At 40.4% G+C, this 72,089-nt stretch overlaps 1 protein-coding gene across 4 annotated transcripts; it reads left to right on the forward strand.

Moving 5' to 3' along the window:
- The first annotated feature begins 3,836 nt into the window (after positions 1-3,836).
- BLVRA (biliverdin reductase A) lies at positions 3,837-51,365 on the forward strand. Of its 4 annotated transcripts, none has more exons than XM_056804819.1 (7): positions 3,837-4,306; positions 27,927-28,048; positions 32,895-33,014; positions 33,991-34,088; positions 39,962-40,069; positions 41,075-41,246; positions 50,967-51,365. In XM_056804819.1, the coding sequence occupies exons 1-7, from the start codon at positions 3,908-3,910 to the stop codon at positions 51,217-51,219; spliced, it is 1,272 nt and encodes a 423-aa protein (XP_056660797.1). In that variant the 5' UTR covers positions 3,837-3,907; the 3' UTR covers positions 51,220-51,365. The 4 variants fall into 4 exon arrangements, with proteins under 4 accessions (XP_056660797.1, XP_056660798.1, XP_056660796.1 ...); XM_056804818.1 differs by lacking the exon at positions 3,837-4,306 and adding an exon at positions 13,906-14,139; XM_016424557.2 differs by lacking the exon at positions 3,837-4,306 and adding an exon at positions 13,906-14,139 and having other exon boundaries at positions 50,970-51,365.
- Positions 51,366-72,089: the final 20,724 nt, after the last annotated feature.

A 72,089-nucleotide genomic window follows, 5' to 3' on the forward strand; every position in this document is an offset into this window, starting at 1 on the left:
CTGATTCCAAAAGCTGGGATCTTTGGATTTATCAAAAACTAGATTGATGAGGTCATTTACCCCTAGTCTATTCCATTGATCCACCCTTCTATCTCTTAGCCAGTACCATAGTGTTTTAATGATCACTGTTTTATAGTACAGTTTAAGATCTGGTACTGCTAGGCCCCCATCCTTCACATTTTTTTCATTAGTTTCCTTGATATTCTTGATCTTTTGTTCTTCCAGATGAGCTTTGCTATAATTTTTTCTAATTCTATTAAGAGTTTTTTTGGTAGTATTGACAGGTATGGTACTGAATAAGTAGATTAATTTAGGTAGAATTACCATTTTTATTGTATTAGTTCATCCTACCCATGAGCAATTATAGTTTTTCCAATTGTTTATATCTAGTTTTATTTGTGTGAAAAGTATTTTGTGGTTATATTCATATAATTGCTGAGTTTGTCTTGGCACATAGATTCCCAGATATTTTATAATGTGATTTTAAATGGAGTTTCTCTTTCTAACTCTTGTGCTGTTTTGTTAGAGATATACAGAAATGCTGATGATATGTATGGGTTTCCAAATCCCAAATTTAATCAGGCTCAAAAAGCAGGGATTAGAACTAAATTATTTCTGAGAAAGATAGTTTTGACAATATTTGCTTTCCTCCCCAACAACCTGGCAAATCTGACACAAATCTCAAAAGGTTTTCTATAGGCTCTATCCTGAACTCTCTTCTCTCTCCCTTCTCCCTTAATGATCTCTTCATCTCCCATGGATTCAATTACTATGTCTATGGAGATGATCTCTCTAGATTAATTTCTCACTGGAACTGCAGTCCTCTGTTACCAAGTCTCCAATGAACAGCTGTACCTGGATGTATCCCATATGTATCTCAAATTCAACACACTGTGCAAAATGGAATTCATTAAGTTTTTTCCCCATCCCCAAACCCATCTTTCTTCTTCCTCCAACCTTCCCTCTTTTTGCTGAAGGCATCACTACTTTCTTCTCACCCAAGCTTGCAACTTTGGAATTATCTTTGATTCTTCGCTCTTCCTCTTAAACTTCCCATGTTTGATCATTTGACATCTTACTACACAAATACATCTTACATCCATTGCTTTCTCCCTAGCTACCACTCTCATTCAGGTACTTATCCTCTACTTGCCTGGACTGCTGGAATAACTTCCTGATTGATCTCTGCTCTCTCTCCCTTGTCCAATCTAGCCTCCACATGGCTACCCAATTTGTACTACTAGAACACAGATCTGCCCGCATCACCATCACTTAAAAATTGGGTTCCTGTTGCTTCTAGGATAGAATAAAAATCCTTACTCTGGTATTTAGAGTTCTCTAGAACAGAGGTGTCAGACTTGTCACCTGAAGGCCCAAACAGTCCTACAAAACTCCGAGTGACGCCAAAACCAGATTAAGATATAATTGGGAAATAGTTAACAAATAAAAATAGCAGAAAGCACAGATACCATTTGAAAATTAAGTCAACATGTAGCCTCCCTACAGATTAATGGCTCCCATTTCTAGTTCACTTTGACATCACTGCTCTAGAATGTGGTTCCTGCCTACCTTTATAGGCATTTCTTACTGTATTATTTACCTAATTCCAGTCAAACCTAACCTATTAGCTTTTTATTATTTTATTATTGTTTATTATTAGTAAAGTGGAAGACTTTACATTTCCCACCTTAGAGCCTTTGCCTATGTGACCCCTCTTTCCATCTCTTCCTTTTAGAATCCTTAACCTTCTTCAAAGTCTATCTCAGGTTCAACCTCCTACAGGAGACATTTACTGATTGTCCTGGGTGGTTGGTGTTCTCTTCTTTTTGAACTTATTTTGAATATACTTTGTGTGATTCCTGTAGGTTACGTGCACCCTCTTATAAGGACACATAAGACGTCTGAAATGTGGTTATTGCCAAAGCAGTGTACAATAGCCTATGCTGTCGCTTCTATAAGCCTAGAGAAAAGCAGCCTTACCAGTATTAATTACTCAGAGGATCACGATGCTTAGCTGACCACCCAGTAGTACTATATTCAAGCCACCAGCCCACAGTTTCTCTGGAAGCAAGAATGTCTGATAGTTTCCCACATCCCCAAGTCCAGTAGGTCCAGTAGCTGAGTTCTGATCTTAGAACAAGGGATAATAAAATATTGCTAAGAATTATCTATGAAAGATGAAAATTTATAGTCTCACGTCACCCTAGATTTGGGCTTTTTTTTCCTTTCTCTGACCCATGGTCAGATTTTTTAAAAAAGCTTTTGCAGAGGGATCTTTATAGGGCCACTAGTTAGCACAGTAAATAGAGCTCTAGATCCAGAGTCAGGAAGACCTGGATTCATATGTGGCCTCAGATACTTACTAGCTGTGGGACCCTGGGCAAGTCACTTAATCCCCATTGCCTAGCCCTTAACACTCTTCTTCCTTGAACCAATATACATTATCCGTTCTAAAATGGAAGGTAAGAGTTTTTAAGGAATAAAAATAATAAAAAATTTTAAATTAAAAAATATATACCTTTAAAAATTTTCCTTCTGTTTTAGAATCAATACTAAGTATCAATTCTAAGGCAGAAGAGGGGTAAGGGCTAGGCAATGGGAGTTAAGTGACTTGCCCAGGGTCACACAGCTAGGAAGTTTCTGAGACTACATTTGAACCCAGGACCCCCTGTCTCTAGACCTGGCTTTTAATCCATTAAGCCACCTAGCTGCCCCAGGCTATTTACGGTTAAGATGTTCCAATAACAGAGGTACTAATATTTCCCCAACCCCCCCCCCCAACATTTCAGGGGCACCCTCCTCACTATACTACCTCTCTGTCCCTGGGTTGAGTGGGCTCAGACTATCCAAACACATAGCATGGGCCCCACCAAGTTCACTTCCAAATAGCAGTGCATCCCAGCTGGAGGTTACCACTGAGCTGGGTCCTGAATATCATTCCTTGGGATCTCAAAGTTGAACTAGCTGGTTGCAAACCCTGGTCCAGAGCCCACCCCCAGGCCTTCTGGTAGCTCACTCACCTCACCTTTGAACGTTCACAAGGTTATGGCTTCCCAGCTCTTTCACCTCAAATGAAAGAATGGATGCTGAGCCAAAGAGCCAAGGCTCATGTTTAAGATCCCGCTTCTCTCACCAGAATGCCCCTGGGCAGAAAGAGGACAGACCAAAGAGAAGCCGCCCCTACACGTTCACAGAACACAGGCCAGCCATAAAGTGGCCACAAAATTCATAAGGCAGAGCAAAAAGGAAAGCCAAAAAAAAAAACGTTTCTGGCCCCGTAGGACGCTCTACCTGTCCTCAGCAACTCCTCCTGACCAGCAATCCTTCTCCAGAGTGCCATGGGAAAGGTCCTGAATTACCTGTACCCAGAGGTGTGAGGAAGGAAGAAGGGAGGTGGGTGATTGTGTCCAGAGCTCTGGACCTCAGAGATTAAGTCACCGAGGAAGGCACATCTCTAGGCTTGAAGTCAGTTCAAATCTGTCTTCAGATACTGCTTTGTGTGACCTTGGGCAAATCACGTCACCTTGTTTCCCTCAGTTTCCTCATCTTGTCAAATGAGCTGGGAGAAGGAAAAGGCAAACCACTCGCATATCTTTGCCAAGAAAACCCTAAATGGGGTCATGAAGAGTGAGACATGACTAAAAAGGACTGGACAACGACAGTCCCCAGACCCTTGCAGAGTGTGCAACAGGCAGGCAGTCTCCACTGAATCGCTCCTTTTTTTTATTTATTCAGCCCTCTGTGTCAAGTTTGATCGCGGCATTGTGCTAATTGCTGTTCCAATTTGTTTCCGGGCAATCTTACTATTACCGAGGTCCCCTTTCCTAGGGGACGCGGGAGCTGTCATTTCCAGAGCCAGGCTGGGTGGCCCCCCTCCTCGGCACCTGTCTTGGACCTGTCTGGTAACATGGACAAGGGGCTGGGGCTGTTTTGCAGAGCGGCTACTCCCCACCCAAAGTCGCCCCGCGCAAAGACCCTCGGAAGATTATTGCATTCCCGCGGAGCAGAGCACCAGATGCCCGCCCGCCGGACCGCGGGCCCTCAGCCGGAGCCACTCCTCTTCGACCTAGCCAAGCCCACCCGGCGCTCCGCCTCCCCCTCCAAGGAATTGTGCGGGCACCGCCCTCTCAGGGCCGAGCCTTGGCTCTCCCCGCCCCGTGTTCTTCACCAGCCCCAATCAACTGGGAGAACAGGGCGCGGTCGGATGGGCGCAGAGGCAGCATGCTATAGGCTGTCGGCTGCTCGCTGCTGGTTCTGGAGCGAGAACGAGACTAGGCGTATCCGAGAGCGCCGAACCGGGAGAAAGGTGAGACCCAGCCACGCTCGGAGCGGAGCTTCAGGGCGCCCCGGGAATGCTGCTAGCGGGCTAGGGCCCTGGGGCCGCCTCTGGCATCGCACGCGCTGCCAGGTTCCTCCCTCTAGGCTTAGGCCGTCCAACCTCAAGTCCTCCTTATTATCCGGTTTGGAGTCGGTGGTTCCTTTTCCCTACTCTACAGTCAACTTCCTAGGCTCTCTAGTTTCCTCATCTGGAAAAGTGAGAGGGCTAGATGGCCGAGTGGGTAGAGAACCAGGCCTGGAGACGAGATATATATATATAATCAAATAGGACTCAGACACGTCCTAGCTGTGTGACCCTAAGCAAGTCACGTAGCCCCAATTGCCTAGTCCTTACTGCTCACTGCTCTTCTGCCTTGGAACCGTTACACAATATCGATTCTAAGACAGAAGGTAAGGGTTTAAAAAAAAAATGAAAGGGCTTGTCTAGAGGATGGGAAAAGTCCTGGGACTGGACTCAAGAACCGAGCTCAAAAACCACCTCTGAGGCTTACTGTCTCTTCAGTCACTTTGCTCTCCCCGAGCCTCAGTTTCCTCACCTGTAAAATGAGGGGGTTGAAGTGGGTGGCTTTTGAAGTTCGGTTTGGTTGTAGGGACTGTGATTCTATGATCCCGAAAACCTTCCTAGTTCTAATATAATGACCCTGATAATGTGTTATTATACCCCTGCCCTAGGCTAGTTTGGTAATACAAGGAGACAACTTCAGCATTACTTCTGGGACAGTTTCTCATTAAAAGGTTTATGTTCTTTCTTGCCTCTGTAGTAATCAGAATATTGATGTTACCGAACTATTTGCAGCCTGGTCCAACTCACTGGGATCCCATTTGGCGTTTTCTTGGCAGAGATACTAGAGTGGTTTGCCATTTCCTTTTCCAGATCATTTGGCAGATGAGGAAACTGAGGTAAACAATTATGTGAGGTAGCTAGGGTCACACAGTTATTAAGGATCTGAGGCCAGTTTTGAACTCATGAATCTTCCCGATTCTAATTCTGGAACTCTACCCACTGCAAGACCTCACTGCTCCAAAATGCCAGGGATACAAATATGAAAAAAGTCCCTGCCTACAAGGAGTTTACAGTCTAATGAAGGAAGACAAAAAGAAACTGGAAAGTTATTGGGGGGTGGGGGTGGGGGTGGGGCGGCAGGGCAGAGGAAAGGTACCTGACTAGGGTATGTCCCAAAAGAATGTAATCAGATGGAGAAAGAGATGTCTGTACTGGACCCTGCCTTACCGAAGGTCTTGCAGTTCATGATTCCTCCATCCAGTCAGAGGGGCTGAGGGTAGTGATGAGGTCTGATTAACAAGGCTGATTTATCTTGCAAAATGATGATGTTTTTCCAGTTATGAGTTTCTAGTGACATGGTGAAGAAGCCAGAAGTCCCAAAGTAGGGCAGCCAAGTAGGAAATGAAGAATACAGAAGTTGTACATCTGAATTTTAGCCTTCCAATGTGCAGGGGGAATGTTTATCCTTTAATAATCCAAATATTTGCTGGCCACTGGATAGATATTTTACATATCACAGGGGTTTTAAACTATTCCATTTGTGAGAAACAGCTTGTTTTAGTGAAGGGATCCTAGGAATTACAGAATGAGAACTAGAAGAAACCTCAGAGACCATCTGACCCTCTATTATACAATGGAAGAAACTTGAGGATTACGGAAGTTAAGTGATTCAACTCTCATCATTTCCTAGACATTAGCCTGTGTTTTCTTTCCTTCATTTCTTGGCTCACACAGTCCTTTCTAGAATCCTTTTTAAGTGTACTCTTTATATAAGTTCTCTCATGCCATCCAGCATATTGTCCCCACAATCATCCCTTCTTTGGAATCTTCATCTTCTCTGTCTCTCTGTCTCTGTCTCTCTCTCTGTCTGTCTCTGTATGTCTCTCTCTCTGTCTCTGTCTCTGTCTCTTTGTCTCTCTGTCTCTCTGTCTCTGTGTCTCTGTCTCTCTCTGTCTCTGTCTCTCTCTGTCTCTGTCTCTCTCTGTCTCTCTCTCTCTCTCTCTCTCTCTCTCTGTCTCTCTCTCTCTCTCTCTTTTTCTCTCTCTGCTGGCTTCTTCCTTGCTACCTACAAATATGCCCAAATTTTCCCCATTTTGAAAAAAAAATTCAATTATTTCCTGGTATCTCCCCTCTCTTTCAGGACCAAATTCATGGTAAAGCTGTCTATGCTTGTTTCTTATCTTTCTCTTATCTCACTCTTTAACCCTTTTGAAATTTGGCTTCCAAATTTATCACTCAATTAAAACTGTCCAATTCAAATTTACTAATGATTTATTTTAGTTAAAATTTTATATTTTATTAATATTTTCTGTTTCTTACATGTCCACAGTATCCCGTGTATTCGATACTCTTTATTTTCCTCCTGGAGACCCATCTTGTATGATGAATAACTTTTTGGTAGAGGGTAAAAAATTTAGTGCAACTGAACAATGCTTTAAAATGTATAATGAAGGGGGTAGATATGATAGTTTCTGAAATCTCTTTTAGCTCTCATTCTATAGAATATTTTTACTTTAAAAAAATGTGCACTATATAATGCATGTGAGTCTCCTTACCTCCATGAAGGGATTGGTTGGGAGTTTCTTCTTATATCTTTTCATTCCTGTTCTACTTGATCTTTATAATTTTGTTACATTTCCTTTAATTTTTTGGTGTGTCATTGTTACATTGTTACAATTACTGTCTATATTTTTAAACTCTATTTACTTTACCCTGTATCAGTTCATATAGCTCTTTCCATGCTTCTCTATATTCATCACATACATCATTTTTTACTGTGCAGTAGTATTTGATTACATTCATGTATCACATTTTGTTTAGTTATTCCTTAGTTGATGGGCACTTACTTTGTTTCCAGTTCTTAGCTATCACATAAAATGCTGCTATAAATATTTTGGAATTTATAAGGACTTTTTTTCCCTGTACTAATGGCTTTGCCCAGTCAGTAATGGGATAGCTAATTTAAAGGGTAGGAGCATTTTAGTCACTTTATTTGCATAATTTCAAATTATTTTCTAAAATGTTTGTACTGTTTTCCAGTTCCACCAACAATGTATTAGTGTTTGTGATCTGATCCAACCATTCTGGGAAACAGTTTGGAACTATGCCCAAAGGGCTCTAAAAATATGTAAACTCTGATCCTGTAGTACCACTACTGGATATGTATATATCCCAAAAAGATTTAAACAAAATGGGAGGGGGGCAGAGAAGGACCTATTTGTATAAAAATACGTATAGTAGCTCAGATTTGGGAATGGAGGGGATGCCAATCAATTGGGGAATGGATGAACAAGTTGTGGTATATAATTGTATTGGAATACTATTGTGCTATATAATTTCAGAAAAATGTGGACTTGCCTTAACTGATGCAGAGTGAAGTGAGGAGAACCAGAAGAAAATTTTATACAGTGGCAGCAATACTATTTGATGCATAAGTGTGAATGACCCAGTTATTTTCCGCAATACAGTGATCCAAGACAATCCCAAAAGACTAGTGGTTGTAAAATGCCATCTGCCTCCAGAGAAAGAAATGATAGAGTCTAAATGCAAAGCAAAACATACTATATTTCATTTTCTTTGTTGTTTGTTTGAGGTCTTCTACATTATGACCAATATGGAAAAATGTTTTACATGATTGCACATTTAAAATCTATATCAGATTGCATACTCTTTCAGGAAGGGGGAAGGGATAACAGGGAATAAAAGAGGGAGGGAGAGAATTTAGAATTAGAATTTTTATTTTATTTTTTTCATGTGAAATCACACAAAATTTATTTCCACATTGTCTGTATTTTTAAAAAAGCAATAAAAGCAAAATGAGAAAATTATATATGTACATTCAGAGTACATAAGTTTTCTTTGGATGGAGATAGCATTATTTCACTGCAAGTCCTTTCAGATTGTCTTGAGTCACTATTGATCATAGTAGTTGAGTCTTTCACAGTTGATCATCATTATGATGTGCATAATGATCACCTGGTTCTTCATACTTCACTTTCCATCAATTCACGAAGGTCTAGCCATGCTTTTTCCTGACGCCATCCCTCTCATTTCTCACAACATAAAGCAGTACTCTATCCCAATCACATGCCATGACTTAGGACTCGATATTTAAAAAAGAACGTTAAAATTGTTTTCATGTGTAATTCAGGGGAAAATAAAATACTTTAAAAAGCAATAATAATCCCCCTCCCCATTCATTAGTATATCTGTCTTCCCACAACCCTTCCACACTGACTGTTGCCATTTTTGTCATTTTTTTTTTTACCATTAGGGGCAATAGTAGCACCTACTTCTCAGGTTTGCTGTGAGGCTCAAATGAGGTAATAAATGCAAAGCACTTGGCACAGTGCCTGGCACATTATATAAATGTTAACAATTTCCTTATTTATAAAAAGGATGGCATGATTCAGCACATCCAAAAGTCCACACTATCCACATACTAAATGAAGAATTACCCATTTTATTTTTTAATATAATTTTTAGTTTTTAAAAATATTTTTCCATGGTTACATGATTCATGTTGTCTCCCTCCCCCTCTGGGCGCTGACAAGCAGGATTGCCCATTTTGGAAGGACCTCAGAGATCATCTGGTCCAACTCATTTTACAGATGGGGAAATCCAAAGTGACCCACACAGAATTACATAGTTTGTTAAGAAGCCAAGCTGGGGTTTCAAATTCAGTTCTTCTCTCTTCAAATTCAGGGCTTTTCCTACCATCCCTGTGAATCTTTTAACTTTGGCCTCTCAAAGAAAATTGCAGAGAAGCAACAGACCAAAAAGAAAAAAGATTTGGCCTGAGGATAGCTGGACAAGAAATATTTTTTCCCCTTTTAGCTTTTCTTCTGAGTCACTGCAGACCTAGATAGTAGAGGCTTCCTGGACAAAGTTTCTGGTGCTGATTCAGGATTTATTAAAAACTCCAGTTATTCATTCACTGGCCATTTTTAAAGTTAAAATTAACCTGGTGAGTTATTTCTCTTAAGTCTAAATGGACACTCTTTGTGACTTCAGAACATCTACCTGAAAGCTCAGACTTCTAGTCTTTCTTTTGGGGTTTGTCTTCACTATGATGGATGTACAATATTTAGAAATAGCCAAATATTGGGGGCTCAGTGGATTGAGGGCCAGGCCTAGAGATAGGAGGTCCTAGGTTCAAATCTGGCCTCATACATGTCCTCTCTGACCTTGGACAAGTCACTTAACCCCCATGGCCCAGCCCTTATACTACTCTTCTGCTTAGAACCAATACATGGTACCGATTCTAAGATAGAAGGCAAGGGTTTAAAAAAAAAAGAACCAGCTATCTGAAGGACTTTTTTTTTCCCTTTCAACTTATATCTAACTATTTGTCCAGGGGTAGATAACCTATTCAAATGACATGCCAGGCTTTCATATACTTACTTCCTCCTGGAGGACTGAATAGGGAAATTGTAGTGGTGGAGAATGTGGAGTCAGCACAGAGAATATTGACCCAGCCTGCCATCTGTGGACTGAGGCAGTCTTGGGGACATTGCAGGCGTCAATTGCTCTCCTTCCCTACTTTACCCAGAAGCCTGATACTAGATCCTGGAGCTGTCATTTATAATACGAGATTGTCATGGAAAAATTACTACCCTTAGCTTTTCTTTTTCATTCTTTTCCATTTTTTATCGTCATGCAAAAGACACTTCCATCCATATTGGTCATTGTTGTAAGAGCAAATTCATACATAACCAAAGCCCCCAACTAAAACTATAAATGCACTGATGTGAAAGGTGACTCTCACAGTTCTTTCTTGGTATCTTTAATTTTTAAATAGAACTTATCAGGGATAAGAAATATAGAACTTCAAAATTGGAATGGACCTCAGAAGGCCCTTTTATCTGAATCATATCTACACACTACACACCACCAGAAAAGTGGTTTCCAGCTTTCACTTGAAGAGCTCTAATAAGGAGAACCCACTACTGCCCAAGGAAACTTGTTTCAGATTAAGAGAGCTCAATAACCTTCCGGGGACAGCTAAGTGACTCAGTGGATAGAGTTCTGGGCCTGGAATCAGGCAGACCTGAGTTCAAGTGTGGCCTCAGACCCTCATTAACTTTGTCACCCTGAGCACTTAACTTCTATTTACCTTCATCCACCAGAAAAGGAAATGGCAAACCACTCCAGTATCTTTGCCAAGAAAACCCCAAAGATACTCTGATTCGGACGTGACTGAACAACATACAGCTTTCATTTTATTTTTTAAATATATTAAAATGTTTTTACCCATTCCACATAATAACATATTTCAGCACAAGTTTTCCAAAGTTTTATGATAGAATCTCCTCCTTCCCTTCCCACCCCCCTCCCAGTGCTGGCAGGCAATTCAGTCTGGGTTATACAGGTTTATTAAGCAAAACATATTTCCAGATTGTTCATTTTTGTAAGTGAGTAATCTTATACAACCAAGAACCGAACAAACCCAAATGAATGACTGAAACTTTTTTAGAAAGGGATTCCTTATGTTAAACCTAAACCACCCCTTGGGAACTTCCCCTTACTTGTTCCGGAGTCTTTCCTTTAGGGCCTTCACCCGCCAAATCTAAGCATTCTTGCCGACGACAGATTTTCAGCCATAACTTCTCATTGCTCACCTCACTGAACACCAAACTACTACACTTCTGATTTGTCTCTTCAGGATCTTAAAATACAAATTCATCACCTGCCTCCTTCTTTCATTTTACCCGAGACAAGGACTCTAAATAAGGGAATGGGGAAGACTTTAGAAAGGAATTACTTATGGTGTGTTGCTGGCAAAAGTTTGAGAGCAGAAACTTTGTCATGATGTAGTGGGGCCACTAAGAATCAGGTGAACCAAACGGTTCAACTCAGAAGGGATCTTGGAGATAGTCCAGTCCAACTTCCTCACTCTATAAGGAGGCAACTTGGTCTCTGAGAAGGCAAAACAGTTGATTAAGTTCTCCTTGCTGGAAAATGGCAGAAGAGGTCCTTTCCCCCAGTCTAGCTTTTCTGACTCTTATCCCATTGTGCTTTCCTCTAAGCTTGGACACATATAGCCTAACTTTCCGACCTCTGTTGTAAATATAACCACTGAAACCTGGGAAGAAAGTTTGCTTGGCTAATCTGAGGATTTTTCACAGTGAAATTCCTTCAGAGCGGGGGAGGGAGGGGAAGAGGACAGCTAAGTGGCATAGTGGATAGAGTACTAGACCTGGAATCTGGAAGACCTGAGTTCAAATCCAGCCTCAGACATTTACTAGTGTTAGGGTCTGAGTGGAAGACCACCCCAAGGAACACAAGGAGACAATGCAATTCAGGCATGGGGAAGTTTATTACTAGCAGCACTAGGGGGATGCCCTAGTGAGTTCCAACAAGTGAGTTCCAAAGAGGCAGAGGCAGAGTGGAGTTTATATTGGTTAAAGCAGTCATAGTTGAGTCACTTGATAGGAGATACCTGGAACATTCTGTTAATGATGTTGGCTAGTTTAGCATAATAGGTGGGTGATGTAAGATGGGCATATCAGGTGGGCAATTGGACAGACATGAAAGGTGGGTTACTACATGACTACTAGCATACTGGGTTCCTGTAATTCCTGGGACCTTGCACGGAACGTTCTGTTGCGGGACATTCTGTCATCCCAGACATAGAGAGTGAGGGTTGGTTAATTTTTACCACATAGCATGTGTATGGCCTAGGGAAGGCCACTTAGTCCTTTTTTTGCCTCATTTTCCTCATCTGTGAAATGGGCTAATGAAGAAAATGGTAAACCAATCCAAGATTTTTGCAAAGAACCCCCTCCTCCAAAAAAGAGGTCATAAAGAGTCACAATTCTTGAAGAACTTTAATAAGGGGAACTTAACACTTCCCAAGGAAGCGGGTTTCAGTTTTAGAAAGCTTAATAACCTAAGTTACAAAAGGGGCACAACTGAAAACAACTAAATAATAAAGGGGGAGAGAGAGAGTGGGAAGCAGGTAGAAGTGATGAGAGAGAAATAGGATGGTGGGAACCAGGTGTGGGTACATGAAAAAATTCTTCTGGGTCCATCTACTATCATCTTAAATCTTCTCATTCATTGTCAGTTTGTTTTCAAATTTAATTCTCTAGCCTTTTCCTCCAAACCCCCCCCCCAGACCCAGAACATTAATTTTAAGGGGTTCTAAAGATTTTTGGATGGATAGAACAAAGATTTATTAAGTGCTTAATCTAATTCATGGTTAGCCAGTCAACAATTCTGATTTCATGTTCCCTCCATATCCAACACTATTCTCAGAGCAGTAGAAAAGGCAAGAAACAGTTCCTAGCAGCATCCTATTTGTCTTATTTGGTGCTATAATTATCCTCATTTTACAGTTAAGAAAACTGAAGCAAACAGAGACAAAGTGACTTGCCCAGGATCACACAGCTAATAAGTATCTGAGGCTGGATTTGATCTCAGGTCTTCCTGACTCCAGGCACTTCTATCCACTGTGCCACCTCACTGCCTCTGACTTGGTAAATTAAATGTTTTAAGTTTAAAAGCTTAAAGCTTGTTGATTTATAGTTCTGTCATCTTGCCTTTTATTACATTTTTGCTTTTCTTTCTTCAGCATCTTGAAGAAGAACCACAAATGGGTTCAAGGAAAATTTTAAACATATTTTAAATGTAGTATTAGATGTTGGCAAGGATGATTGAGGTCTTGTCCAAGCAATTGCTTGAAGGCTCAAACTGACTCCATTGTGAGGAAACAAGCATTATTAGTTACTAAATACGGTAGGTAAGTAAAGATAAAGGCGGTAAGCAAAGTTAAAAAGTAAAAGTAAGAGTAAAAGTGAGTAGGGGCTTTTTGTCTCCATTAGTTACTAAGGAAGAGGTCTTTTGTTTGGGCTGTTGTTGCCCTGTGTCTCCAAGGAACTGATGCCACTTTACCCATGGTCCACTTTGGTCTTCTGAGGCTTTACCCATAGTTCACTCTGTTTGCCCACTGGGGAAGAAAAAGCCACAATGTAAATAGTATGCTAATGACATATTAAACACTTGGGGCAACTTAAGATCAGGTTTTGCTCTTTTCTGTGCCAATTCCAAGGAGGGCAGTGAGTGTGGAAATTGAGCATTGTTTGAAACTTGTCTTGGGTGACTGGGAAACAGAACCACCTGTACTGACTACTTACCTGCCCTTCCTCTGCTCCAGGTGGTCCCTGGTGTAATGGGTCTGCATGTCTTCTTCCTCTAGCATATTCCTCTCTTACACTACCCATAGACCTCAGCGAGGACCTCGCTTATATCTACAGATTGATGTGAAGAGTTTTCTCATAATTGTGGATCTAAGCAACTCTTCTGCCTTATCAGAAAGGTGGCTCCACACTAATCCACTACTTATTGTTTCTGTGTTTTTTGGATTGTTTATAGCTATTTGGCAGGGTTTGGGGGACATTTCAGTCTACATCAGTATCACTGGTTTTCCTTTCTCCAAACTTCCTTTTTTGCTTAACCTCTGCCCCACATCATTTCAGCCAGTCTTACCATACTACGGCTTTCCCTACATGCCCTCTCCCTGTCTGTGGTCTGTGCTATGCTATCATATGAGAAAGAAAGATTGGGGCCCCTGCTTTATGTCCTCTGAGAGTTTATCTGTGCCTGTCTTGTTTCATTTATCTACAGCAGCCATACCCCAAACTGCCTCTTTTGAGGGAAAAGGAGCTGCTTGGTTTTTTGGAAGTATCTGCTTCCATTGTAAAAACAGTAAAAAAAAATTTTTTTTTTACTGTGTCACTGCTCTGTTCCAGCTTTCAGTGGCATTGCCCTCCACATTTCCAGTGACTTCAACTCAGGTATACCTCTGTGTGTGTGTACATGTGTGTGTGTTTCAGATTCTCAAGGGAAATGTCCTTTCTTATTGGGTAAGGTGGCAAAGAAATGATACCTGAGAGTTTTTCCTCCTCTGTTATCTTTCTGTCTTTTTATATTGCTTAACCTTCACTTCGAACAACTTCCTTGTTTTCAAAGATAAATTTTCTTTTCCTGGAGTCAGGAAGACTCATCTTCCTAAGTTCAAATCTGGCCTCAGACAGTTAGTAGGCCCTGGGCAAGTCACTTTTCCTTGACTCAGTTTCCTCATCTGCAGAATGAGTTGGAGAAGGAAATGGCAAATTACTCCAGTAACTTTGCCAGGAATTTGAGGAGTTGGACATGATGGGAATGACTGAACAACAATAGCAACAAGTTACCTTTTTTAAATGCTAACTAAAGACTTGCCATCTAATAGAGGGTAGAAAGCTGGTCTGCAAGTCAGGAAGACCTAGGTTCAAGATCTACCCCCGATACACACTGGCCCCGTGGCCCTAGATAAGGCACTTATTCTCTTAAGGTTCTAGGTAGCCATCTGAGATGACCAGTTGCAGAGAGGGCTCCAACTTGTGTTGGTAAAGGAAGTTTCATCATCTAGGATGTTCAGTCCCAAGTCTCCATTCCTGATTTCATACCTATTCATCCCAGCTGTGTGTGCAGAGCCTTGGAGAAGGTAAGACAGAGTTCCTAACAGAGCCAGATCCTAGAATAAGTAGGAAGTGTGTCTTGCAACCCCCTACTAGTAGTCTCTCTTTTCCGTGCTCCTTCTGGCTTCTACCATTCATTCCTCAGCTTCATCTATCTGATGTGCTCTTCCCTGCCACTCCCCAACTCCCTTTCTGGCTCTTGCAACTAGTCACTGGGTTATTGCATAATAGTTATTTGCATTTAAACTATAGATCGCTCTGGGCAATGAAAAAACTGGTTAGTCTCCTTCAAGGGGGGGGTGGGGAGGGCGGCAACTACCAAAGGAAGGAGGTAAAGAACTCAGTTTTAGGGAGGAGTTTCAGGCTCTTTGCTCCCTGAGTTTGGCCCTGTTCCAGCCTGCCTTGTCCTTATAATTCAGTACTGTCAGGAAAATGAAACATATTAGTGAAATTCTCCACATTTAGAATGCACATTAGGGAATAAAATTTGCAGAAGGTTGATTTGTTGTTCCATCATCAGATTCTTTGTGACTCCATTTGGGGTTTTCTTGGCAAAGATACTAGAGTGGTTTGGCATTTTATAGAAGAGGAACTGATACAGATGAGGATTTAGTGACTTATCCAGGGTCACACAGCTAGGAAGTGTCTGGGGTCAGATTTGAACTCAGAAAGATTCATTTTCTTGACTCTAGAACTGGCACTCTCTTCATCGTGCCACTTAGCTGCCCTTTGTTAGGAGGTACATTTAGTTACAGGGAGTCATTGCTTTTAAGGTCATTATTTTATCTTATAGTATTAAAAATTGTTTGAAAATTATCTTTTTTTACATGTTCTCTTTCTATTCCAAACCATTTCATATGCAAAAGGCCTATTCCAGTACTAAAACTAATAATCACTTTTCTTTGTAACTCTCATATGCTACTTTTATTTTATTTTTCTAATTTATTATTGTTATTTTTTTAAAACTCTTGCTTTCAGTCTTAAAATCAATATTGTGTATTGGTTCCATGATGGAAGAGTGATAGGTGCTAAGCAATGGGAGTTAAGAGACTTACTCAGGGATACCCAGCTAGAAAATGTCCAAGGTCAAATTTGATTCCAGGACCAGCTCTTAATCTACTGAGTCATCTAATAGCCCCCTACCATTTATTTATTTGTTTGTTTGTTTATTCATTCATTCATTTATTTATTTAAACCCTTACTTTCTGTCTTGGAATCAATACTGTGTATTGGTTCAGAGGCAGAAAAGTGGTAAGGGCTGAGCAATAGGTGGTTAAGTGACTTGCCCAGGGTCACACAGCTGGGAAGTGTCTGAGGTCAGATTTGAACCTAGGACCTCCCATTTCTAGGCCTGGCTCTCAATCCACTGAACTACCCAGCTGCCCCCCCCCATTATTTATTTTTAATTTTCTTTAAAAATATTTTGAGTTCCAAATTCTCTCTGTCCTTTCTACTTCCTCCTTCCTCCATTGAAAAAGCGACCAATATTATATCAATTATGCATATGAAGTCATGCAAAACATTTCCATATTAGCCATATTTTTTAAAAAAGAAAACAATGAAAAAAAATTAGACTTCATTTTGCATTTGGAGTTCACCAATTCTCTCTGGACATAGCATTTATAATCACAAGTCCTTTGGAATTGGCTTAGATCAAAATATTGATCAGAGTACCCAAAGGTTTTGCAATTTAACATCATTACAACATTGCTGTTACTGTGCACAATGATCTGTTTTTTCTCACTTCATTTTGCATCAGTTCACATTGGTCTTGTCATGTTTTTCTGAAACCACCCCCTTTGTCATTGCATACAGCCCAGGAGCTCTCCATCACACTCATATACCACAACTTGTTGAGCTATTTCCCAGTTGATGGATTTCTCAATTTCCAATTCTTTATCACCACAAAAAACCTGCTATGAATATTTTTGTACAGATCGCTCCTTTCTCCCTTTCTTTGATCTCTGGGACATAGACTTAGTAATAGTATTGCCCAGTCAAAGCGGTATGCAGTTTTATAGCTATTTGGACATATTTGCAAATTGTTTTCTAGAATGGTTGGACCAGTTCACACCTCCATGAACAGTTCATTAGTGTACCTCTTTTCCCTTCAGCCCCTCCAGCATTTGCTATTTCTGATGCACGTGAGGAAAGATCACTACGAAAAAAGGCTTTGTTTAGTTTGTTGACAGGAGGATTCTAGCCTCTTCATCTTTTCCTAATAACAATAGAAAACATAGAAGTAGTTGTCATAGTATTTTTACTTTTTCAACATTCTAATTATGCTTTTTATTTATTATTTTGCATCAGTCTCTTCTCCTCAAAATCCTTCCTCATTATACATAGTACAACTGAGTAAAATAAACCGACACATTAATAGCATCTGAAAATGTAGGCTTCATTTATTACTTAGCATAATACTTTGCTCATAGAAAGTACTCAATAAATTATTGAACAAATGAATTAAATGATAAACTGATCAATTAATTACATGATCAGTTCACTGCAAAGACTCTAAGCTCCAGATAAATTTCTGATATGTGTTATTAGAGGGAGTTTTCATACTGGAAGTTCACTATAGCAAGGGAATCTCAGATCTGGATATATGTGTATGTGTGTGCTGATATATGCACAGCTGTGTCGCAATTAGTACAATGAATCCTTTGACATGGTTGAAAATATTTGAATTAGCACAATTTGAAGTTAAAATCATGTCTTATAAGGGAATTGGTTCCAATAGTGTTATGTCTAAGAACCAATTGTTAAATTTCCAGTGTGAGCATTTATACCTTGGACATAAGCCCAAAGCCACATATTGGGGCTTGATTTATTGTTTTGTTGATTATTGAGACTTAAGAACGTAATGGAGAAAATTTTAATCATACAAATTAAACTTAAAAATCCCTGGTTATGCATTTATTCTCAGGGAATTAGTTATTAAACATTTATAAGCACCCTCCCCCCCATTCCCAGCTTTATCCCAATGCAACAGGCACAGTAAATTCAAATAATGTGATCACTTCATGGCAGCCATTATTGTCCTGAGGAATTATTTATTCATACTTTTTGGGACCTGGATATGGCATATGATTTGTTCCGACAACAAATCCAATATTATTTCCACTGTACTGACTAGTACAGTGATGGGCAACCTTTTGAGTTTGGTGTGTCAAAATTGGCCCCCAAACCAAGCATAACTTGGGCAGTGTGTCACTTTGAGAAAAAAACATCCTTCTCGGCATACGGCTACATGTGGCCGCGTTTCATCAAAAATGGCTATGTGTGCCAGTGCTGGCACGTGTGTCATAGGTTTGCCATCACGGTCTAGTTTGATAAGTATATAGCCCAAATATTGCCTCCTTCCTAGCCTCCTTAGGCAGAAACAATTTCTTCCAGAACCCCTATGGTATTGCTTTTGATCCTCTTCTCTGTACTTCCAGGTTCAGTGTTCTGTTATAGTTGTGCCCACGGTATAGTATAGTGAAAAGAGTTGAGTCAAGACACTTGGGTTTCTATCACAACCCTTCCACTAATTAGTTGTGTGACCTTAAGCAAGTCAGTCACCTTTTTTGGGCCATGATTTTTTTCTTTATCCGTAAAATGATGGGGGCCAAAGTAAATGATTTCTATGACCCTATCTAGCTAGGAATTATTATTACTAGAATGATTATATATTATTAATAATGTTGCTTTGATTATATGATGTGTATATGTTAAGTCCCATAAGGGCAGAGACTATTCCTTAGTCAGATTTTTAACATAATACTCTGTCTAGAGAAGATATTTAATAAGTACCTATTCAATGAAAGAATAAATTAATGAGTGAATAAATGATAGTATTGAAGGCAGAGTAGTAGAAAAGGGCTTTGGATTTGAAGTCAAAGTACCAGGGTTCAAATCCTAGCTTTTCCCTTTATTAACTGTGTGACCTTGGGGAAGTCACTTTTCCTCTCACCCTCAGTTTCTTCATCTATGAAATGAGCAATGATGGTTTATATGATCTTGGGAGTTATCTAGGTGATGCAATGGATAGAATACAGAACCTGGAATTAGGAAGATTTGAATTCAAATCTGGCCTTAGATACTTTTTTAACTGTGTGACTCTGGGAAAGCCATTTAACCCCATTTGACTCAGTTTCTTATCTGCAAAATAGGGACACAGTGGAGAAGGAAATGACAAATCACTTCAGTATCTTTGCCAAGAAAACCCCACAGGCAAAGTCATGTAGAATCGATTATAACTGAGTGACTGAACCACAACAAGGGTCCCTTCTCTATAAGTTCTATGAAGGAATAAGGTTTGAAAGAGTGCTGAGAATTGCATTGGCTCTGGTCTTCTTTTTAAACCCTTACCTTCTGTCTTAGAATCAGTAGTATGTATTGGCTCTATAGCAGAAGAGCGGTCAGGGCTAGACAGTGGGGGTTAAGTGACTTGCCCAGGGTCACCCAGCCAGGAAGTGTCTGAGATCAGACTTGAACCCAGGACCTCCCATCTTTGGGTCTGGCTTTCAAGGTCTCCTCTTCTTAATAGAGGTCTATTTAAAAGAGGACTTCTTGATATTTTCCTTTGTAATATTTATTATAAGATTCCATTTTTTACTGTTTCTTTCTTAACATTTTTGACTCCCCCCCCCCCCCCCCTTTACATCAAATTAGATGTAAAGCCAGTAAGATCCCATTTTAAAAGATACTCTTTCCTGTACATGGATGCCTTCCTTCCTACCTCTGGAAGCTGTGGGTTTCAGAACACTTCTAAACCGCCACCTTGTGGTCAATCTTATGATCTTTATTTCATTGCCAAAAAATAACCAAAGCACTGTCACCCCGAAACTTGTAGAAAGGGGGTAATAGCTATGTTTGCATTACCAGCCGCACAAGGTTACGGTGAGGAAAATACTGTGTCAGGGATCAGGCTTGCATAGTAATGGGGATGACAACTGTTCTTTTTTTTTTTTAAAGGAAAGAATAAGAAAGTGATTATATAATACTGAAGGTGGAATTGATTCAGTCTGATCACACGTCTGGGCAGGATGGGCTTCAAATATCCATTTGTGTTTGTAGTTTATATACTGTCTCCAAAATGCCACATAGGAATTGTGGGGAAGGAGACCAAAGATGTATTTGTTTGACATTGCCCTTGCTCCAAGTCTCCAATCGAGTTGACCTCTGGTCCTGTCCAAGTTTGCCCCTTGATCCGTACCCCTTTTTGGCTGGGGGAATTTTGGTCCCAGAAGGAGAAAAAAGAGTCTGTGCTAAACACACCTTCAGCCGAATTCTGAAACTTTTTAGGACTTTAATGGGAAAATGGACTATCCCTTCTTTTCTTGCAGGCATTCATTCCAGAACACTTCTTTGGGGCTTTACCATCTATAAGGCTCTGCCCTATGTTTACAGTCAATTTGGTCCCAATGATCGTTCTCTGATGTTTTAAATAAATGCATTAAATAGCCGCATCTATGGTGTGGTATAGTGGAAAGGTCTCTGGAGTTGGAATGTGGAGGACTGGGTTTAAGGACCAGGGCTGCTGCTTGTTAACTCCAGATTTTAGGAGAGAAAAGTATCTGGCAGACAGAGATGGATGAATGAGACTGCTGTGGGAACAGAATTGTATATGGAGATTTGGAAGGCATAATCACAGAGTTCTTGGTCCCCTATCCACAAACGTACACGCAGATACACAATACACGTGTGTGGAGGCATGCAGAGGATCACGAATTGAGTTTTACTGAGCCCCAATAGTCCTACCGTTTTTGACTGCTCAAAGAAGCTATGATGTTTGATACTGAGAAGGCTGAAAAAGAGTGAGAAAAGGGTCTTAGATTTCAGTGTGGACCACTGCTGACATTGGAGAAGGTAGAGAAAGTGATGGGTTAGTAGCCAGATGTTAAGCAGTTAAAGAGGAAATGGGTGCGGAAAAGATGGAGGCAGGAGTTGGAGATATTCCCTAGGTTAATGCATGTCACTAGTTTGGAAGCATTGGGAAGCAGGGGGGTACAGGCTTGACTGAGACAGGAGAGGGACAAGCCCCCAAAGAATGGAAGGATGAAAAGGTGAAATGGTCTCTCGCTTTTTGCATGCCAGGTCACAGGATGGTGGAGCCAAAACTCTGATTTTTCTCAAAAGAAAAAAAAGGAAAAGTTGAGTTCCTAGCACATATTTTTAAAAATAAATTTATTTGATTAATGAATCAAAATTGATTTTCCCCCACCCAGCTCCCTCTTCCAATTTGGGAAATCAATCTGATATAGATTTTGAATGTGTTATCAAGTAAAACATTTTTCCATATTAGTCATTTTGTGGAAAATGTCAACAAGAAAAGAAGAAGAAAATAAAATTCAACATTTTCTGGTCTGCATTCAGATTCTCTAAGTTCTTTCTCTGGAGGGCGATGCCTTTTTTCATCATGAGTCTCCAAGATTGTCTTGGATCACTGTATTGCTAAGAATAACTATAACCATTTCTTAAATCATAGATTTAGAGCTGGACCATAGAAGCCATTGAGTATAATGTCCTTATTTTCATATTAGGAACCTGAGGCCCAGAAAAGGTCAAATGAATTAGACGTGCAACCACTAGCTTTTTAAAATTAGAGGGACTCAGTTTAGTAGAATAAAATCACTTGTATTTTAATTATACAAGGCTTCATGATTTACAAATTATGCAGTGAAAGAGGGAGTGCAGGTATTCTGATGGCCATTGTACAGTGGGGCCCAGAGAAACTAATGACTTGCCCAAGACCACACAGCTGCTGACTCAGTTTCAAGTCTTCTGACTGAACCCACAGGTCTTTGTACAAGGCCCAGATTTCCATTTTGCTTACAAAATAAGCATGCAAAAGGATTTCCAAGTCTTAATGAGCTTTTTGAAGTGAATGGAAGCATCATACACAGCTATTCTCTAGAGCATTTTTTGAGAGAAGCATTTGGTTCCAAAGAGAAAAATTGAGTGGAAAGGGGGAGGGGAGGGAGTGGGATAATGTATTAAGGATACGAGGGTCACCTTTGGGATTTGTCAATTTCTCTGGCCATAATCCAGCAGGCTGAATTAGGTTCATGAAATAGTCATCCATTCTGAAACAAAGAAATCACTCACTTTTTACCCTCAGAATTCAGGAAGGCAAATTGGTCAGGAGACCAGCAGAGGGCACAGTTACTCCAACTTTTACATTCTCTGCTTGCCAGTCTTGAGTGGCTGTTTCAAAATAAAAACAATGGTCAGAGTTGTTGTTTTTAAAATCTAACTTTTTTCTCTGAAAAACAAACAAACAAACCTAACTTCAACCAAAAATTGAAATCTATTAGGCATGGCCTCACATGTATAAGCAAAATCAAAGTACTTGCCTTTTTAAGGAGAAGGGAAGGGGAGAAGGGAGAGCATTTGAAACTAAAAAGTTTCAAATGGCCTAAAAATTCTTTCACATCTTAATTGGGAAATATTTAATGAAATAAATAAAAAGAATAATACAAAAAGAAAAATGAAAACAGTGGCATCTAAACTCAAATGGGTATTCTAAAATCCTGTGATGGGTCAGGGAAGAAACAAAGTCAAGTCAAAGATGTCAAGGAAGAAACATGATGTTGGAGGTAGCAGATTGAAGTGAGAGTGGCTCTGGAATCACAGGACCTGGTGTAAAACCCCACTTCTGACTGTTGCCACATCTGGGAATTCCGGCAAGTAATTTAACATCCTTGTGCCTCAGTTGCCTTATCTGAAAAATAAAGGGGTTGGATTAGATGGCATCTGAGGTCTCTTTTAGCTCTAAAATCTTTGAGCTAGAAGGGAAAAGCCCCAAGATGAAAAGGTAAGATAGTCTTTTACTTTTAGCATGGTGGAGCCAAAACTCTTGACTTTTTTCAAAAGAAAACAGGAAAAGTTGAGTAGCAAATATTTTAAAAATAAATTTATTTTAAAAAAATGAACCAAAATTAATTCTTTCTCCCTCAGCTTCCAGTTCCAATTTGAGGGAAAAACTAATGCCAACACCACCAACAAAATCCCTATAACAATTATGAATCCTTGTAACCTGCATTAGCCAGCTCAAAAAAATGAATGTCTTAGTTTGTACCTCCAGTCCATCACCTCTCTATCAAGACACAGATAATACATTTCATCATGAGTTCTCTGGGATATTGATTGATCATTGCATTAATTAGAGGTTTGTAGTCTTTCAAAATTGTTTATTTTTGTGGTGGTATTATTGTATAAATTGTTCTTCTTGTTGCAAGTACATTTCTTAAATGAGAAATCAGTACATGGTGTATCCATGGAATCTTTCAGAAGAAGTATTGCCAAACACTTAGCAGAGATCAAGATATCTTTTTGGCAAGATTGATTTTTTCTGGACTTGAGTAATCAAGTGTCTGACAGATCCAGATTGTAATTTTACTTCTGCCACTTGCTAGCTGTGTGATCTTGGTGACAAAGTATTTAATCTTTCTGAGTCTTAGTTTTTCCCCTTTGATAAAATGGGTTGTAGGAAAGTTACTATTGGAGGGGCTTAGTGGATAGAGCACCAGACCTGGAGTCATGAAGACTAGTGTTCAAATCTGGCCTCAGATACTTCCTAGCTTTGTGCCCCTAGGTAAGTCACTTAACCCTGATTGCCTAGGCCCATGATGGCGAACCTATGACACATGCCAGTACCGATACGTGTAGCCCTTTTTGATGACATGTGGCCTCATGTGGGCTCAGCATGCCCTGTGCACTTTGGAGCCCAGGAACTGCCCAGAGTGGGGCCCACAGCCATGCCCCAGCCTGTGGGGGAGGCTGCTCCATCCTCTGGCTACAGGGGGAGGAGGACAAGCCATGGGCAGCATGCGCCAGGTGGCTGGGGCATGTGGGGCTCCTGTTGGGGTGGAGAGGAGGAGAGCATACATGGAAGGAGCACTAGTGAACTGCTCTCAAGGCGCCCCAGGCCCAGCCAGCGGGGGAGGGGCAGGGCGGGGGTGGGGCCAGGCCAGTGGAAGACTGGACAGGGCTCTAGTCCATGTGCAAAGGAGGAGTGCCTGGAGTCGATTACCAGACACTTTTAGCACCCTGAAAAATATAGCAATGGCTTTACTCACAATTTTCTCCTCTATGTACTTTTGTGAGACCTTATTCTCAGCGTTAAATAATATCAAAACCAACAAAAGAAACAGATTGACAGATGAAGTTAGTGCTTGCTTGGGCTTGAAGTGTACAAAATACCAACCTTCAATTGAAGATTTAGCCAATGAAATTCAGCAGCAAAAAAGTCACTTATAGGCAGGTTAGTTAAAGAATTCCCTCTTCCCCTCACTTATCTTAGTTCACAGCACCCCACACAAGTTAAATAACATCAAGACAAACAAAAGAAACCAACTGACAGATGAACAAAGAAGTCACTAAGCAGGTAAGTTAAATAATTAGTTTTTGGTTTATTAAATACAGTTATATATTACAATTATCCATTTTTGTTATTTAAACTATAAATATCATGAAATTATGGTTTTTTTCTAAAAGTGACACACCACCTGAGTTATGCTCAGTTTTTTGGTGAATTTTGACATACCAAGCTCAAAAGGTTGCCCATTATTGGCCTAGGCCTTGCCCTTTTGTCTTAGAGTTGTTACTAGGACTGAAGGTAAGAGTTAAAAAAAGTTTAATGGTGTAACCTGCCTCCTAGGATGGTTTTGACAGTCAAGTGAAATATGGAGGTGTTTTGTAATAAACCATAAATGAATATGAAATGGTACTTAGTCTTATCTGCTGTACTCAAGGCAATATATTGGATAGCTTAGACATGGAGAGCCAAAAGGATTCAGAATTCCTGATTGTCCAGTTGTGTATAACAAACACTAGAGGATATTTAAAGGGAATAGCCCCATTAATGAGATCACCAAACCACTGAAATATGATCATATACTTAGATGGCACAGTAGATAGAATGTTGAACTTAGAATCAGGAAGACCCACATTCAAATCCAGCCTCAGGCACATACTAGCTGATGCTGAGCAAATCACTTAAAATATCTCTTTAGATTGTCTCATCTGTAAAATGGGGAAAACAATAGCACTTATCTTCCAGGATTATGTGGACAAAATAAGATGATACTTATACAGCTCTTTGAAAGTCTTGATGCTCCAAATAAACACTGCCTATTATTGTTATTTTTGTTATATGATCCTCTATATTGGAGTATAGCAAAACATCAGAGGGCAGAGAATAAGGGATAGCCCGGTTTTTGTGATTTGTAGCTCTTATTTACTAAAAATTTTTTAAAGTTCTTTTGCATATGTGTGAAAGGAGAGTGGATAGTATTAATAATAGACTTTTAAAAGTTTTTACTTTCTGCCTTAGTAACAATTCTGAGACAGAGGGACAAGGGTAGGCAAACAGGATTAAATGACTTCCCCAGGGTCACATAGCTAGGGAGTGTCTGAGGCCAGATTTGAACCCAGGATCTCCCATCTTCAGGCCTGACTCTCTGTCCACTGAACCACCCAGCTGCCCTTGGTAATATACTTTCATTCATTTTGCACAAACCTATACTTACCTTGGGGAACTGGAAATACAGTAATTTTCTCCCCCATCCCTCCCACTTTTCCTCCCCTGCCAAAGTTCATTATTCACTTGCAGTGTTTATCTGGGATTACTCAATGTAAATCCCCAGAGAACTCCTCTTCTGTAGCAGGGTTTACTATGCCTCATTTTCTTTTAGTTTATCCCTTTATAGTCCAGCCACACAGCCCTTTTTGTTATTCTTCACTCATGAAACTCCATCTTCTGGCTCCAGCCTTTTGTCCTGGGTGTCCCCCATGCCTAACTCACTCTCCCTCCTCACCTTTCCTTTTCAGAACCTCCATGTTCTGTCTCCTCAGCTCAAGTGCCACTTTCTGCAGGAAGTATTTTCTCATGCCTTCAGCTACTGGTGCCTTCTTCTCCACTTTACATCTTCTCTCTATGTGGCTTGTAGACAGCTGATATAGACTCATTGTCTCCCCTGGTCACGACGTCAGCTCTCAAAGGCAAGGATGGCTTCTCTTTTTCTCTATGTCCTTTAAGCTTAACAAGGTGCCTAGTATAGAATGACCACTTGACAGATGCTTATTGGTTGATTGTCTGACTCTTTAGGGTTCCTAAGTTTTATTCTACTACCAGATAGTAGGAGAAGATAGATAGCTTCTTTTATGAGAGCAGACATGCCAGAATTGTCATCTTCAATAGAAAGATAATAGATTGTAAATATAATAACAGCTGTTCACTCTATTTGGATAGAGAATGGCTCTCATCAAAAGAAAATTAATGGCGGCAGTCAGGTGGCTCAGTGGATAGAGTGCCAGGCCTAGAGATGGGATGACCTGGGGTCAAATCTAGCCTTAGACCATTCCTAGATGTGTGACCCCAGGCAAGTCCCTTAATCCCAGTTGCCTAGTTCTTGCTGCTCTTCTGCCTTGAACTAATACTTGTACTGACTCTAAGAAGGATTTTTTCCTGAGAGAGGCAGAGAGAGAAAGAGAGACAGACAGACAGAGAGACAGACTTGAGGTACAAACAGAGACACCCATTTTTTTCAACCTAGCTGATGCAGGTTACAAGGATTCACAATTGTTATAGGGATTTTGTTGGTGGTGTTGGCATTGGTTTTTTCCTCAAATTGGAAGGGGGAGGTGAGGAGGATAGAATTAATTTTGGTTCATTTTTAAAAATTAAATTTATTTTAAAAATATTCGCTACTCGACTTTTCCTGTTTTCTTTTGAAAGAGAGAAATAATGGCTAAATCTGGCCAATGAGACCAAGGCATTTACTACTGCCTACTGGCAATCTGTTTAAATTTCAAAGCCAAGTCTCAAGAGGTGAGTGATAGTCTCAAACTTTGAATCTGTCATAAAATCCACATTGCTCACGGACATAGCAAGAACTTTGCATCTAATGTAAGAAAACCAGGGTTCAGATCCCATCTCTGTCACTTAATTATCTGGGTTTCATTGGGCAAGTCATTTAACCACACTGAGCCTCAGTTTCCTTATCACTAACATGAAGGAGTTGAATTAGGTGGCTTCTGAGACCCTTTTAGCTCTCTAATCGTGATCCTATAATCTATAAGAAAGGATCCCAAGAGGTTTAGTCCACCTAGGAGGAGATAAAGCAAATTAGAATTGACAAGGTCAGACAAAAGCCCCCTAAAAACTAGAGCCTGTGATTAGGCTGGATACAGAGGACAGAATGGAGAGCTTAAAGGGACTTTATGAAATGACGCAGGGGAAGTATAAGCCTTAAAGGACTCTACAATTATCAATTATTACTATTATTATTAATTATTAGTTTATCAGTAATCTTGTATTCTGAAATCCTTCAAACTGATAGGTTGTACTCTTTTAGAGACAGTTGATGATTGGATGGCTTAAATTTGAATAAGGGTAGGGGAGAGGACAAAGGGACTAGCCCATGTTCCCAGGGTCATAGTCTATTGACAAAATGCTTTGGTGCTTTTGTTGGTTGCAGTGGAATTATCCAAAAGTGAATTGGGGGACCCTTTTGTTTGAGGACACCCACTGTTGTTATCTCACATAATGATGGTGTTTGGTCTTTTTTTTTCCCTAGGGAAATATTATTGCCTTAGTTTCCTGAACTATAAAATGAGCTGGAGAAGGAAATAGCAAACCACTCCATTATCTTTGCCAGGAAAATTACAAATTGAGTCATGAAAAGTCAGACACAACTGAAAAACAATTCAACAATGCAACAACAATTTTTAGTAGTTGTGCTGTGACTTTCAGAAGAGTTTTCATCCATGTTAGAGGTTCCAAGGGACAAGGGGACAATATTAACCTTTTACTTGAATCCTCTTCCTGGATGTCTGTGTCAGTTAGAGAGACTTGGCAAGCCTCTGAAAGCAGCATTATATAATGGAAAAAACATTGATTTTGGAGTCAGAGGACCTGTGTTCAAATCCTACCTCTGTAAACTAGGGCAAATTGCTTAATTCCTCTGATACTTAGTTTCTTCATGACAAGGAATGATGAGTATATTCTAGATGGACTCTAAGGTCCTGTCTAGTTCTAAATCTATGATCCTGTGCTCTCATTTCTTCCTCCCCCCCATATGGTTTCTTCTTGAATGTCTGTATCTTCTTTTCAGACTCCCATTTTTTTTTTGTAGCCAGAAAGAATGTTTGGCGTTGTGGTAGTTGGTGTTGGCAGGGCTGGATCTGTGCGGATAAGGGATTTGCAGACGCCCCCACCTCCTGCTGACCCTCTGAAACTGATTGGATTTGTGTCCAGGTTAGTGATTTCCAAGGTTTGTCCCAGACCCTCTATACAATCAACATCCAGTAAAGTTATTGTTTGATTGCTTGTTAAGTGCTCCAAAAAGGAAAGTTTCTTTAAATCGATGTCTTTATTTCTCCACAACTATTTTTTGCAGCTTTGAAATTCCCTATTTATATTAGAAGTTTTGTTGCTATATACATATATATATATATATATATATATACCTATAGGCAAGAAATAACACATTTGTATAGCCATTTTATATTGTATAGCATGATTATATTTGCATGGCATTATTATATATAGAATAACACATTTATGTAGTGCTTTTATAATATGTAGCATGATTATAATTTTATATATATGAAAATAATAGCATACTTATATAATACTTATATTGTATAACATGATTATTATTTGTATGGCATAATTATGTATATATATAACTATAATGACACTTTTATGTATCACTTATATTACATAGCATGATTGTATTTGTATAGCATTATTTTATTTGTAAATATTAGATCACATTTGTATGGTGCATTTCGATTACATAAATGATTATATTGTATAATTAAATATGTAAGCACAGTAGCATATTTGTATAACACTTTCTGGTTTCTAAAGCTTTTCTTGTGACGGCCCTATGAAATTGGCAGGGAGGGGATCATAATTTCCACTTTGCCCCTGAAGAAACTATGGTTGAGCCAAGTGAAGTGAGTGGGCGCCCCTGGTGACTCACTCAGCTGGGAGGTGTTAGAGTTCAGGCTCAAAGTCAGGTCTTTTGCTTGCCCATCTTATACTCTTCCGGCCATATCCTACTGACTCTCCTGAGTTTCATGAGCATGGAGGAAATGAACTTGCCATAATACTTCTGAAACAAACAGACAGACAGATAGACAGATAGGAGACAGTGAAACAACTAACATTCCTTGACGTCCCCCAGTGGAGAGAGTCCTGGACCCTGAACCCAAGAGCCTGGGAACCCCGAACTACCCAGCATACTTCTAGCCCAGTCCCAGCAACCATCATTGTGGAGAGAAATTATTGTGGAGCTAGGGTCCACCTTCCTCATCACCATTAATTATCTATGACCAATTGCCACTAACAGGCACATAAACACAGGAGCCCTGGGAGTGGCAGAATCCCCCCAGAGCATCAGTCCTGCTTCTTGCCCATCTCTTGTAGCCATTATTTGGAGAAGCAAGTCCTATGGAAAAGGGGTCAGCCATCCCCAACCAACTGGCAACCAGTTGGTATGACCAAGGCAAGGATACCAGCCTAGCTTAAAGCAGGTACTTAAGGGAGAGACAGGAGGAAGCATGGGCCGTACAAGTTTGAATCACCCACCGAAATCTTGACCACCATCTCCCCTCAGACCCTAATGGAGACAGGCCAGAACCCTGAACCAAAGAGCCTTTGGAATAGCAATGCTTCCAGCCTTAATCATTATCCTAGGAAATGGCCCCTGTGAAGAAGACCCAGAAAAGGAAGTTCTTGCTACCAAAGTTCTGTCAAGTGGTTCAACATCAGAAACTAATATGATTATATTGGTGGAAATGATGACATTAAATAAGAGACTTTTCCATCTGCTTTGGGGACAGTGAGGTGGTACAGTGGGTAGAGTGCCAGGCAGGAAGACTCATCTTGAATTCAAATCTGGTCTCAGATATTTACTAGCTGTGTGTAACCCTGAACAAGTTACATAACTTTGTTTGCCTCAGCTTCCTCATCTGTAAAATCAGATGGAGAAAGAAATGATGTCTTCACTAAGAAAACCCTAAATGGGGTCATGAAGAATTGACATGACTGAAATGACTGAACTCTCTGCTTTGTTGCTATATCTGAAGGGCCTTGGGACTCTCAACTGAAATCTTCCATTTATGGTGTAATTCCTCTTAGAATGGGAACTCCTTGAGAGCAGGGGGCAGGCAGTTCTAGTTTCTATTTGGGTCCTCAGTGTTTAGCACTGTGATTTATAAAGATATGAGTAATAATTACATATACACATTGATTAATAATTGCATTAAGCATCCATGTATTCATTCACTTCTAGAGGGTGACACTGAGTCTTCTCCACCTGTGTCCCATGAGCCTTCTCTCTGAATGCACAGACGAGCCGTCACCTTCCAGTTATCTGTGGTCCAGCCAAACTGACTTTCTTTTTGTTCCTCACACACAGTACTCCAGCTCCCATTTCCTGTCACCATGCCTCTGCATTAGCTGTCCCCTGTGTCCTTTCTCTTCCCTTTTGAAAAGCTCAACTTGACCTCAGAGCTCCTTATAAATGCTCCCTTTAACTCATGCCTTTCCCAACCTCCCCTCTACCCCGAGGTTTTAGATCCTTCTTTCTAAATTATTTTGTTTTTATTTTATAGATGATTTAAGAACTTATAGGCATACAAGTTATCCTTCCTAAGCCTCTTAAATGTTTGGTTTTTGTCTTTGTATCTATTTCATTTAATAGTATCCAGCACAGAGGAGGCACTGCCTAGTCCTCTGTTTGACTCCATATTGACTTTTGCCCCGTTGGGCATAGCACACATAGCGAGTGCATGCGCGCGCACACACACACACACACATATCATGTTTTATTGTTTTGGAGACTACGTCTCCACACTAGAAATAGAGCAACCACTCATTGGCCAGATGAGCATGGGATCTTTGACCTTCTCTGTTTCTGCCCTGACTGATTTCTCTCCTCCTTAGGCAGCTTGGGAGCTCATGGTACTGCTGCTAGACTTATGGCAGACACCTAGTCAGCTTAACTTATTGCAGCTCAGAACTCCTGATTTCCTGCAGTCTGTCACCAGCAGCTTATCTGGTAGTGGGGGGATTAAAGGAATGCACTGCATACCCAGCATCCCATTCTCTAATTCATTAATGAATTTGTTCAGTCATTTTTCAATCATGCCCAACCCTTTGGGACCCCATTTGGGATTTTCTTGGCACAGATACTAGAGTGGTTTGCTATTTCCTTCTCCAACTTATTTTATAGAAAACGGAGGCAAATGGGCTAACGTGACTTGCCTTGATCACACAGTTAGGAAATTTCCAAGGTCAAATTTGAACTCAGGTCTTCCAGACCCCTAATTCCACACTGTATCCACTGAACCCCCTTTGCTGGTGATAATAATACCATAATGTGCCTCCCTGGATTATTGTGAGGGTCAAGTTACATACTAGTTGCAGTGTGCTTTGCACCTGGAAGTCCTATACGAATACCAATAGCTATTCTTGGGATTTTCATCATTGTTGTTGTTATCGTTGAATTTACTTCCTGGAGCTTCTCTTGAATCTGTATGTTGGGATGCATATGGGAATATGGATTTCATGGCAGCACATGGATAAGCTATGTCAGATTTCTTACTGCTCAGGGCGGGAGAGAAATTAGATTGCAAGGATGGAAAAAAACTAATATTAAAAACTGCTTCTACCCATAATTAGAAAAATTTTAAATATAGTTAAAAAAAGAACTATATATTGCCTGAGAGTCAACCCCTGTCAGTAGCACTTGGGATGACCTCAAATGAATCCCACAAAACTGGTTTCACTTGATTGCAGCCTTTAGGGAATGGCTACACACATGATGTGGCATCTCAGTGATGTGTGAAGTCAGGCAGAACTGGGAAGGGGACCTTTACATGTTGGGAAACAGTATGACAGAGTCGAGAGAGCACTGCATTGGCAGGAAGACTGGGTTAAATCTCAGCTTTCTTACTTTCCACCCAGGTGGCCTTGAACATATCACAACCTCAGTTCCTCATCCATAAAATGAGAGGGTAAGAATAGGTGACATTTAATTCCATTTTGGACAGTCTGTGATTCTAAGATTAGGAAATAGAAGCCTTGAATTCTAGCCCTTACCTTGTTAGTTTGTGGCCGCTAGGTGATGCCATAGGGCACAGAGTGCTAGGCCTGTAATCAGGAAGAGTCATCTTCCTGAGTTCTAATCGGATCTCAGATACTTAATAGCTGTACAACGCTGGGCAAGTCACTTAACCCTGTTTGCCTCAGTTTCCTTATCTGTAAAATGAGCCGGAGAAGAAAAAATGACGACAACCGTGAGGGTAATCATTTTAGATCCTTGGCCCTCAGTTTCTTCATCCAGAAAATGGGTATAATAATCTTTGCCATGCTCATCTAAAAAGATATTTGTGGGGATCAAATGGGTTTGTGGTTCCGTACTTCAAGGTTCTATGCAACACGGCAGTTAGGTGACTCAGTGGATTGAGAATTGGGTCTAGAGATGGGAGGTCCTGGGTTCTAATATGGCCTCAGATACTTCCTAGTTATGTTATCCCACTGTCTAGCTCTTACCACTCTTCTGCCTTGGAACCAATACATAGATTTAATACTAAAATGGAAGATAAGGGTGTTCTTTTTAAGCCCTATGCAAATAGAAGGGAATTATCATAGTAACAGCACCATATTCATCTTTGTGAGGTGAATTGGGTTCTGAGAAATGATTGAGTTTTGCAGAATGTGTGACTAGAATCCCTCCTACCAGTAACCAAAAAGCTCTGCCCAAAGGACCCAAATTGGGTCTTGCTCTGTGCTCCCCTTTCATTCCACTTTGATGAATGAGTAAGATCATGCTACAGTAAGCTAGACGCAAAGAACTCTGATTTGTAGCTGCTTCCATGGAAGCATTGTTCCCATCAGATGGACAGACCCACTGGGAAATGACCTGAAAATGAGATGATGGTGATGGAGGAAGGGAGAGAATTCTACTATCCTGAATACTGTAGCCTGGACTTCTAGGTGGGTGGAAAATGGATGCTGTTTGTTTTTCAAACTAGATGACCTATTTCTTTTCAATTCTCACTTCCCTCTTTCCCTGTGGCTTTCCTAGGCGAGAACTTGGTAACATTAATGAGGCAAAGCAAATCTCCCTGCAAGATGCTCTTTCTAGTGCTGAAGTTGACGTCGCCTACATCTGCAATGAGAACATTAGCCATGAGGAGTATATCAGGTTGGTTTTCTGACCCTTTTTGTATCCATGATTCTAGGACTGTCCCCCATCTCTTTTGTTCTTTGCCAAGTGGGAGCTGCCTAGCAAACTGGGTAGGAACTGGGTTCTAATTAGCTGTGAATGTCTACTCCAAAGGTGAATTGAAATGCAGGTGGGAGAAGGACACAGCTAGGTGGATCAGTGGATTGAGAGTCAGGTTTAAAGACAAGAGGAGAGGATCTGGTTTCAAATCTGGCCTCAGACACTTCCTGGCTGTGTGACCCTGGGCAAGACACTTAACTCCCATTGCCTAGCCCTTACTGCCCTTCTGCCTTAAAACCAATACACAGTATTGCTTCTAAGATGAAAGGTAAGGGTTAAAAATTTTTAAATTATAATTAAACTTAAAAAAATAAAAATAAAATTTAATAAATTAAAATAAAAATAAAATTTTAAACTTTAAAAAGAAAGGAATTCAGGTAAGAATCATGTTACTTCTGGCATATGAGGTAGACGAGGAAGAAGAAATGCTCAAGTCACTCCTCTGCCTCCTGATACTTGCATTATTAACTTTGTTTTATATATGAGAGAACACTTTTGGAGAAATTAAGTGATTTGTACATGCTCACTCATTCAGTTAGTGTCAAGAGACAGAGTTCCTACCAGTCCTGATTGATGCTTAGTTTCTTATTCTTTTCACTCTTCTCTAAATCTCTAGCAAGTAACTCACAAATGCTTCTTGAATTGATTTGGCAGCAGAATGGAAGCTTCAGAGCCCTATTATCTCTGTAGAGGGAGGCGGAAGATGTTGGGGGGCTTGCTTCTCTTTGTATCCTCTGGTTTGGGTTTTTTTCCTTCACACACACACACACACACACACACACATACACACGTGTGTGTGTGTGTGCATACAGCTGGACATTCATTCCTTTCTGGGTTTGGAATTACAGAAACTTTTTTGAGGTTTAATTTCCATGTTTTTTCTTTTACTCCAAAGGCAGTTTCTCAGAGCTGGCAAACATGTCCTTGTGGAATATCCAATGGCTTTATCTCTGGCATCAGCCCAGGAACTCTGGAAGATAGCAGAGGAGAAAGGTGATGACCATTCTGATAGGTTAGATATTAAATCCTCTGGCTAAAATTTAATCAATGAGCCTGGAGAAATATCTATCCAAATTGCACCTTGAGTCCCACTGTCTAATCCTGACGTTTTGTTGTTGTTCGGTTGCTTCTTAGTCATGTCCAACTCTTTGTGATCCCATTTTGGGTTTTCTTGGCAAAGATACTGGAGTGGTTTGCCAGTTTGTTTTACATGCAAAGAAATTGTGGCAAATAGGGTTAAATGACTTGCTTAGGGTCATACACCTAGTAAGAGGACTTTTCCTGTCTCCAGTCCCAGGACTCTATTTATTATGCCACCTAGTTCTTTTATATTGATGTCATTTGTCCAGCAGAAATATTCAATTCCAGGATTATTCTAATTCCATAATGATGATGGATATTTATATATTCATTTGTATGTTATATGTTGCTTTATAGCTTGATTCCTCATAATAACCTTGTGAAGTAGATAGTATAGGTACTGTTATTCTCATTTTACAGATGAAGAAACTGAGGCCCAAGGAGATTAAATGATCCGTCCACAATCATATATTTAGTTCATGGTGGAATCAGACCCAAACTTGGTCTTTTGATTCAAAATTCAGGTCCTCTGACTTCAAATACAATATTCTTTTTACTAAACTATGATGCCTTTGGAGTTTCATAATTGTAATGTTCACATTATCTACAGAAAAAAATAGTGCTAAATCACTGAGTACTCAATATATATAAACAGCACATTTCCCTAAGCTAAGAGAGGTTTTGCCAGACCCTTATAGTTTCAAGTTTGTATTAAACCTCTAAAATATATAGTATATTTGTGAGAGAAAAGAAAGAAAATAAAAAAAGAATCTGGCATGTAAGAATAATATAGAAGGGGGAAGCTAGGTGGCTCAGTGAATACAGAGCCAGGACTGGAGAAAGGAGGTCCTGAGTTCAGATATGATCTCTGATATTTCTTAGCTATGTGACCCTGGGCAAGTCACTTAACTCTAGTTGCCTATTCCTACCAGTCTTATGCCTTGGAACAAATGCACAGTGTTGATTTTAAGATGGAAGGTAAGGTTGTTGTTTTTTTTTTTAACGAATAATATGAATTGAAGTTAGACTGCTGATTGATTGAAGGCCACATGCTCTGTCTTGATTATTGATAGAATTCAAATGGTTATCCTTTTTGTACTTACTTACATAAAGAACCATAATATCTTGAGAAAGCAATTTTTTTATTCTGCAAAAAAATGTATTGGTATATCTTCCTGCCTTAGTAAGCAGAATATACCAAGCAAATTAGGGAGCTAGCATGACATAGAGCTGTGGTATCAAACTCAAATGGAAATGAGGATCATTAAACTATATATATGGATCTTTGCCAACTGCATTTGGACTTAGAAAAACACATATTAATATTATCTATGTTCTGCTAGAAGCTTGTTTGTTTTGTCAAATATTTCCCAATTATATTTTACTTTGGTTCTGTGGCACTCAGGAGTATTGTTGCCTGCAGGTCCTGGCAGGGTATTTAGAGCACAGGATTTAGAGTCAAAAGATCTGAATTTGGATCCTGTCTTTGAGACTTATTTCCTGAGTGACCTCAGGCAAATCATTTTACTTCTCTGTGCTTCAGTCTATTCGTCTACAAAATTAAGATCTTGGATTCAGTTATTGCTAAACACCTCTTCAGCCTGCTTCAGCCTGAAATCCCATTTTCCTCTGGCCTGAGTCTGTTCTTTGGTGGTTGATGATCTTGTGATGTGTTGGGACCATTGTTTTGGAAGTCATTTTTCATGGCTCAGGAGCAGAGATGGGGGTAGACAGAGTTGGAGCCCCTCCTTGAATCTTTATTGATGGTAGGGCATGGAATGGCCCTTGGCTGTTTTGTGTTATGCAGACAACTTGGTGGCTCAGTGAAAAGAATGCTAGAATCAGGAAGATCTGGGTGCAAATCTTGCCCGAATCTTACTTTTGATACTCATTTGTATTTCTCTGGACAGATTACTTTAACATCTCTTAATCTTGGTTTCTTCACCTGTAAAAAAGAGATGAGTAGCACCTTTCTTACAGAGCTGCTGCATGAATTAAATGAAAAATTTAAAGCTTCAAGCCTTATACCTGGGAGGTGTAGTAGGTAGAGAGCTGGGTCAGGAGTCAGTGAAACTCATCTTCCTGAGTTCATATCTGACCTCAGACATTTACTAACTGCATGACCCTGGACAAGTCACTTCACTCAGTCTTCCTCAGTTTTTTCATCTGTAAAATGAGATGGAGAAGGAATTGACAAACCATTCCAGTATCTCTATCAAGAAAACCCCAAATGGGGTCAGGAAGTTAGTCATGACTGAAAAGTGACTGAACAACAGCAACAAAGTCTTAAAGCTCTATATAAATTCTGTAACAATAGCTTAATTGCTATATTTATTAAAATATAATAATATAGTATTATAATTGCTTAATAACAATTGTTATCACTATAGATACGTAGTTCAGTGAATAGAGTGCTGGGCCTGGAGTCAGGAGAACCTGAGTTCAGATTTGACTTCAAACACTTACTGGCTGTGCAGTCCTGGGCAAATAACTTAATTATGCCTCATGTTCCTTATCTGTAAAATGGGGATCATAATAACATCTACCTCCCAGGATTTTTATGAGGATCAAATGAGTTTAATAAATCAATCCTCCCTCCCTCCCTCTCTCCCTCCCTCCCTCCCTCCCTTCCTTCCTTCCTCCCTCCCTCCCTCCCTCCCTTCCTTCCTTCCTTCCTTCCTTCCTTCCTTCCTTCCTTCCTTCCTTCCTTCCTTCCTTCCTTCCTTCCTTCCTTCCTTCCTTCCTCCCTCCCTTCCTTCTTTCCTTTTGTTATTATTATTCTTTGATCCTCACACACACACACATAACTCTGAAAGGTAGGCCAAGAAGGTATTAGTTATACCCATTTGACAGATGAGGTAACTGAAGCACACACAGGCTTGATAAGTGACTTCTTTAAGGATGTTCAGTTCAGTTCCTTAGTGATAGTCAATCTGGATTGAGAAGAACCTGGACAGCCCAGCCTGTGCTCTTTGCAAGGTAGCACTTGGAATCAGTTTATTTTTTTGAGAATCACTCCCTAATATGATTGATTTTTTGGTTGTTGTTATTGTTAGTAATTTGCCTTTTCTGAAAGAGGGAAGGAAATGAAGGCTCATTGGAGGTTCAATGTCTGCCTGTGTGTGCCTGTGCTTCATTGTTTTCTTTCCTAGGAGACCCTGCTTCTCTGGCAGGCTGGCCTATGTAGGAATGGCCGAATGGCCCTGTGTGACCAGCTGCCCTTTGGGTGAAGTGCCTCTTTGGATGATTCTCTGATTACTGCCTGAAGCACACATGTGCTTAGAGTACTGTGGAGGCTTCTGTCTGTACATAAACACAGAGTTTATTGTGTAATCTTTTTAAATATTTTTGTCTGTTTCAATCTCTGTTCAAAAATGTTTTTTGTTTTTTTTTAATCTAATGCCCATGAACAGAATCGTGGCTTGGAGTCTGATAGCCTAGTTTGCAGATTGGCTTGGTTACCTACTACATGTGTGACCTTGGGGGGTTCATTTTGCACTCTTGGACCTTGGTGACTTTTTTGTAAACTGAGGGCTTGGACGAGGTATTCTTGAGCTCAGGCCGGTAGAGTGGAAAGAAAACAGGAATGGAGTAGAGACTTTGGGGCACAGACCTAGTTTTACCACCTCCAACCTGTGTGACCTTGAAGTCTCTTAACTTCTGTGGGCCTCAGTTTCTTCATATGTAAAAAAAGTGGGTTGGACCAGATGACCTCTAAGGTTCCTTCGAGCTCTAAACCTCTGATCCCATTATCCAGAAATCCTTTTTTAGCACCAAATCCACTTTGTCACACTTACCTATGACAGAATTTTATAGGGTTTTGTTCCCCAGTATATCAGTGATTAGTTTGGGGAAGGGAGTAAGGGAGATCATTTGCACACAGAAGTATAATGTGGCATAGTTTTAGAACGTGAGATTTCAGAGGCCATCGGGCGCGTGCCCTTACTTTATGGGTGAGGAATCTGAGGCCCAGAGAGATAAACCCTAAAGTTAACAAGTATTAAGGGGCAGGATTTTGACCTCAGCCCTTGGACTCCAAATCGATCACTCTTTTCACGAGAAAGAAGATTGTATTTTTCTTCTTTGCCTTAAATGTATAAATACATACACTTGCCTGCCTATTAACTAAGTCAGATTAGAATGAGGACCTTTCACAATCTCCACTGGTTGTCCTAGCAAATCCCCAAAAGTCCCTGAGCAACCTAAGAGTCTCAAGCCGAGTGTGAGTTGGGGCTTTTCTCAGCTGCATCAGCCTTGAGCTCTGTAATTAGTCACTGCAGCAGGTCACAAGGCACTGGGCCCTAAGATGCTTTTTAGTTTTCCCTGCAAGAAAGGGCACTGTGGCTTTTAGCTAGGGCTGAGGCTGACAGTTTACACAGGGGACAGCTTGCAACTGCAATACTTGGGAATGAACAATGGCATGTATAGATGAACACTTTGTTGCTGTTGTTGTTTAGTAGTTTCAGTATGATTCTTCTTGACCCCATTTGGGGTTTTCTTGGTAGAGATACTGGAGTGGTTTGCTATTTCCTTCCCCAGTTCATTTTACATTTGAGGAAACCGAGGCAGGCAGTGTTAAGTGTATAGTTTGTCCTTTATTGTTCAGTTGTGCCTGATTTTTTCATGGCCCCGTTTAGGATTTTCTTGGCAAAGATACCAGAGTGGTTTGCCATTTCCCTTTCCAGTTCATTTTGTAGGTAAGGAAACTGAGGCAGATAGGGCCAAGTGACTTGCTCAGGGTCACACAGCAAGGCCAGGTTTGAACTTTTGGAAGAAGAGTCTTTCTGATTCCAAGCCCAGTCCTTTCTTTACTGTGCCACTCAGCTGCCTTGATAGATCAACACTTAGATCCTTCTTTAAAGGAAAAGTATATCTGAATTTAGGACTAGATTCCCATTTTATGTGTGCAGTAGGCACTTTGAAGTCTTTTACTGTTCATGTTCTAGATGTCTAAACATAGGACACTGGTGTCTGAGTTCTGTGCAGGTAAACAGCAGAAACTTGAGAACGACTGGAGAAAGGACCAGATAGGGTGTCAAGAGACCTTGTTTTTGAGTCCTTGCTCCATTACCTAATAGTGATGTGACTATGAATCTCAGTTTCCTCATCCCTAAAATGGAGATAACACTAGTTATCCTAACTCCCTCACTGAATTGTCTCAAGGAAAGCACCTTGTAAACTTAAATCACCATATAATACCCCCAGGCATTATTTAGTACTACTTGTTCTATAAAGAGATTATATTTTCTTGAAGTTACAAATGACAAATCCTACTCAAACTGAGGGGTATTGTAGAAAATGCACTGTATTGAAAGCCAAGAAACCATAATTTGAATCCTGACTCTGACACTAGCTGTATGATCCTGGTCAAGTCACTCAACCCCTCTCATTTTTCATTTCCAATCTATAAAGTAGTTAGATGTCTAAACTCTCTTCAATTCCTATAATCCTGAAACAGCCTCCTGATGATGTGAAACCTTTCTAGTCTGCAATATAGAAACTTGTATAGCATTCATTTTCCCCATCTTTTAGAATCCAGGGCATTGCATCCTTTCTAGATTTTGTGATCATTTTGGCTTACCCATATTTCTCACCAAGATAACCTGCTTGTCATATGGCAGAACCTTCCAACTCTTTATACAGCAGCCACAGTGCTGATCTCTCCTGACTTCTTGTCTTCCCCTTCTTGTGTATATCTGTTGCCCTCTATTACACCTGTTCTGTCCCCGAGGAAATCCTGTACAGCACAGGCAACCTGGTCTTGACCCTCTTTGTTTCCTCGGCAGGAAAAATCTTACATGAGGAGCATATTGAGCTCCTGATGGAGGAGTTTGCTTTCTTGAAAAATGAAGTGGCTGGGAAAGAGCTAATGGAAGGAACCCTTCACTTTACAGGTTTGTGTTTCCTTCCTTCCTTCCTTCCTTCCTTCCTTCCTTCCTTCCTTCCTTCCTTCCTTCCTTCCTTCCTTCCTTCCTTCCTCCCTTCCTCCCTTCCTCCCTCCCTCCCTCCCTCCCTCCTTCCTTCCTCCCTTCCTCCCTCCCTCCCTCCCTCCCTCCCTCCCTCCTTCCTTCCTTCCTTCCTTCCTTCCTTCCTTCCTTCCTTCCTTCCTTCCTTCCTTCCTTCCTTCCTTCCTTCCTTCCTTCCTTCCTCTACCTCCCTCCTTCCTCTCTTCTCCTCCCCCTCCCTCCTTCCCTCTCTCTCTGTCACTCTCTTTCTCTTTCTATATATATGTTTATTATGATTATTATTTCCATTTAAGTTTGACCCAACTGCTTTAGATGTCAAAGGACTTGTGAGCCCATCAGTGTGGGTACTTCCAAACAACTTAGAGTCTAATCCACACATCCTTCTGTCCTTCCATAAATGCTCTACAGGGAGTCTTCCCACTGTGCTGGGGACCTTCCTCAAAATCTTTCCTTCCCAGAGGATGCTAAGATTCCCTCTGATTTGCAAGTAGATAGGGGGCATAGTTGATAGAATGCTGGATTTGGAATAAGGAAGAACTGAAGTCACACCCTACCTTAGACTACCTTTGCTAGCTGTGCGATTGAGGCAAAGGCAATTAACATCTTTGTACCTCAATTTCCTCATTTGTAAAATGGGGGTTATAACGCACTTACATCACAGCATTGTTTTGAAGACAAATGCAATATTGCATGTGGACTACATTTATAAGTGTTAGCTATTATAATTGGTTATTTGCTTATCAGATGAAACAGAGAAATGAATGGCCTGAAATATCCAGCAAATTCTATGACTGAGGACTTGATAAGACCATTGCCCTAGAAATTGTCATTCCCTGGGTTAACCCCTCAAGGTGTAGCAATGGAACAATCTGGTTAGCCACTGAGTTCTTTTGGTCCTTCATGGCTCACTAGTGCTCTGGTTCTTTGCTACAGGGGGTCCCTTGGACAAAGGAAAGTTTGGCTTCATTGCGTTCAGTGCCATCTCTCGTCTGTCCTGGCTGGTGAGCCTCTTTGGGGAACTTTCCTTCATCTCAGCCACCATGGAAGAACGGAAGGAGGATCAGTATCAGAAAATGACGGTACACTTAGAGACTGTGGACAAAAGGTGAGTCGGTCAGGGAATGGGGGGAGGAGGAGAAAGAAATGGTGGGAATTTGAATTCCTATGGACTCTTCCAAAGATCTTTTAGAGCCCTTATTTCAGTAATTGTTCAGGACAATACTGTGTGGTGGGAAGCTGGGTAGCATTAGGAGGTAGCATGTTCAAGTAAAAAGAAAGGATTAGATTCTAATCAGAAGTCCTGAATTCCAATTCTGACTCAGTTGTGAAAAAACCTGCATGACCTTGGACAAATGTCTTAAATCTTTCTAGACCTCAGTTCCATCATCTGTAGAATGAGGGGTTTAATTAGTTGATATTTAAGGTGTGTTCCAGTTTTCAATCCTATAAGAATGCAGTATGGGGTAGCTAAGTGGCTCAGTGGATAGAGTCAGGCCTGGAATCAGTAGGACCTGGGTTCAAGTCTAGCCTCAGATACTGTCTAGCTGTGTGACTTTGGACTAGTCACTTAACCCTAATTGCATCGCCCTTACTACTCTTCTGCCTTAGAACAGATACTTAGTATTGATTCTAAGACAGAATGTAAGGGGGTTTTAAAATTTGGGAACCCAGTGGCTGATTGTTCTCCATTCTCAGAAATACCCGAGCCTCTCCAGAAAAAGAGGAATAGTAGTGAAGTGTTTTATAGTCATTAGCACATTCACATATGTGTTCTCACTGGGGCCCCATAGTGACCCTGGGAGGAAATAGGGCAGATGCTATTTATTATCCCACTGATGTTTTTTTTCCCTAGGTTTAAAAAATACATTTTCTTTTTATTCATCATTTCCCAACATACCTCTTTCTTCCTATCCTGAAAACTATGCCTTGGAACAAAGAATTTAAAAAGAGGGAGGGAAAATGCAATTTAATAAACTCTCCAACCCAGCTATGGAATCTGGCAGTATGTGTGATGTCCCACATTCACCATGGACTGACCTCTCTTCTTTGTGGATGTGGGGAACCATTTTCTCCTCTTTTCTTTGGATGAAGGTTTGGTGATCATCATTGCACCATGTCTAATTTGACATAGTTCTTTATATTTACATTGTTGTAATTGTGTGTATACCATTATCCCATTTTACAGATGAGGAAACTGGGGTACAAAGAGGCTGAATGGTCTGCCTGAAGTCACACAACTAATTAATATCCTACATCCTAGTTGAACATTTTTGGGGGGGCAGCAGCTATGTATCGCTCTTCTCATAATGTTCTGATTGTTAACTCCTCCAAGAAAGAGCCAGTGAAGTTAAGAGGAAATTCTCTTTTAAAAGTGTTTGGCATATGATTTATTACTTTTTTTGGATATGTGATTTGGGGTCTGGGTTTTGTAAGATTCCTCACTTACAAAAGTGATCAATATGGAAATATGTTTTGTGTGATAATACATGTATAACCCATATCGAATTGCTTGTCAGCTCAGGAATGGGGGAGGGAAGAAGAGAGGGAGACAATTTGATCATATGACTTTGAAAAACTTATGTGGCAATTTGTTATTAAAATAATATAAATATAAAAAATTTTTTAAAAAAGTGTTTGAATGTGGGGTAAGTAGGTGACTCTGTAGATAGGGAGCCAGATCCCTAGAGATGGAAGGTACTGGGTTCAAATCTGGTCTAAGATACTTTCTAGCTGTATGACCTTGGACAAGTAACTTAAACCCCATTTCCTAGCCATTACCAATATTCTGTCTTGTAACTAATGCTCAGAATTGATTTTAAGGTAGAAGTTAAGGGTTTTAAAAAAATAAAAGTGTTTGGATCTGGGTAGCTGGTGGCTTGGTAGGTAGGGAGCCAGGCCTGAAAATAAAGGTCCTGGGTTCAAATTTGACCTCTGATCTTCCTAACTAGGTGATTCTGTGCAAGTCATTTATCCCCAATTGCCCATCCCTTACTGCTCTTTCATCTTGAACCCAGGACTTGTACTGATTCTGAGACAGAAGGTAAGGATTTTTTTAAAAGTGTTTGGATCTGTTAAAAAAATGAAGACTCTTTGTCAGAGCACTTTCTTTAGGCTATGAGAGAAGCCTCGAAACTAAAGTCCAATTTAAGCTGGCTTGTTCTGTCCCTGGATTAATGTTTTGAAAGATGAAAGAGACCTTATAGATAATATAGTTCCATTCTTACTTTGCAGATGAAGCAATTCAGATCTAGGGAGGGTCTTGTTCAAGCCCTTGTCCAGGGTCATACAGGTAGCAGGTAACAGAGCTGGGCTTTGAATCCAAGAGTTCTGACTCCAAATCTGTAGTGTTCTTCCCGTCTTCCCAACTCACCTATCCACACTTTTCTGTTGGTATATTGCACCTGGCATGTGGCCACATTCCTTAAACAGCATAGTTGTTAATAGGATGAAACCTCAAAATAATTTTTATTTCACTTTGTTTTATAGTAACTGCTTGGCTCTTAACATCCAGATCAATTCAGTAGACTTTAAGCACTGACCATGTGCAAAACATTGTTGGAAATTTAATAAAAGGACTAAGACTCAGCCTGACATTTCAGAATTGATCTGAAACTTTGGGAAATTTATTTATGTAGTTTTAGTCTGTTGGCTTTCTTGGACTGATGACTTACCTGGTTTTACAGCTCTTTGTGTCATGTGTCTCCATTAACTGCATTCATTCTGTCCCCAGCCTGCCTTCTTAAGCCCATCAGGGGATGGATGACCCCACCAATTCTCCATCTTTCTGAAATAGCTGAACGAGTCCATTTCTCCCTTGGCCTTATCATCTGTGGTTCTATAGATTATAATCATGTTTATGGTCAGTCAACAAGACTCTATATAGTGTTCACTAGGTTCTAGGCACCATGCTAAGCACTGGGGAATGCAAATACAATCAGAAAGAAAGACTGTCTTGGCCCTCAAGGAGCTTACATTCTAGTGGGAGCTGAATAAAGAATAAATGGAGCTGGACCAGCTAGGTGGTTCAGCAAATAGAGGGCCAGACCTGCAAATGGGAAGTCCTGGGTTCAAATATGACTTCAGATACTTCCTTGACCCTGGACAAGTCACTTAACACTCATTGCTAGCCCTTACTGCTCTTCTGCCTTGGAACTGATGGTATCAATTCTAAGGGTTAAAAGAATAAGAGGATCTAACAAGCTGAGGTGAGGAGTGTTGAGATAAGGGGGCACCGGAGAGAAAGTAGAGAGAAATAAGATGTGGTTGACCTGGATTCCCTCTTTAGCTTGAAGCTTTTAGAGGAACTAGCTAATGGAAGGGCAAGGCCCAGGGTGGAGGGTCCTTGAAATGGGTGAATTTTGAATGGCTTCCCGATAAGGAGATATAATTTCTTCTAGCCTCTAAGCCTCCATTTTTCTGGATGAGACAATCTTATTCTTTTGAGTTTGCCTTTTATAAACCTTCCTCGAGGATTCCAAGGGCTGTCACATGGAAAGGGATGCTATTTTTCTTGCTTGTCCCTAAGGGAAGAATTAGATCAATGATGGGTGTTGTAAAAGAGGCAAGCATAGGCTTGATGTCAATAATAAATTCCTAACTATCCCAGGAGCTAGCCTCAAGGAGCATGAACTGCCTTCATTGTTCTTCCTTCTTCCAGCATTTGCATGCCTTCATTGTGTACCTATACTGTATAGACTCATTTCTTTAAATGGCTTCTCCCTTGATAAATATCTTCTCCCATTAGACCATGAGGAGAGGGTCCTTTTTTTTTTTGCCTTTCTTATCACCAGTTGGTCAGCTTTTATGAAGCACCTACTATGTGCTGGGCATTATGATAAGCTCTGAGGAAAGAAAGAAAAAGGAAAAATTCTCCAGGAGCTCTTAGTCCAGTAAGGGAAATGACAGAAAGAAAAAAGAAAAAACTATATACAAGCAAGATAAATCCATGATAAAGAAAAGTGCTTGGCACATTGTGTTGTGTTGTTGCCTTTCAGTTGTGTCCAAGTCTTCCTGACCCCATTTGGGAGGTTCAAACCACCCACCAGAGGTTCTTTCGCCTGTGTCTGTGGAAGAGGTGATAAATGAACAACCAGCAAAGTGACTTTCCCAAAAGCAGGTCACGGAACTGAAAGGGATCTCAGAAGGCAGCAGTGGGGGACAGTGGAAAGACTGTGGCACCTGGAGTTGGAGGAAGGTCTCATTCAAAGCCCAGCTCTGCCACTTTTGACTCTTGTAACCTTGGACAAGTCATTTCTGGATTTCAGTTTCTTCATCTATAGCATGAAGCATTTAGTCTATAAAGGGTTCCCACTGCTGTTGTTGTTCAGTCATTTTCAGTCATGTCTGACTCTTCAAGACCCCATTTGGACTTTTCTTGGCAAAGATAATGGAGAGATTTGCCATTTCCTTCTCTGGTTCATTTTACAGATGAGGAAAACTGAGGCAAACAAGGTTGGTAAGTATCTGAGGCTATATTTGAACTTGGTTCTTTCTGACTTCAGGCCCAGCCCTCTGCCCACTGAACCACCTAGCTGCCTCACTACTGTTATACTACTGTACAATTACTACTCCTATGAAAATTATAATTATTGCTATGACGACTACTACCACGAATGATGATAATAATAATAATGGTTAGCTTTTATATAATGCTTTAAGGTTTATAAAAATACTTTTCATGCATTTTTTCATTAAATCTTCACAGCAACCGTGAATGGTAGGTGCAGTTATTATCCCCATTTTACAGATAAGGAAACTGAGGCAGAAGGTCAGTAACAAGGCAAGTGTCTGAGGCAAAATTTGGACTCAGGTCTTCTTAATGCTAAGACTAGCCCTCTTTCTACTATATTTTGCTGCCTCTTCTGGAGATGTGTCTAGAGAAAAAGTTCAATTGTTTGGCCTTGTGGTGGACACTAAAGCCCTTCTATAGAGTAGTTCATGTAGATGTCTGTTTTTTATATCGACCAATTGTATTTTCCCTTTACTTTTCTTTTTCTGAATCAGAGGATTTACATCAGAAGATTTTAAAAGCCCTTTAAAGGGGGAGGTCACTATTCTCTTGGCTTTTCCTCCTGACTTAGGGAATTCTTCAAGTTTATTTTTAATCAGTATCAGAAGATGACCCTAGATTTTGACAGATAAAAGTAATAGGAGACCCACCTAGTTTCTCCGATCTTGGCACAGTTGAGTGAATACCACTCAGACTTATGAAAACCAAGCAATAGAATAATCCTCAAACTGGATACATGCAACTATAACTAATAATCTTGCCAACTCTAATCATCAGGTCTCCTTTCCTCTGCTTGAATTCAAGGGAAACAAGAAAATGAGCCCATGAATAGCCAAGACAGAAAGTTTTTAATGATAGAATACTTTTTAGAATTCACTGAAAATTGGTCCAGCTTCTGAACTCCTTGTCCTCTTGATGGGTACCAGATGTGAATCTTGATGTTTCAAACAGCAGCAAAGAAATAATTGAATACTGGTCAAAACAGGAGACTAGCAGGCTACAGGCACTTCAGAATTGGATAGCCCCTGTTGAGGTGACTTATTTTGTGTGTCTAAGAGCACAATATGGTATAAAGAGAGATTATTCTTATTGGCGGTATGAAGGATTGTCTTTCCCTTCTGGAGATAGGGGCATGAGGGAGTAGACTTTATATCTAAAACCTGAGGCTTCTCTCCATCCCGGATGTTGTTGAGACAGCTAAAAGCATGCTTCTTCCTAGGACTAGTCACTTTGTATTAAGACTCCTCTGTGAGTTGTCTCAGGGGATGGCATTTCTTTCCTTGAGTTATCGATGAGTTTGTCATTGCCAGACTCAAGTGGAGCAGTGCCCGGGGAGAGCCCTAAAATAGCCCTCAGTGAGGGGTCTGAGGAATTGCAGACATCTTTGAAGCCCCCTGTGGCATCTCTCTCTCTCTCTCTCTCTCTCACACACACACACACACACACACACACACACACACACACACACACACACAGAGGTTACTTCACTCCTCTGGTGAGTGGCTTCCTGCAGACTGTCTTGTTGGGGAAGAAGGAATTGATAGTTGAGAGCAGGGTTCAGTTTTTCTGTGAGAGCTCAGAAGGCCCTGTTAGTGAAGTGAATCTCCTTGAATTGGAAAAAACTGTGAATAAGAATGCCTGTACATGAGGATTTTTCTTAAGGAAGGACACAATGGCAGGTATTTATTGCAGGTGAAGCCAGGCACTTTGGGTACTGAGAAGGGTCCACACAAAAGAGCTGGGGAAAACCCCCAAAAGATAAGGAGCTATCAGCTCATGGGCCAGATTCATTCCTTAGGTCATTTCTGTCTACTCTACAGGGATGCCCCCTACTTGTGCCTATGGTTGTGAAAGCACAGAATCATTTAAAAAGAAAAAAAAACCTTATCTTCCATCTTGGTATCAATATTGTGTCTGGGTTCCAAGGCAAAAGAGCAATAAGGGTTGGTTAGGCAATAGGAGTTAAGTGACTTGCCTGGGGTGACACAGCTGGGAAGTGTCTGAAGCCACATTTGCAGCCAGGACCTCCCTTTTCTAGGCCTGACTCTCAGTCCTCTGAGACACCTAGCTGCATCTAATTACATGATTTTTAAATCTTAAGTGGCAAAGACGATTAGATGGAGATGTCACTACACAGTATTCTGTTTCATTGGTTTTTTCCTCCCCTTTTATCCCTGTGTTTATTTTTCTGTGTCTGAGTCTGCATTTCTGTACTGTTCTAGAGGTCCAATTTTTGTCTTTGCCCAAATTTCTTCCATCATAGTATACAACTCTCTGTGTTTAAATGTCTTCCCTAGGCTCTTTTTCTTTCATTCTACCTCTGTGGGTACTTCTAGTGGCTTGGTCTTTTGATTCATTCAGGAATCAGATTTACCTGCTGGGATTTGACATCCTTTTGGCTACAATCACTGGACCTACCCACAATCACCATGGAACGTGAGAAAGGGCAAATGACCTCTGAACTAGAATCATGGTACCTTGGAAGGAGGTACCGTACATTCCTCTTTGCCCTAGGCAGACCTCCTTCCAATTTGGCCTCTCCTGATTAACGTTGTGTCATCACCCAAACCCCAATAGGCAAAGTGCCTTTTCTGGCTTATTTCTTCACTGACTTCTTTCTCCTTCCCTGATATCTTTTCTCTCATGTTCACCTCCAATCTTAAATGAGATAATATATGAAAAGTGTTTTGCAAACAGCAAGGTGCTATAGAATTGCTAGCTATAGTTATTATTATTGTTGTTGCCATAACTAAAGCATACATTTAACTTATTTGTTGTGTTTATTAGAGTTTAATAATGTTTTCTGTTTTCCATTTATAATGAATGTAAATGCAACATTTCACATTTTGTTTGTAAAAAATAAATTATTTTTCCTTATTTGTATAATCTGATTTTTTACTTCCTAGCAGGGTAGAGAACTTTGATAGACTAAACCCTACCTCACCCTTGTGAAGAGAACAAGAATCCCTGACCTCTTTAAATAAGACTCCAGATATAAGAATCAGTCAATATTTAGCCAATGGAAGTGACTAGTCTGGAATAATGATTGACTAGTGATTAACAGAAAAATAGTAACTATAGATTAATATGACTTAATAGAATGAAGTAACTATAGAATAATATGACTAGTGATTGATTAATAGAATAATAGTAACTATAGAATTTTGATGTGATTAATAGAATAATAATAACTTTAGAATAATATGACTGATTAACAGGATAATAGCAACTGTATTTTATAGGGATATTAAGCAAATGGAATGTAGCACACTTAGCTGTTGTTTTTGTAACTTTGTCTCTACAACTTGCCTACAATCCAGCATTTTGCAGTAGGGTATGGCTCCATTCAGGCAGAGGGTCTGGGTACCCTGTGACTTAATAATGAGAAGGTGAGCATCCTCTAAGCAGAAGGTCTACCCATCATATACGTCATATCTGAAGTAGGTCTTGACCTAACATATCAGCTTAAGGGCCATCCTAACAAATTAAGACTCAGTCAATTAAGAAGTTGCGATACCTCCTCAAGAAACTAGTATCCACCCATTATAAGAAAATGTGTATCTCATGCACTGTGAAAACATATCATGGTGTAATGACAGAAAATGTATCCCCCACCCATTGACCCAAAATTGTATCTCTCACTCCTTTAGAAAAACACTCTCTCTACTCATTGTCAGGAAAATATATCCTCACGTCATGTAATTTTAGGGTATATCAGCAAGGGAAAACTCTTTTTCAATTTCCTTTAGGCGTAAGGAAGCCTAATGATCAAGCTTTGCTGAGGGACACTGGTCTCTCTCAGTAAACCTGTGATTGGTTGGGAGTTGGTCTCCTTGTTTTATTTCAGATTAGCTGAAAAATATTTGTCGCACTTTCCCTAAAGGCCTTATGAACAGTAACATAAATGTAAATCTCTACTTGTCTGTTCACTTGCTATATTCAGTAGTAGAATATAAGCCCATTGAGGGTAGGGGACTGCTTTTCATTTTTTGACCTTGTATCCACAGATTATAATACAATACCATGTACAAAGGGATAGAGAATAGGGACTAGAACTATGATATCATTGTCAAAGGGAACTCTCAGGTAAAGGCACTCCTTTCTAATGTAGATTAATGCCTTCTCTGAAACTTACAATTTAAAGCTGTGTTGGTGAAGGTATAGCACATATGCCCCAGCAGCACGGAGAGGGCTGCTCTGTTTCCCTTCTCCACTAAACCTGAGAACAATTTTCACATGTCCTGCTTTTCCACCCAGCAGCCAAATGTGAGCACTTCCTCCCTCTACTCTCTGGGGCAATGCTGGGGGCTCCCAGATGGCTCGAAGTTGAAGTTTGAGCATACCATCTCAAAAAAGTTCCCCGATACTGATTGAAAAGAATTGTCTCAATTTCTGAAAGGTTAAGTGACTTGCCCAGAATCATATGTCACTATGTCAAAGGCAGGACTTGAATCCAAGTCTCCATAGACTCAAAGCCAAGTCTCTATCCATTACACCTTGGCTATCTTGCACATGTTAAGTAATTTTACTCTTTTATCCAACTCTCTGTGATCCCATTTAGTTTTTTCTTGGCAAAAATACTGGAGTGGTTTGCCATTTCCTTCTCCAGCTAATTTACAGATGAGGAAAGTGAGGCAAACATGGGTAAATGACTTGCCCAGAGTCACATAGCTAGTGTTTGAGGCTAGATTTGAATTCAGATTTTCCTAACTGTAGACCTGGCACTATCCACTATGCCATCTAGATACTTCACCTTGCACATAGTTGCTAATTAATAAATACTTGTTAGATTAGTTTGGCAAATGGTCTCCAAAGAAAGAAAGACATTCCCCAGAATAGAAGTCTGCAGTATTTGTTCTCCTATGTGGTTTCTATCCTTTTAGAATCCTGTAGCTTAAGTAATGAGCATAGAAGAAAAGTTTGAAAAAAAGGTTTCTTTTTCAGTGAAAAATATGAGGTTTGGTCATTACAGAAACACGTGGTCCTAAGTGTTATTTAGTATTCATCATGACACTAATCTTGTACTAGGGCTGTGCAGTGTTAACACTCAATAAATAACAAATAAATGAACAAATCAGTTCTCCCTGAGCATTAAACTTCCTAATAAGGTACCAGCTGATAGGGGTGTCCATCAGGAAGGATAACTATATCCTTGTGAAGGTTGGCAGGTAGCAATAAGAGCTAAGCAAAATGAAGTTTTAGAGCTATGAGGTCAAGGGAAAAGGAAATAAGCCATATTGATCATGAGTCTGCTGGGTTCCAGTAGTGTGATGCTTCTTATGGCACATCTAATTCCTTGATTTCTTTCTCTTTGAGGAGGCCACTGACTTGGATTGAAGAAAGAGGCCCTGAGCTGAAACGTGAGCGTCATGTAAATTTCCTTTTTGAATCTGGTCGCCTGGAAAGTCTCCCTCCTCCAGCTCAGGGAAACAAGAATATTTTTCTGAGAGACCAACATATATTTGTCAAGAAGCTTTTGGGCCAGATGTCCACAGAGGATCTAGCCAAGGAGAAGAAACGCATTTTGCACTGCCTGGAAATTGCTGATGAAATCCAAAAGTACTGCTAACACCCCAAAAAAGAAGAGTCCATGGGAGAAGAAGAAGGGGCAGTGTAACACCTCCAAGAATGGATTTCAGAGTTCTTGGCATGGTCTTAGAAAATGGTACTGGGTGGTGGCAGTGTTTAATTTTTCCTATTAAAGAAGTCTGCTTATGCCATGGTTTTGCTTTTTGTCATCAGCCCTGGGCTCAATGGACAAGTAGAATTAAGTGCCATACTAGACCATACTCTGTCTGGATCACACCACATCTCCAGTTTGGGCTCTTATTCTAGACCCTCCATTTTAGGAAAGACAGAAGACTGGAGGGCATCGAGAGGTTTACAACCGAGATCATGAGGGTTATTCAAAACCAGGTCATAAAGGAATAAACTGAAAGAACTGACAGAATTTCTCTTGGAGATAGAGACACTTTGGGTACGAATGGGAATAGAAGGCTGTGAATATGAAAGGCCTGGAATTGAATGTGTCCCATGGTGGAAGTGACTTGCCCAGGAAGATTAGTCTTCCTAACTTCAAGTCTGGCACTCTATCTACTGTGCCACCTAGCTATCTTCAAAAGTGGTCCAACCACCATCTTTTCCATCTCTAGATCTATGTGCTTATGAACCCATTACTTCCTGGAAGTAAGTGGCAGAAAGAAAGGTCCCAAATATTGGTAGCAGTCTTATGGTGGCGACAACATGCAAGCGACTGTGAACAAATATGGCATAAACAAGATAAAATGGAGATAATCTCAGAGGGAAACAAATTCAGAAGTATGGGGAAAAGCTCCACAGAAAGTGAGATTTTATTTTTTATTTTTATTTTTTGAAAGTGAGACTTTAGATGAAGTTAAGAGAAACCAGGAGAGCAAAGAAGTAGAAATAAGGATGGAGAGTGTTCCAGGTATGGGGGAAAGCCAGTAAAAATGCCTGGAGGGGGCAGCCAGGTTACTCATTGGATTGAAAGCCAAGCCTAGAGATAGGAGATCCTGGGTTCAAATATGATCTCAGATACTGCCTAACTGTGTGACACTGGGCAAGTCACTTAACTCCCATTGCCCAGCCCTTACTGCTCTTTTGCTTTGGAACTAAGGCACAGTATGAATTCTAAGATGGAAGGTAAGGGTTTAAAACAAGTGCCTGTAGTCCAGAGATGAAGGGCTTTGTGTGAAGAACAGTGAGAAGGTCAGTATCATTGAATCACTCAGTACATGGGTAGTGTTATGAATAAAAATTAATCTTGGAGATTTTATACTGAATTATAAGTATTTGTTAGTAAAGAGAGAGAAAGAGAGAAATAAGGTTTCCAGCCTATCTAATTCAAGGTCCCCAGCTGAGTTACTTCTGCTTCATCAGGTCCTAGATTCCCCACAGGCCCAGCTAACCACAGACAAATTAAAACCAACCAAAGAGCAGGCTTGAGTTCAGGAAGGGACCAGAGCCCCAAAATTCCAGGATTTCCAGCCTGGATGCTGGACTGGCTGGCTGCTATTCTGCTTACCAGAGATGGCTTACATAGATAAGACTGAGATGGCTTCGAGAGAGCCCCTTTACAAGCCCCCAAAATGGCAGAGAGAGCCCCAGGACACTTCACACACTGTTTTTTTTAAGCTCAGTCTAAACCCTCCCATAAGATTTTCTAATTGGCCAGGGTTTCACTTCAGGTCCTATACTCACCTCCAGTCAGGAATCTCACCTGCTTTGCTGGCAAATTAAGATACATGACTCTGTGGCCCCTCTTACATCAGACTACTGGGATCTGGTGGTCTCTTAGATACTTAATTCACACAGCAGGGAGTAAGATATAAGGAAGTTGGAAAAGAAGAAGGAGAAGGGTTTTCAAAGCCTACCAAAGGATTTTTTTATTTAGTGTTGGAGGTAATAGGGAGCCACTACAATTTATTAAATAGGGAGGCAACCTGGTCACAACTAGGTTTTAAGATTAGTTTGAGGGGTAGCTTGGTAGTTCAGTGCATGGAGAACCAGTTCTAGAGATGATGAAGTTCTGGGTTCAAATCTTACCCCAGAGACTTCCTAGCTGTGTGACCCTGAGCAAGTCTTTTAACCCCCATTGCCTAGGCCATTATCATTCTTCTCTCCTGGAACCAATATGCAGTATTGATTCTAAAATGGAAGGTAAGGGTTTTAAGAACAAAAATAAAAACAATAATAAAGCAGTTCATTTTGACAACTGAGTTGAAGATGGACTGGAATGGAGAGAGACTTGAGGTAGAGAGACCAACCAGAAGGTCTTTGCAATCAAACAAAGGGGACATGATGTTAACCTCCAGAAGAAAGAAGGGGCTATTTAGAAGAAATGTTATAGATATAAACAACTGGACTGAGCAACTTGGATATGGGAGGTGAGAGAGAATGTGGAGTCAAAGATGATATGGAAGTTGAAAATCTGAGTGACTAGAAGGATTATGGTACCCTAGAGAGTAAGAGGGAAGTTAGAAAGACGAGAGATTGGGCGGAGAGCATCATGAGCTCTGCTCTAGACATGTTGAATTTAAGATGTCCATTTGATACATCCAGTGGGCACTTAGAGACGTGGGACTAGAGGTCAGGATTGCAGTTAGGGCTGGACAAATAGACCAAATGGTGCAATGAACAGTCAGAAGGCCATTTAGGCTGGATCTTTAAGAGCTGGCAAAGCTTAGAAGCCACTGAAGCTGAGCTCTGCTACTTACGATCTGTGTGACCTCAGGCAAATTCTTTGCCCTCTCTGGGACCCAACTTCCCTACATATAAAGTGAGAGGGATGGACCCAATGAACTTCAAGATATCTTCTGACTAATGGTTTGTAAAGCATCATTCTCCGTTCCACTCCTTCCCTTTCCTATAACCTTATGCTCATTCGCAAAGATAATTGTCCTTCCCACAAACCAGGGATGCTGTAATAAACATATTTCCCTGGGCCATACTCCTCTTATCTTGGTATCCAGGCATTTTCTTGCTACTCTCTTTCCTGGCATTTATCTTCATGTCTTTCTCTCCTCTTATGACATTATAAACAAACCCTGCTACAGTCAGAAACAACAACAACAAAAAAAAAGGCTAAAAGAGGAGAAGGAGATGAAAGGGATTAGTCATCTTTGACTGAAGATATTTGGAAAGAGCCCAGTAGGTGGGCAGGATAGTAAAAGGGAATTGTCCTGGGAACAGCTTTCTACGAAGCAACTTTTTCTTGCTCAAGTTTTTCATTATTCCTTTAGCTCATCCACTCTCATTTTCACTGTATGACAAGAATTTTTAGCATAGTACTTGATCAATTCTTCTTTACTAAAGTCACACACCCATAATATAGAGGGGATCCTAAGCTCCTGAAGGCAGTGTCAGAAAGCATAATCATTCTTATTCATAGACCCTGATCAGGGCATGCCTCTGCTCAAGAATCTTCAATACCTCCCTATTGCTATTGAATAAAAGTCAGATTCACTTGCTTGGTATTTAAAGACTGACACACAGCTCTATCTTACATTTCCAGCTACACATTATTTCCCTCCACATTTTACAATAAATACAGACAGAACTAGACGGACATTGTAGGGTAGTGGATAGAGGACCAAATTCTGGCTTTGCCATTTCTATATATGTGGCCTTGGGCAAATCATTCAATCTCAAGTGGCTTGAATTTCCAGGATGTATCTTCATCTATAAAACAAGAGTTGGACTGGATGACCTTTGTAGTATTAGTAATCTAGATGGCATAGTGAAGAGAGTGCTGAACTTGGAGTCAGGAAGATATGAGTTCAAATTCTCCCTCAGATACTTGCTAGCCATAATACCATGGGCACACCATTTAAACTTTGTGCCTCAGTTTCCTCCCTTGCAAAATGAGGCAGTTTAACTCGGTGTTCTCTAAGGTCCTTTCTAGTTTTAAACTATGTTCCTCTAATGCAGTTGTGAATTGTAACTCTGCTATGGATTTAAATGATACTGGACAAATTATAGCCTCTCATGACTGAAGTTTCCTCCTTGGTAAAAATGAGGCAATAGAACTAAATTAACTTTTATTTTATTTTAAAAGAGTTTTTATTTCCCCAATTATATGTAATAATTTTCCACATATGTTTTCTGAAATTGTAAGATCCAAATTGTCTCCCTCTCTCCTTCCCTTCTCTCCATGCTCCTGGAGATGATAAACAATTTGATCTGTATTGTTTGTATGTAATATCAGGCAAAATGGCTTCATATTGTTCATTTTTGTAAGAGAAATCTCATATAGATCCAAACCCCCAAAATAAAAACCCAAATAAAGGTGAAAATCTGCATCTGACTCCAACAGTTCTTTCTCTGGAGGTGGATAGTATTCTTTACCATGAGCCTCTCAGAGTTATTCCAGACCATTGTATTGCTGAGAGTAGCTAAGTCTTTTATAGCGGATCATTGGACAAAGTTGCTATTGCCATAGGCAGTGTTCTTCTGGTTCTGCTTATTTCACTCTGCATCAGTTCATGTGGGCTTTTCCAGCTTTTTCTGACTTCATCCTATAGAACTAAATTAACTTTAAGGTTACTCCTAGCTCTAAATCCCATATCTCTCTGACCGATTCCTGAGTCCTCCCCCACCCTCCCCTCCACAATGTGCTTGGCTATCTCTCCTTTCCTCTCTGACTTTGCCCATAGTGTTCCTCCTATACAGATTGTTCTCCCTCTTTCCCCATAAAGCCTTCACAAGTCCCTCTCCTGGGCAAAGACCCCTGCCCACCCCACCAGCCCACAGAGCAGGCTCTCCTTTGTTCTTTCCATACTCTTAATAGTCATCAGGGCTGAGGTTCCTGTTCTGGGGGGGCAAAGAGAAGTCTCCAATTCAGCCACATGGAATTCAGCCAGTGCCTTGGACACTCCCAAAGTAGCACGTGATACACATTTACATAGGAACAGTCATTCAGTGAAAGGGGGGCTCATTCTAGCAGCTTTCTGGAAATGTTCTGAACCTCATAGGATCCTTCTACCAACACACATACACACACAGAGTAGGCTGAAGAAGCAGGTCCAATTCAGCCCAGATTTTTCTACTCATTAGTAGCTCAAGTTAAAATGATGGTGCTCCAATCTGCCAGGTTCTCTGCCTCTTTGAGGCTCCTTTTGGCTAAGATGCATTTCTTGGATGATGATGGTGATAATCATAAAATCTTGAGCTACTAGGTGGCTCAGGGTTTAGACATCCAGATGTAGAAATGGGAGGTCCTTCCTATATTCAAGTCTGACCTAACACTTCCTAGCTGTGTGACCCTGGGAAAGTCACTTGATCCCTATTGCCCAGTCCTTACCCCTCTTCTGCCTCAGAACCAATACATAGTTTTGATTCTAAAGCAGAGGTAAAGGTTTAAAAAACTAATACAAACTTGTATAGTATCTACTCTGCTTTATAAGTTTTTCAAATATTATCTCATTTGAACTCATAACTCCATAAGTTAGAGGCTGAGACAAACACATTAAGTGACTTACCCAAGCTCACACAGCCAGTAAATGTCTGAGGCTAGACTTGAAATTGGGTCAGTGTTCTATCCATAGTATCACCTAGCTGCCTCTTAGCTCCATAGAGCCAGTCTTTGACTCTCACCAGCACATAAAAATGAAGTCAATTAGTTCTATATGTAAAGATTTTAGCAGCTTTTCAGAACTATCCTTGGGAGCAGCTGGGTGGCTCAATGGTTTAGGAGCCAAGACTAGAGTCTGGAGGTCCTCGGTTCAAATCTGGCCTTAGACACTTCCTAGCTGTGTGACCCTAGGCAAGTCACTTGACCCCCATTGCCTAGCCTTTACCACTCTTCTGCCTTGGAACCAATACACTGTATTGATTCTAAGTTGGAAGGTAAGGGTTTAAAAAAAAAAAAAGAACTATCCTAGCATCATACAACAGGACAAAGAGAGCCAGATTTGTTGTTAGAAGACCAGCTCTGCTTCTTACAATTTAGGTGACTTTGGGCTAGTCATCTCTCTTAGCTGTAGTTTGGAAAATGTAAAATGAAAGTGATGGAGGGATGACTTAGGAGCATCCTTCTAGCTACATAGCTCTGATTTTGTGACCTGGCTTTGAGTCCAAGTCCAACCACCAAGAAAATATGATTATTCCTGTTGGCACCAATTTCATTTTAGTATTTGCCAAGGGTCTGGGGGCACCTCTTCTCCTTGTGGCATCCCTCTGATTAGAGCCCCCATAGAGCCAGCCCCTTGCCCATCAAAGCATAAAGCCTGAGCATCTGTCTCCATGTTTACCGCGAAGTGGCAGACACATTTGATGCAGACAACATAGCCTGCATCTGTGAGATGGCGAGTGAAATCCCTGGCTGGAAGAGAGGTTTTCAGTGGCCGGTATGGGGAGAAATGATGGGCTATGTTGTCTGAGCTATGGCTGTGTGAGCCCAAGGAGCACAGTCTCTCCAAATGTTCAGCTTGAAGGACTGACAGGCTATGAAATTCGAATCATGTCTGAATTCCCAGAGGCTGAATGCCAGGGTAAGATTGCTTGGTCGTGACCTCTTACCTACTTGCTGCCCTGGTTACAAGAGAAACACCAGTTCTTTTAAAAGGATAGGGCAGAGCAGGGCTCTGCCTGCTCATTCGTCCCTCTCGGCGAATTTTTGGCCTTAGGAATACTATTAATTAATACTTGAAAGCTAGAAGACTCTTGAGAAAAACTCAGTCAATGGCTGGGTGGGAGCAGTGAGGTACTGGCTAGGGCAGATTTCTAAAACTGAACCCAGTTCGTTAGTGCCAACCGCCCATCCTCCATTATGTGACCAGCAAAATCCTAGCTGGGATACACTGAATATTCCTGCAGCTATGACTAAAAAGGCTTTCTATACTTCTTTCTCTCCTTTTTGGTCCTGCCTATCATTTTTTAAATTTTGCTTATGTCTTTATTTTATTGTAATAACAAATTTTTTTTCCACATAAGTTTTCCAAAGTTATAGGATTCATGTTATCTCCCTCCCTGCTATGATTTAAAAAATAAACTCTTATCTTCCATCTTAGAATCAATACTGGGTATTGGATCCAAGGCCCAAGAGTGGTAAGGGCTAGATAAGAGGAGAGCTAGGTGACTTGTCCAAGGAAACATGGCTAAGAAGTGTCTGAGGTTGGATTCGAACCCAGGACCTCCTATCTCTGGGCTGGACTCTCAATCCACTGAGCTACCTCCCCTCATGATCTCAGGGGTACACAATACTCTAGATGTGTTCTGACCAGAGTACATCACTCTGAAAAGTAGGTATCCATTAATGGAGATTCAAGTTTCACTGGGGATTAAAAACATTATCTCATTTGATCCCACAAAGGGGAAGCTAGCATTATTCATATTTTACCGTTGAGGAAACTGAGATAAAGTGACTTGCCCAGGATCACAGAGCTAGTTTGTTTAAGGCTGGATTTGAACTCATCTTCCTGACTTATAACCTCAACCCTCTATCCTCTATGCTACCTAACTGCCTGGATGATGAAGAAAGGATATGAAGCAAATCTATACTTGACTAGAATTCCTCTAGTGGCAAAGAGTTCATTGTTTGGTGGGATTAAAAATAAAAGTCTTCAAGTTGTCTTTTATTTTTAACCATTGTTATTTGTCCCTTGAGGCACCTAGGTGACACAGTGTGGGACTTTGGAGTCAGGAAGATCTTAGTTCAAATGTTGCCTCAGATATTTACCAGCTATGTCACCCTGGGCAAGTCCTTTAACCCTTTTCCCCTCAGTTTCCTCATTTACAAAATGAGCTGGAGAAGGAAACGACAAACCAATTAAGCATCTTTGCCAAAAATAAATAAATAAATAAACCCAAATAGAGTCTCAAAGAACTGAACATGACTAAAAGAACAATTGAACAACAACAAATCTCCCCTTAACTGCATTCCTGTCCTCCTTCTCCATCACTGAATCCTTCTTTGTGACAACAAACAAATCCAATTAACATGTCTTTACATGCCACACTCCATATCCATAGGACCATCTTCTCTACAGAGGTGTAGCATGTGCTCCATGACAGTGAAATGCAATCTCAAAGAAAGAAACTCATGAATGTTAAAAGGGCAACTTATCCATGATAAGAGGTATAAAAATGTTATCAAGAACAGTTATCTATCAGTCTGCAAGTATTGGGGGAGTCAGGTGGCTCAGTGGATAGAGAGCCTGTCCTGGATTCAAATTTGCTCTCAGATACTTTCTGGCTCTGAGACCTTGGGCAAGTCACTTAACTGGAGTTGCCTAGTCTTTACTGCTCTTCTGCCTTGGAATGGATACTTAGTATTGATTCCAAGACAGAAGGTAAGGGTTAAAAGAAAGTACAAATACAAAAAATAAAACCATCCCAGTCCTTAAGGACCTTACTTTCTATTAAAGGCAACAACTTCCTCATGAATCAGTTTGTGCAAAGTAAATGTGTGTGTGTGTGTGTGTGTGTGTGTGTGTGTGTGTGTGTGTGTATAAACCCTATTCAATTTCATTGCAGAAAAAAAAACAGGAAAAAACAAAACAAATGCCCCCATGCAAACTGAGTAGCAGCAGCAGCTGTGACTCCTCTTCCATTTTTGCCTTGATTGCCAAGCTTACTCCGAGGAGCCAGGAAATCAGGACAGAGGTATTAACATATCTAAGGAAACTTCCAGCAAGGAAGATGGAAGGATAAATTTTGTATTTTGATATCAGTTTTAGATCTTGGTATAGAAATGAAAAGACAGGGGCTCTGTAGGATTCTTTTTCTCATTAAATAAGGGGGGAAACGTGTTTTTCTCTCTCTTTGCTTAGAGGGAGGAAATTATTTGAACACAGCGTAATAACTGATTTTTAACTTAGCTTGAATTTACATTATAAAGGTGATGGCATTAGAAAAACAAACTTCCCTCCAGCCAGGGGTCCTTGTTGTAAGGTCACGTTGATCCTTGAAACCACTGCCAAGAAGAATGTCACAGAGAGCCAAGCAGGGCACTGTTTTTCCCAGAGCCTAGAGGAATTTCAAGGTTAAGTGACATTTTTGGGGGGTAATTTTCACAGTAATGCACTAATTTGTGATATGATCGGGGGGTTGTGCTCAATGGATACAGAGCCAGGCCTAGAGATGGGAGGTCCTAGGTTTAAATTTGACCTAGCTGTGTGACCCTGTACAAGTCACTTGACCCCCATTGCCTAACTCTTACCATTCTTCTGCCTTGGAACCAGTACATGGTCTTTATTCTAAAATGGAAGGTAAGGGTTAAAAAAACTGTGATAAGATATGATAATCTCTAGTTTACTTCACAACCCACAAAGACTGCTCCCTCCTTTGAGCTCTCCTAGAGTTTCCTGGCTTCATAGCAAGAATTCGGTACTGAATCTGATACTATTTCATAGGGATTTTGCTTCCTGCGTGAATATCTTGTCTTCTTGAGGGAAATACAAACTGGAGAGCAAGGACTGTGTCTTCTTTTCTAGAGTCATAGAAAAAAGATCTGGAAGGGACTTTCAAGGTCACTAACTCCTTGATTTTACAGGAGGGGAAACTGAGTCCTTCAGGTATAGTGAGCTACCCAAGATCATTCAAGTCGTAGATTGCAGAGGCATGATTACTCAGGTCTTCTGACTCCATTTCTAACCCTTTCAATGTCACCAAGTTGCTTCTTTCCCTGATCCTTTCATTTTGCAGATGAGGAAATTGAAACTCCAAGATGAAGTGACTTGCTCTGATTTGTACAAATTACAATGGGCACAGCCACTGTTAAAATCAAGGCCCAAGGGCAGGTAGGTGACACAGTGGCTAGAACTCCAGATCTGAAATTGGGAGGACTTGGGTTCAAATCTTGCCTCAGATACTTCCTGGTTGTATGACCTTGTACAAGTCACTTAACTTCTATTTACCTCACCTTTGCCCTTCTCTCTTAGAGTTGTTACTAAGGCAGAAAGTAAGGGTTTAAAAAAAAAGCTGGTGGTCTTTTCCTCCTTGGAAGTCTTCAAGCTGAGGCTCATTAACTACTCATTAGTTATGCTATTATTTTAGTTATTATTATGTTATTATATTAGTATGTTATTATAGGGATTCCTTCATATATGGGTTGGGCCAGATGGCAATAGAAGGCCCTTGCAGCTCTCAAATTCTGGAATGATTTGATTCTCTCAACTAGAGAAGCCTCTGAGCTCTTTGCTACTCCAAAGGGAGTGTGTTCTAATTGTCACAAACCTTTTGCCTTTTGCTTTTCATTACATTGAAGAGTGCTGGCAGAGCTGGAGACTTGGAATGAAAGATGTAATAACAGGTAAATCACAGCAAGTTATTTATAATAATAATCATACGAATAGCAAATAGCTATACAAGGCAGTAAGCCATTAAAACTTCAGACGGCTCAGAGATTTCTGAGATAGCTTGTTTGAGGCTTTAGGTTTGCAAAACACTTTGTAGAAGTTATCTCAGCTGATCCCACCAGCCCTCTGAGATGGGGGTTATTAGCTTGGAGACAGAGACTATTAACCACGTTTTTTCAGATGATGACATTGAAGCTTAGAAGTTGTGACTTCATTTTGTCACACAACTTGCAAGGGTCTGAATTGGCATCTGAGCCCAGGTTTTTTTTAAGGCTAGTGTTATTTCTATGAGACAGACAGAGAGAGGGGTGAGGATGGAGGGAGGGGGAGAGGGAGAGACAGAGACAGAGACAGAGAAAGGAAGAGAGAGAGAGAGAGAAGGAGGGAGGGAGAGAAAGAGAGAGAGAGAGAGAGAGAGAGAGAGAGAGAGAGAGAGAGAGAGAGAGAGAGAGAGAGAGAGAGAGAGAGAGAGAGAGAGAGAGAGAGAGAGAGAGAAGGAAGAGGGGGAGGGAGGAAAGGGAAGAGGGAGAGAGAGACAGAAGGGAAGAGAGAGACAGAGACAGAGACAGAGAAAGGAAGAGAGAGAGAAAGAGAAAGAGAGAGAGAGAGAGAGAGAGAGAGAGAGAGAGAGAGAGAGAGAGAGAGAGAGAGAGAGAGAGAGAGAGAGAGAGAGAGAGAGAGAGAGTTCAAGAATGGGATGGATATATTACTATGGGAGAAGGGATAAACTTGAGAGAAGTACAGATTAAAGAAAAGACACCAAAAGATAATAGACAGAGAGTCAGAGACAAAGGTGGAGACAGAGATACATAGAGAGACAAAGAGAGACAGAAACAGAGGCACAGATAAAGAGAGATGACAGGGAGACAGACAGACAGAAAGACAAATACAGAGAGATAGAAAAGCAGAGAGTGTGAGAGAGAAAGGTTGGGGATGTTTATGAAAGGGAGAGCTATACTGAGGGAGAAGGGATAGACTTGGGAGAAATACAGATTAGAGAAAAGAAGCCAAAAGATGTCAGACAGAGATAGAGGTGGAGAAAGAGAGACAGAGAGACAAAGGCAGAGACAGTGATAGAGACAGAGAAAGAAAGTCAGAGACAGAGTGAAAGAGAGAGAGAGAGAGAGGGGGGGGGGGGGGGAGAAAAGGATAAAGACAAAATGAAAGAGTAAAGGAATGAAACCTCTCCATCATTTTACATCCTGCCTCTCTTACTTTCCAGTAGTGGCCAGAGAGAGAGAGAGAGAGAGAGACAGAGAGAGCCTTTGGGATGGAGCCTGGCCCCTTCAGGGTCCTTCGAAGCCAATTCAGCCTCTGTTATCCAGGCACTGTTATCCAGGCAATGAACAGCTGGTGGGGTTGCCATTGCCAGAAGCTGCAAACCATTTCCCATGGTCTCTGCCTGAGAAACAAGCAATCTCTACTGCTTCTACTTTTGCTTCCTAATCTGTATGTTGAAGGTAGAGAGCTAGCATCAGTTTCTCCTGAACTATTGAGCAAGGGAGGGAAAGGTGAAGGAAGAGGCTCCTCCCACCCTTCCCTATCCCCCACCCCAGCTGCTCAGGGTGCCATTTAAGTTCAACAAATATTTAAGTGTATATGATATGCAAAGGGAACTAAGGCAGACATAAAAAGGTAGATCATTTCTCATTCATAATTTGGTAAGAAAGATAGCATATAGATTTATACACAAATAAATTTCATAAAACAATAATAACTTGTATTTATATAGGGCTTACTATGTGCCAGACACTATGCTAAGTGCTTCACAATTAATATCTCATTTGATTCTCACAACATCCCTGAGAGGTAGGTGCTTTTAATTATCTCCATTTTACAGGTAAGAAAACTGAGATAAACAGGTTAAATGACTTGTCCAAGGTCATACAGCTAGTATGTATCTGAAATTGGATTTGAACTCAGGTTTTGTATTTTACTCTGGGCCTAGCTCTCTATCCACTGTGCCAAGAATGTGATAGGTGAATAAAAGGAATAAAAACCCCAATGAGATCATATGTAGGACATAGTCCTTGTAACCCAAGCCTTTCTGCAGAGAGTGGCATTGGAGCTGGGTCTCAAAGGATGAGTAGAATGACAGAAATAAAGAGAGGTGGTGGGAAGGGCATGTCAGTTGGGATCTTGGAACCTCAGGATTGGCAGAGAACATTTTAGAGCAGCAGGACAGTAGAGTGGCCAGAGGGCTGCCTCAAAATCAGGATGGATTGTGTCTAAGTCCTGCCTCTTCCCCTTGCCAGCTGTGTGACTCGAGGCAAGTCACTTAACCTCTGAGACTCCCAGACAACAGTATGAGGTTAGAAATTGGAGAGAAAAAGGAGATCTGCATTGGTGGTTGGAATTTCCTCCCTGGGAGTTCTACCAATAAATCACAGATCTGGGGTCTAAAAAAGTGTATGCATGCAGGTGAGTGCTTATGTGATTCTATGTGTATTTGTGGGTGGGAGATGGGAAAACATGGCAAGAGTTCAAAGGCATGACTAGAGTACAGAGTGTGAGAAAAGTCAGGCTGGGTAAATGGGAGCCCGATTCTGGGGGGGCTGAATAGCAGAATAAGCAACTCTGGATTTGTCCTGTGAGCCATGGGGAGCCCCAGAAAGCTTTTGAGCAGTGGAGTGATTTAGTTAGCATTGGAAGATGACTTCAAATATCTGTGTAAAGTGTGTGTAAAGGATGGATTGAATGACAATATCAGAGGCTACGCCATTAGTCCAGATGACTAGGCTTGAAGAAAGCATCATGGTGGTGGGACTCTCAAGGTGCCCATGCACAGAGATGGGAAAAGCTGCACCATAGCTATCCTGACACAGAGGCAGAAACAATGCTGAGGGCATGAGGTGAGTGGAGGAGTGCCAGGAAGGCCAGTTGCCTAAAGCCTCATCCACTCAGGCATCACAGCATGCAAAAGGAGAGCAACTCTAAGCTCCTGGCAAGGGCTAACACAGTTAAACCAATTTACACTAAAATCTTAAATTAATTACCGATAAATATTAAATACAATTAATAAGTGAAAGAGGTAAGTTTAACATTAACCAATAAAATGAACAAATACTATAAATATTAAATAATAGCATTAAATTTATTAAATATTAGCTGAAATAAATCGTGACTTCACTCTTACAGGAAGTAGTTTACTGAAACAGGTTCTTAAATGGAAGACAGGAGCCACAGAATTCCCAAGGTGGAAGGGACCTTAGGTATGTAGGTATTTTTAGGTATTTTTAGTCATGTCCAATTCTTCATGATGCCATTTGGGTTATTCTTGGCAGAGATACAGGAGTAGGTTACCATTTCCTTCTTCAGCTCATTTTACAGAATGCTATGAGGAAAACAGGGTCAAGTGACTTGCCTAGAGTCCCACAGCTAGTGTCTGAGGCCAGGTTTTTAACCCCCAAAGAAGAGACTTCCTGACTTCTGGCTTAAAGCTTTATCCACTGTTCCACACTGTTGACTTTTGCCTGGGACACCTATTGACCGAGGTATAACAAATGTCTGAAAAGGAAGTAGAACCCAGGTCTGCCAACATCTCGTCACTATGTACTATATCCCTCTGTTGCCTTCTAACATCTCCATTTGCGAGGAGCTCACTGCCTCCCGAAACCAGTTATTCCTCTTTGGAATGACTAATTGTTAGGAAGAATTTCCTTAGCTCGTCTATATTAGTCTTGCTCAATTTCCATCCATTGCTACTAGTTCTGCCCATTGGGGCTAAGCAGAATGAGTCTAATCCCTCTTCTACATGGCAGTCTTTCAAATAGATGGAGACAGCTATCATATCCCCGCTGAAGTCTTCTCTCCTCCAGGCTAAAAATCTCTAATTCCTTTAACTCATGCTCATATGACATGGCCTCAATGCCCTTCACTATCTGGACACTCCTCCCTCAGTCTCCTTCCTAGAATGCAGTGCTTAGAACTAAAGTCTTCATGTGTGTGCTTCATCCATTCATTCCACAAGCATCTATGAGATGCTGTAAGATGCCCACCATAGGCCAAGGGTAGCCTGGAGTCAGAAAGATTCCTCTCCTTGGATTCAAATCTGGCCTCAAACACTGTCTATATTTATCTGCTGTGTTTTGCCCTTTTATTTCCAAATCTGGTCTCAGTTCTCATCCTTTATGATCTCTTTTTTTTTTTTTAACCCTTACCTTCCATCTTGGAGTCAATACTGTGTATTGGCTCCAAGGCAGAAGAGTGGTAACGGCTAGGCAATGGGGGTCAAGTGACTTGCCCAGGGTCACACAGCTGGGAAGTGTCTGAGGCCACATTTGAACTTTATGATCTCTTAGCAGCATTTGACCCCATTGACACTCTCTCCTACATGCTCTATTGTGAGTTTGGGGGTCCCTTCTAACTTGGTCCTCCTCTGCCCTTATAGATTCAGGAATTATCAATGATTATTGAGTCCCTGGGAGAAAATTAGATCACTGAAGGAGGGTGTAGAGAGCAGAGAAGAGTCTATGGGAACACCCATAATTAGTGGGGTACTACATGGATGATGACCTAGGAAGGGAAACCATGAGAAGAGGATCAAGTGAGAGGGGACTCCCAAACCCACAGCAGAATAAGCAGGAGAGAGGAGCCAGTGGGGTCGAATACTGCTAAGAGGTCATGAAGGATGAAGACTGAGACTGGATCTGGAACTAAGAAATCATATAAGAGGGCAAAATATAGCAGATCTATCACCTTTTGAGTCCTGGACACTAGGCATCTCTTGATGCATTTGAAAATAATCGTTTCATTGGCTGTCTCATCACACTGTTGATTCATATTGAGTTGGTGATCTACTAAGTCCTTCTCCACATCTAGATAATTTCCCCCTGTTATGACTTCTAGTTCTTCACCATCTTTTCACTTCTCATTCCTTGAAATATGTCTTCTGAACTCTTGTGCTATCTGGAAATTGCCTTCTACAGGAAGACAACTGCATTTTTTCAATTCTCATCATCCTTGAACTCAAGATTTTGGACCAGGTGTTCTTTTCGAGCTTTTCCCTCCTTTGTGTTCCATGACACTGCTCTCCCTTGGTTCTTTTCCCCCTTTTCTGATCATTCCTTATATTCAAGTAGTTGCCAAATCTTGCTGTTCGCAATTCTGTGTCATCTCCTGTATACACCTCCTTCTCTCTGCTCAAATGAATACAACCCTAGATCACCAGCTCTGACCAGGCTATCACAACAGCCTCCTAATAGGGCTATACTGCCTCAGGTATCTCCCCACTCCAATCTACCTTCCACTTGCCTTCCAAAGCAATCTTCCTGAATAAAGATCCCCTTCCTCATTCTTGCCTCATCACCATGACTCAGAACATTTATCTTTCTCCCAGGTTCTGTTCTCTGTTGCCTTCTTTTCCCCCTAATCCATCCACTCTCTACCCCCATAATTGCCGTGTTTTGAGCTTTCCCAGATTGCTTTCTGTTGTTCTTCTTTGTATAGGTGTCTTGTTTCTCTGGTAGCATGTAAGTTCTTTGATGGCAAACAATGTCCATTTTGTCTTTGTTGTCTGACACAGACTTCTTTATGCCTTGCTTACAGGGAGCTTATAATAAATGTTCTTAATTGCATATAAGTCCCTGGATATGTATTTAGAGAAGTCTATATACTTTCCACATATGGGGTGTGGGAGTCTGAGCCTGGGTAAGTCTATTCTACTTACAATCACCCGTCTTTGATATCTTATGAGATATCTCTGTCTTGCTGGAAAAAAAGACAACAAGACAAAACACACCAACATAAAGCCACATAAGCCCATCTGGCAAGTGATTAACTAATAATATGGAGCTTAGAATACTACTGCCTTTGAAAATTGCTGAGAGACTAAAAGTGACCCTCATATATAGTAATTAAGAGGCTGCTCTTTTTGTCCATATTGAGTTTCTTTTGTCGTCCAAGACAGAAACATATTGATCTAATCCCAAGGCAAATTGTCACAAAAGCTTTGACCGGCACCATTTCTGATGAGGCTAACTCATCTCTACTTAACATTTTTTTAAAAAATTATACTTTTCCCCAAGCACATGTAGATAAAAAATTACAACCCTTACCTTCTTATAATCAATATTAAGTACTGGGCTTCAAGCTTGCAATGCAATAAGAGCCTTTAAGCAATTAGTGTTAAGTGACTAAGACTTAATACTAAGAAGTATTTAAGGCCAGATTTGAATCCAGGTCCTAGGCTTGGCTCTCTATACTGAGCCACTGGATTGCCCCATAGATATAATTTTTAATAATCACTTTAAATCATTTAAAATCCATGTTCTCTTTCTCACTTCCTCCTTTCCCCCCTCCTCAAGATGGCAGATAATATGATCTAGGTTAAAAATGTCCTGTCAGTCAGTACATAATTTCACATTCATCATGTTGTGAAAGATGACATATATTGCTAATCTTAGGGAAAAAACTCATGAAGGGAATGAAATAAAAAATTTTATGCTTCAACCTGCATTCAGACTCCATCAGTTCATTCTCTGGAAGAGGGTAGCATTTTTCATTGTAAGTCCTTTAGAATTGTCTTACATCACTGATTACTGAGAATAGCTAACACCTGGCTGTCAATAGTTGATTAATGTAGAATATTACTGTTACTGTGTACAATGTTCTGCTCACTTCACTTTGTATCAGTCCACGTAAGTCTTTCCAAATTTTCTCTGACATCACCCTACTCATCATTTCTTAAAGCAAAATGGTATTCCATTATAGTCATATTGTCCAGCCATTTCCCAGTTGATGAAAATTCCCTCAGATTCCAATTCTTTGTCACCACAAAAAGAGTTGCTATAAATACTTTTACGCATTTTTTTCTCATTCCTAACCTCGTTGGGATACAGACATAGTAATGGTATTGCTGGGCCAAAGGGTATGCACAGTTTTATGGTCCTTTGGACATAGCTCCAAATTGTTCTACAGAACGATTGGATCAGTTCACAACTCCAGCAGCAGCGCTCTACTGTCCTAGTTTTCCCACAATCCCTCCAACATTAGTTATTTTCCATTTTTGTCACATTAGCTAATTTGCTAGGTATTAGCAGGTTGCACCTCAGAGCGATTTTAATTTGCACTTCTCTAATCAATAATGCTCTATAGTATGTTTTCATGATTGTAAATAGCTTTCATTTTTCCTTCTTAAAACTGCCTGTTCATACCCTTTGACTATTTATCAATTAGGAAATGACTTAAATTCTTTGACTCAGTTTTCTATATATTTGAGAAATGAGGACTTTATCACAGAAAATTGTAAATTTTTTCATAGTTATGATTACTATGTGTTTCTTTCATCCTTTTCCCCCTTTGTTTAACCTTCTCTCTCTCTCCTTTCACCCCGTCCCTCCTTAAAAGTGTTTTGCTTTTGATACTCTCCACAGTCCACCTTCCCTTCTCCCTTCTCTTATCACTTTCCTCCTTTACTTCCCTATAGGGGATGATAGATTTCTATATTCAACTGAATGTGTATGTTATGCCCCTTTTGAGCGAAAACAATGACATTAAGGTTCAAGTATTTATCATCTCACACTGCCCATTCCCCTCCACTGTATAAGCACATGATCATGCTTCTTTTATGTGAGATAATTTACCCCATTCTACCTCTCTCTTCTGTCTTTTCCCAGGGCATCCCTTTTTCTCACTTCCTAATTTTACTTTTTTTAGAACTCATCCCATCATAGCTAACTCATACCTATTCCCTCTGTCTATGTATATTCCCTCTCACTTCCATAATAATGATAAAGTTCTTAGGAGTTACAAGTATTATGTTTTCATGTAGGAATTAAACAGTTTAACCATATTGAATCCCTTATTTTTTCTCTTTTGTGTTTTTCCTTTATATTTATTTTGAATTGTGTATTTAAAGTCAAAATTTCTATTCAGCTCTGGTCTCTTCATCAGGAATGCAGGAAAATCTATTTCATTAAATATCCATTTTCCCCCTTGAAGTTTTCCTGGCTAGATGATTCTTGATTGTAATTATAGCTTCTTTTCTCTTTGGAATATCATATTCCAAGCCCTCTGATCCTTTAATGTAGAAGCTACTAAATCTTGTGTTATCCTGACTGCCCCTCCACTATATTTGAATTGTTTCTTTCCGACTGCTTCAAGTATTTTCTCCTTGGCCTAGGAGCTTTGAAATTTGGCTAAAATATTCCTGGAATTTTCTTTTGGGGATCTATTCCAAAAGCTCATTGGTGGATTCTTACAATATCTATTTTACCCTCTTGTTCTATGATATAAGGGCAGTTTTTCTTGATAATTTCTTTAGAGATGATGGTTAGGATCTTTTTTTTATTATGGCTTTCAAGTAGTCCAATAATTCTTAAATTAGTTCTCTTGGATCTATTTTCCTTTTTAAGTTATTTTTCCAATGAGATATTTCATATTTTCTTCTATTTTTTTCTTCTTTTGATTTTATTTAATTGTTTCTTGATGTTGCATGGAATCCTTAGTTTCCATTTGACCAATCCTAACTTTTAAAGAATTATTTTCTTCAGTGAACTTTTGCATCTCCTTTTCTGTTTGGTTAATTCTACATTTTAAGGAGTTCTTTTTTTTTTCAGGGAATTTTTGTATATCTTTTTCCCTTTGGCCAATTCTGCTTTTTAGAGTTTTTTATATAGTGGGCTTTTGTGTCTTCTGTTTTTTAAAGAGGTTATTTTCTTCACTGTTTTCTTTTTTTGTGTGTGCCTACCAGACTGTTGAGTCTTTTTAAAATGATTTTCTTGCATCACTCACATTTCTTTTCTGAATGTTTTATTCTCTTGTTTGTTTCTAAAAATTTTTTGAGTTCTTCCAGGAGTTCTTTTTGGGCCTGAAATAAATTCACACTTTTTCTTTGAGACTTTACATGTAGTTATTTTGACATTGTTATCTTCTTCTGAGTTTATGTTTTGACTTTCCCTATCACCAGAGTAATATACCATGATTAGGTTCCTTTTTGTTATTATTTTTTGTCCATTTTTTCAGGCTATATCCTGACTTTTAACTTTTTGTTTTATTGGCCTCTGCTCCTAAGGTATAGGGGGCATTAAGCTTCAGGTTTTACATGCTGTTGTTTTCAGGGCTAGTCCTGAGAACCTGTAAGTTTTTAGTTCTTCCAAGGTGGTCTGATTGAAGAATGGGCGTGGTCATTGCTCTTCTAGTCTGTTTTCTTGTATGTGAATGATCTAGAGCTATGATCAATGTCTCCACTCCCCTGTCCCTGCACACTCTGATGTACTCATGCTCCTTCTTGACTTCTGACTGAAACCAGAGAATGTGATCCAGATCCATATATGGGCATTCCAATAGTGTCAGCAAAGGGTCCCTGGTAATCTCCTTCTGACCAGATGTCTGGACCCCTTACCATCTATGGTCTGAGAGCTTCAGAAGTCACTACTTTGACTCCATTTCCCCAAAAGTCTGTTGTTAGCTGCTTTGTGCAGGGCTTGGGGCTTTGATGCTGGCTTGCTAGTTGTAACACCTGCTGGTGGACTGTGCTCTTCTCACATTAGGGACACAAACCTTTCTTGTTGACTTTCTAAGTTGTCAATGGCAGGGAACTTGTTTCACCCTGTTTTTTATTGATTATACATCTTCAGAATTCACTTTGAGGTGTTATTTTCAAGTTGTGTGGAGGATAATTTGGGGGATCTCAGGAGAATTCCTGCCCTTATTCTACCATTTCAAGGAGTCACTACATTAGGTCATATTTGAGGAGGCAGATTTTGAAAGGTCCCCAGTCCATAGTAAAGTAATGATATTATGGAAATATAATAATAACTAGCTAGCATAATGCTTTAATGTATATACATATTATCTTATATTATCCTCACAACAAACCCTAGAAGAAAATGTTATCATTATTCTAATTTTACAGTGAAGAAACTGAGGCAGAGAGGTCTAAGTCACCTACTGAGCCAGGGTTAAGTACCCAAAGCAGGATTTGAACTCAGGTCTTCTAGACCCCACGTCCAACACGGTATTCATTATGCCTCTGAGCTACCTATGGAATAGACTTGTGATTATGCCCAAAGTTAAAGAGTAAAAACTCATGACATAGGGTAACTAGGTAGCTCAGTGGAGAGAGAGCCAGTCCTGGAGTTGGGAGGACCTGGTTTCAAATCTTCCCTCAGACACTTCCTAGAGCTGTGTGACCCTGAGCAAGTCACTGAACTTTAATTGCCTAGCTCTTACCATTCCTCTGCCTTAGAATCAATATTTAGCATCAATTCTAAGACAGAAAATAAGTTTTTTTAAAAACAACTCATGACAGAATAGGGGCTGATATCCCAATCCTGCTCTAGGAAAGGCCACTCTTTCCTGTGTGACTACTAAAGTGTCCCATATTTCATGCAACAAACCAGAGGATATAGGGAAATGCAAAAGACCGGGCCAACAAGAGATGTTCCTAAGAAATAAGATTAGGTCAGTGCACTCTTTAACAGGATAAAAAGACGCATTTAGAAATGAGTGCCAGATACATTCAGCTGCACAAAGGTAGGGAAGGGACTAAGGACTGCCAGTTCCTTATGCCTGTTTTCCCCTTAGGATTCTAGTCATGTGGGTAAGCATCCATGATACCTCCCCCATATCCCCCAACCACACAATAATCTAATGCCTTCCATTCCTCTTTTTTGTTTTC

Source organism: Monodelphis domestica, chromosome 7 (genome assembly GCF_027887165.1).
Source record: "Monodelphis domestica isolate mMonDom1 chromosome 7, mMonDom1.pri, whole genome shotgun sequence".
Lineage (NCBI taxonomy): Eukaryota > Metazoa > Chordata > Mammalia > Didelphimorphia > Didelphidae > Monodelphis > Monodelphis domestica.

What these genes read in the sequence shown, in the direction of transcription:
- BLVRA (XM_056804819.1), top strand. Translation starts at nt 3,908, where the DNA reads ATGGACAAGGGGCTGGGGCTGTTTTGCAGAGCGGCTACTCCCCACCCA. An exon ending in AGCGCCGAACCGGGAGAAAG is followed by an intron (nt 4,307 to 27,926) that starts GTGAGACCCAGC and finishes TTTTTTTTGTAG; the next exon opens with CCAGAAAGAATGTTTGGCGT. An exon ending in AGGAACCCTTCACTTTACAG is followed by an intron (nt 40,070 to 41,074) that starts GTTTGTGTTTCC and finishes TCTTTGCTACAG; the next exon opens with GGGGTCCCTTGGACAAAGGA.